The sequence below is a fragment of the Magnolia sinica genome, chromosome 16 (genome assembly GCF_029962835.1).
Source record: "Magnolia sinica isolate HGM2019 chromosome 16, MsV1, whole genome shotgun sequence".
NCBI classification, from domain to species: domain Eukaryota; kingdom Viridiplantae; phylum Streptophyta; class Magnoliopsida; order Magnoliales; family Magnoliaceae; genus Magnolia; species Magnolia sinica.
Window position 1 is genome coordinate 65,577,396 of NC_080588.1, and position 64,314 is coordinate 65,641,709.

At 38.9% G+C, this 64,314-nt stretch overlaps 1 protein-coding gene across 6 annotated transcripts; it reads left to right on the top strand.

Annotated features, from left to right (window-relative positions):
• The first annotated feature begins 37,813 nt into the window (after positions 1 to 37,813).
• LOC131228590 (phosphoglycerate mutase-like protein 1) lies at positions 37,814 to 57,557 on the top strand. Of its 6 annotated transcripts, XM_058224351.1 has the most exons (11): positions 37,816 to 38,013; positions 38,183 to 38,265; positions 41,299 to 41,360; positions 41,525 to 41,632; positions 48,240 to 48,319; positions 48,470 to 48,632; positions 50,174 to 50,248; positions 50,401 to 50,489; positions 54,905 to 55,024; positions 56,445 to 56,489; positions 57,089 to 57,557. In XM_058224351.1, exons 3-11 carry the CDS (start codon positions 41,301 to 41,303, stop codon positions 57,204 to 57,206), a joined length of 858 nt encoding a protein of 285 aa, XP_058080334.1. In that variant the 5' UTR covers positions 37,816 to 38,013; positions 38,183 to 38,265; positions 41,299 to 41,300; the 3' UTR covers positions 57,207 to 57,557. The 6 variants fall into 6 exon arrangements, with proteins under 6 accessions (XP_058080331.1, XP_058080333.1, XP_058080334.1 ...); XM_058224348.1 differs by lacking the exon at positions 38,183 to 38,265 and having other exon boundaries at positions 37,814 to 38,013; positions 41,261 to 41,343; XM_058224350.1 differs by lacking the exon at positions 38,183 to 38,265 and having other exon boundaries at positions 37,815 to 38,013; positions 41,261 to 41,343; positions 41,454 to 41,632.
• The last annotated feature ends 6,757 nt before the right edge of the window (positions 57,558 to 64,314 follow it).

Sequence of the window (64,314 nt, forward strand, 5' to 3'; positions counted from 1 at the left end):
GCACACTCACGCTGTAATGGGCTTTCACCCCCTATGGATACTCAAACCCTTGACCGGGTGTTGAAACTCCCGAGAGTCTACCACCCGAGAGGGAGAACAGCTATAATTTTCTAATTATGCTAATTAGTTTTCTAGCTTTTATTTGTTATTTTTATTATTATTTGGAATTAGTGGAAGATCCCCAACCAAGGATTAAAATAGATGATAAATTTATAATTTAAAAAAAAAAAAAAAAAACTTTGATACTCCGGAAGAACGTAATAGATGATACATGAGCACTTAGAAATTGCATAAGTGACATAAATTTAAGTCAAATTAAACTGTCCAAATTATGAACCGACATTAGATGCATCATGAAAAAAAAAAAATCTTATTTTATTATCAGACCATCAAAATGGCGAACATTTATTGGAGGATTAAGAACGAAAATTATCCAGTAATCCTATTTCCATATATAAGTGTCCATACAAACAATCTGATCTCGGCACTGAGACTAAAAGATAGTAGCTTCCACAATTTAATCAGTTTAAGATGGGTGGATGTATGTCATTTGTACAATTTTTAAGTGCCTGCATATCAAGTGTCATAGCCAATATAAGTAAAATAAAATAAACTTTAAAAAAAAAAAAAAACAGAGAGAGAAGGAAATAACCAAAATATATATATATGCCTCTCATGGGTGTTTATAATATGTATACATGCATATATGAGTATTCCAAATCCACCGATATACAAATGTTACACTGTTTCTTAAGTGGCATTTTGGCGGATGCGGTCGGTCGATACCCATTGGCCATATCTATGCGGGCTGATTATACTAAGATAACTAATCAGCCGTGATTATTGATTATGCTTATTATAGATATTATGTTATTGTCATATATTTTTATATTTTGGCATGCAACTAGGGGCTTGACATGCGGCGTCATGGTTACCAGATGGCACCTTTGACTTAAACCATGGGCTTGACCCATTATCATCGGAAGAAATGATCCCACTTTATAGCTAATTGTGATGATTTTTCACTATTGTTGTTAAAGTTGCTACTGCTGTTGTTATTATTATTATTTTCTTTTGTAGTCATCATATAAAGTGAATATTTTTATTTTTCTTATTATTATTATTGTTATTAAAATGACTAACGAAATTATCACATATCTCCGTATAAAGTCATTAGCTACCATACATTCGAGTTGTAACGGCCACCCTATGATGTTTATGTGCAATCAAATTGTAAATCTAGTCAACTCTTCATGTTCACCATACATAGCTAGCAATGTACAATTCTACCAGGAAACCTACATGTTTACGTGGTAGCATGCATGTGAGTTTTGGAATGGCCTTAGCTTTGGTGAATAATGACAGGATTGGGTAGAATACACAACTAGGGGGACCCCACATTCCCTGTAGAAGAACATGAGAGCATGCGTCATCCTCCCTAATGCCCCCATGCCATTCCCTTTGGCTTGGCCCACTTGAGTCATGGATCAAGTTGGATGGTGGGATCGGATTTTTGGCATTCACCATGCATTGAACGTATGTGATCAGTTCCATTGTTATCATTAACGATTTTAGGAAAATTGGATAAAATAGGGGGTGTTATCTGTTGCTCTACCATGGCTTTTATGGCACATTTATGTAGAATTTTGATATGACCTGCTCTGAGATGGCCCACTCACCGACAATCCTAAGGATTGGAAGATCCTAGTCATAGAATAGTTGGTCCTTTAATGGTTAGGCTGGAAGTCTTTAACATTTTCTTTCTTGACCGTTATTCTAGACCATTTACAAGTGGGGCCCCCATAATATCAACGGATTGTGGATACACTGAGCAATGGGACGCATTTTTACAAACTGATCAAGGCCCGAATGATACTGTACAAAGTAGAAAATTAAATAAGGTGTTATTGTTATTGGGGCAGTTATGGTCCACCATGTTTGGATGATGGAGATACGAGTGTACATTGTGCATTAAACATACAGTCCCATCATCATCATACCATTTACAGTAGAGCAACCTTGATGAAAGAAAATACACCAAAAATTTTGTGTATATGCTATTCTCTAATCTTGTATAGTGCTGAAGCGATGTTAATGATAGGAAACCGCAAAAGCAAACCTCAAATTCAAATCACATGGTAATAATAAAATGCAAGCAAAACATATATAAGAAGACATGATTTTACATAAAAAAAAATTTTGCGGAAAAAAATTACGATACAAAGCCAAAAGCAAATCTACTATGAAAATGAATTATAAAAGATTAAATGAACTTATATATACAAAACCCTTGTTTTCTCCGTTCCAAACTTTAGAATCGATTTACCCTTCTTCATTCTACTCTAATCCTGCAATTACACCCATATATATATTTTTACACTCGGAATAGGAAATAAATCTTGTAATTATGCAAAAGTGCACATGCCGTTGATCTAAACATTAATTGAGCAACCCCCGATCGATCGAGCCCTCACATGTTCGATTAATGGAGCATACTTAAAAAATGTCTAGAGAATTTACATGAATTTTTGAATTTTATCGATCGATCGTTCTAACTTTCTAGGTCGATTGACCAAACCTGTTCAAAACTATCTAAAGACCAGTATATCTAATTCGAAATTCACTCGATCAATCAAGAAGTCTAGTCGATCGCTTAAACTCCCTTGTCTCTACATAGATTGAAGACGTCTAGACAACAATCTCCATAATAGCTTCAATCATCATGATTCATAACTCTAAACTCCATTTCTAATTGTCTCTGTCATAGTAATAATATCATTGTCACTTCTCGTGCACACTCCATCTTTATCAAATCTTCATCAGGCCCAGAGAAGTCGAACAAAAATTAAACTTCTTCATGAGAATTACCTTAATAAGCATATTTGTCAGATTCACGCTCGTGTGGATTTTCTCAAGTGTGGCACCGCCTTCGTCAAACACCTATTGGATAAAAATGATAACTAACATCAATATACTTAGAATAAGAATGGCATACTGAATTTTTTGTCAAATTGATCATGCTTTTGCTATCGTAATTAACCAGCATACCCTCCTGCTAAATTTAAATCTCGTTCATCATTCCTCTCAACGAAATACATTCTTTGAATGCTTCCATCACTGTCATGTATTCATCTTTGGTTGTAAAAAGAGCAACCATAGACTGAAGCTTCGACATCTAACTGATCATTACACTCGCTAACACAAACGAGTCATTGGAACTCGACCTTCTATTGTCCACATTCCCTATGTAGTTCAAATCAACATAACATATAAGTTTTCCCTTTAATTTCTCAAATGTTAAGATGTAATCCGTTGTACCTCGTAAATAATAAAGTAGTTATTTCACCGCCTCCCAATATTCATATCAAAGTTTAACATGTATATGCTCACAACACTAATTGCATGTGAAATATCTGATCTCGTAGAGACCATAACATACATCAAAATGCCAATTGCATTTGAATAGAGCACATGGAATATAAACAACTTTTATTCATTTGTAACGGAACATTGATTCGAATAAAGCTGAAAGTGAGTAGCATGGAGTGTGCTAACTAATTTAGCCTTGTTCGTCCCAAACTTCACTAATACTTTCTCAAAGTATTTAACCTGAGACATAACATGCTCATTTTTCTATCTCTTCCTATATCAATGCTAAGAATTCTTTTTACAGTCCCTATATCTTTTATTTCGAATGTTCTTAATAACTGAGTCTTCAATATATTAATCTCAAATATGGTATAGTTAGCAATAAGTATGTCATTAACGTATAATACAAGTACAATAAATTTTTCATCATTTAATATCTTGAAGTAGACACAATGATCAAATTCACTTATAATAAACCATTAAATTAAATTTATCTAATTAAAAATTTACTCGATTAATCACACTGCGACTGCTCAAACTCCTCTATTTCTACACAAATTGGAGACATCAAGGCAATAGTCAATGAGTGAGCCCCACCTTTCTTCAAGCATGCATCCGGTGGAGCTCTTAGGACATCTTCCAACAAATGATGGGGCCCACCTATCATCTCATCTCGGAACGTTGGGAACATATTTGCACGGTGTATCCATGGGTATGCAAAGATAGATTCCTGTGTTAGTTTCATGCCCTTTAAAAATGGTGGCTACCCATCCTCCTCACACATGGCAATAATGTACAGCTATCCAAACAATCTCTCAGCAACCACCGTTCAATCCTAACCATCCAATTAATGGCAATTAAAGGGACAGTAAAACCAGCAAAGCGCGACGTCCAAATTCCAAAGGGGAAAATCATAGATCAGCCGTTCGGACATTCTGGATTGGAATCCAACCGTGCCATGTGTACGGTTGAAGACCAACCACCATTTTTTTAAGAGGTGAAAAACTGACATAGGATCATAACCCACAAATGCATTGAAGCTGAAAGTACTATATTCATATTATTAGGAGAATTGTACTGTTTTTCTTCAAGTACATTTATAACCGTCCATTGCCCATACACTGTACAGTCCTTATGTTACCATATTTTGGACACTGATACGTGTAGAAGGACGACAAGAGTAGAGTAATAGCTGTGTAGATGAGTAGATAGACTGGTAGCTGTGGATAATGTTATTGTTATATACACTCATAAAACAAATGTATTTTGTCATATTAGTAGACAGCTAATCCTCCCCATAGAAAAATATAAAGAAAAAAAAATCAGAAACTTATGAAAATATGTACACAAGAATATGACATTAATGCCATGATACCATTCATGTTACAATCCAATTGGTTAGTCCCATCATGAGGATCACGATAAATCGAGACACTCATCAGGTAGGCCACCCCATAGTAATTAAACAAAGTATAGCCGAACAAAATTCAAGTGTGGTCCACATAATGAATGGATTGTGCTGATTTTTTCAAGGGGTGACCATCATGATGGGACTAATCTATTGGACGGTTTGGATTTTTTGCACATATGAAAGGTTATAACATATGCACTGGTGGATGGTAATTTATGGTCCAAACGGTTGGACTCGAGACCTTCCTAGGTGGAAATAGAGGTTGGAAGCTGCTAGGCCCATATGCAGGTGCCAACCTGGCAAGCTTGTGGGACATCTGGACGGTTTATAAAGGGGACCCCACCATGAGGATGACCCCACAAAAATAGGGAGGTATTCAACTCATCAGATTCGCCGCCTAGGAAGAAAATGGATGGTTCATTTTAAATTGACGGCAGTGTATATTCTACGTAGACTTGTCACCTCTGCGACGACCGGACCTCCGTGATTTTTGGTAAACCTCTGAAAAATCTAGACCGTCCATCTACTCATTGCGGCTGAGCCACAGATCATTTGTTCTTGAGAACATCGTGGCCGTTTACTTTACTACAAAATCAAAACGAATGTGCTTTCTCCGGTCTGTTTGAATTTATTAAATCATGGCAATTCATTTAACGGGGGCACACGTGTATGCTTATGGACCATATTGCGGGTAGAGCACTGGCCAAAAATCAGACTGACTGGGCGATGTCAGCCGTCTGATTGAACTATGTCAACCAATGGGATGGATTAACTCCCCATCAGCCAATACCAAAATTCGGACGGTCTGGATTGCTCTGCATGACGTACGGATGTGTATCGGACTTTCAGCCGCCTCGATTGAATATGTTGTGACCAACCCATTTCAAACTGTACGCGGTAAGACCAGCCGGCTAGCTGGTGTCAAATTTATATGGGCCCCACCATGATGTATGTGTTCTATCCACGCCTTCTATCCATTTTTCCAGCTCATTTTAGGGCATTAGCCAAAAAATGAGGGAGATCCAAATATCAGGTGGACCACACCACACGAAAAAAGTGTTAACTAAATGTCCACCATTAAAAACTTTCTAGGTCTCACTATAATGTTTATTTGCCATTCTACCTGTTCTCCCAAAGTTTTAAACGGTAAGCACTCAATCCCCACTGTTTCCTGTGGTGTGGTCCAACTGAGATTGGGATTAGCCTCATTTATTGGGCTTACGACTTAAAAGGATCGGTAAAAATGAATGGACGGCGTGGATAAAACACATACATCATGATGGGCCCACAGCTTTGACATCAGTTAGCTGGCTAGTGTTGGGGTCACTAGCTAAACCGCGTCCTTTCGAAATAGAGGAAATAGCGTCTATTTTCGAACGGGGGCCTACGAAGATGCAAGCCGTTGATCTGATGATCCAACATGAATGGGAAGATCGAGAATATCCAATCGTTGGATCTTTCGTGGGCCACATTTCGAATGGTTGTGGCTATCCTTGAGTTTCTTGGGAGTCTCCTAGCCAAGGTGGGGACCACTGCATCAGCATTCCGAAGCCATGGCCCCCACCTGTGCAAACTCAACTCTCGAGTACACTATGCATAAATACATTCATTGAAAACTCGTGGGTAGTGTGCTCGCATGGGTAAGATGCTGTGAAAAATGAAGGAATGGGCACTGTGGCACACACGTGAGAGATCCGTACCGTTCATCAGGTAGTAAGTACTGTCTCAAATTCTCGGCTTAAAATTCATCATGGTCCACTCATTGGACCGAATACAGATCGTCACTCTAACCACCCATCTTTGTCATATAAATGTGCCCGGTAGTCTACTGCACCTGATCAATGGACCAGATCTCGTACAAGTTTCTAGTTATGACACGTTAACTGCAAAACCTAAATCCATCACACGCGCGCCAGTAACCTCTATGCTCGTCACATTCGAAATAATTGCAGGTCCGATTGATGGCCAAACAGTGGAAAAGATGAGGGAATTTACAAAAAGGACAAAAACTTTGATACTCGGCAGAGTGTGCTGGATGATAAGCAGGCACTTAAAAATTGCATAGAAATTGCACACCTGGCATACAATTAGTCAAATTAACCGTCCAAATTATGGTATCTACTGTAGATGATCATGAACCAGAAACGAAGCTTATTTGATTATCTAACTATCGGATTGGTGGTCATTTATTGGACGGTTAGAAGTTAAAAAATCCAATTTCTTCAGATAAGTGTCAATGAATCAGAGATCAGGATTGTTCAGCCAATCTGAGTTTGAGATTGTGACTTGACGACAATAGATCCACAATCTAGTCGGTTTTCTTTGGTTTAATATATGCCACGTGTACAATTTCTGAGTGCATGTGTACCAAGCATCATAAGCAGCCTGAGTAACATATAACTTCTCTTTCCAAAAGAGGCAGCATATGCATGACCCCCAACATTTTAGTGGGGCCCACCATTTCCACCAATGGTATGAAAGTGGGCCCACTGATTCGCCAGCCCTGACCACTATGATTGTGAACTGGTGGGCCCCACTACTAAAACGAGAAGCACTGCTAATACAGGAAAAAGGCTGCAAGAATGACAAAAGAAACACAAGACCGAACATTGCACGAATTCGGGATGCATCATCCACTTCCGACCAAACCCAAACACGTGAACGTTCTCCTTCACTGCCACGTGTCCCAACAAAAGTCTTCCACGTTGGAATCGTTTGATACTCTGTCAGACCCAGATGATTCGTGTGGCATACGTGGCACAGCCGTCGCAATCTTAACCAGTAATTACCGGACCGGGTTTATTGATCTGAACTGTTGGGCTATTTTTCATTTCAACCGTCTGATAGATGTCCACCTGTTGGGTGTGGTTGAAAAGCCCATTCTATATGTAATTTACTTAGTAATACATCTAGAGCATATCCTACCATTTGGACGGATTAGATTGAAGAAATATGTTACACGTTTACAATTTCTGAGTGTATGCATATGAACCTGCATATTGTTCCAGAGTACCAAAGCTTTTGTCTTGACACAATTCATGCACCGTCCACGTTGCACGCACGTATATCCGTCTGATCTTTGAAATCGTGGCCCCATTACGATAGACCATAGCCGGGAATCTAGATTGTCTAATGATTCTTGTTGAATCTTGGACGGCTGCCTGTTTCCTCTTTAACCATCCTTTTGATGCCACCGTACAAAAATGGGGCGCTGAATTTGGATGGTCACGATCAACATATATGATGTACGAGGAACCTCGATCTGAGTGAACTTTTAAGGACTCGGATTGTGTAGTGCGGCACGGCGCACTTGACCAATGGTCAGTGCTAGAAAATCTCAGTGGGCCCCACCATAATATATGTGTTTTATCCACGCTGTCCATCCATTTTTCGAGCTCATTTTAGTGCATGGTACAAAAAATGAGGCAGATCCAAATCTCAATGGACCACACCGTAGGAAACAGTGGTGATTGAACGCCCACCATTAAAAACTTCTTGGGGGGCTAAGCTGATATTTGTGTTTTCCCTTCATCCAGTTCATCCAGGTCTGTTTACCTGATCAACGGGTTGGATGGTTAATAAACATTACAGTAGACCGTAGAAAGTTCATAATGGTGGCGCACGTGCGTACATATCAAAGAGAGGATATGCAGCACGCGCGCCAACGTCACAAACGTGTGCATGTAGGACAGTTTCCAGGTATGGGCCGTCCAAAAGATGACTTGGTGCAAAAATCAAGGTCTGATCGTCAAGCTGACGAGACGACCGTGAGAGAAATGTACGGTTAGGAAAGAGATGACCAGCAGTCGGTCCAACGATACACGTGCTGCCCGTCAGACGATGATTGTATCTTTTTATTTTGTAGGCCAGGGCATGTTATGGACCCAACCTGATAAGTGGTCTAGATCCTGCTTGCCACGCTACCATGTGCCACGAATCCTCTTCAATCTCGCGTCACGCCAGACGGCAACTCGCGCGAGTGAGAAGGAAGGAGGTCATCGCGGCACACATGCTAACTCGTGCACACGTGTCGGATCTGTGCAATAGATACATCAGTTAGGGCATTAGTCTCCGTACTTCTGACAAAATTTGGCCTGCTAACTCAATTGGTAGGCCACACACGTACGTTGAATATGATCCGTTCGTAACTTTTATCCATGCGATGAGATTTGATACGCTGTAAGAGAATGATGCTTGATACGCAGGCATTAAGAAATTATACACGTGGCATGATTTAACTCAAATCAAATCGACTAAATTATAAAAACATGTCTCTAAATGAGAGTGTTTTAACAATCTTAATCTTTGATTCGTGGACACTTGTTTGTTGACATCTAACCATTGGATATTTGTATTTTCAACCGTCCAATAGATGTCATGCAATTCAATTCTAAGATAACCAAATGAGCGAGATTTTTGGTTCATGGTGCATCTAAAATGGGACCTATTTTTTTGACGGTTTAATTTGAATTACTATATGTCACGTGTGCAATTTCTAAGAGCCTGTGTATCATCCATCAGACTCTGCATAATATCAAAGCTTTTCTATTCGTTCCAAGTTCTAACAGTCGATTTTTTTTTAAAGAATAGCGTGGCCGCCTGCTGGAGTCATCGCTCTGCCTAAGAGGCCACGTCATACCCGTAGGGCACCCTATCTAGAATCCTGTACGTGCGTTTCATGTTGCTCGTGTGACAGCATGTCCGTTCATCTTGCGCCAGCGACTACAAGAATGAGAGTAGCATTCCTTGTCCACTTTTACACGTGTGCGAAGCTGCAAGCATACATGGGAAACAAACCGTACATCCACTGATCACTGGCGATAGATGGTCACCAACGGTCCGTCTGCCACAAAGTACTCAGCAGTTGCAATCATACACGGGCGAGCATCTGATGCATGCATGCTGCTTGACTCGGTCCCCGAGCCTGACTAGCCAGCTCGGCTCAGCCTACAATTTATCAAGTACGAGCCGAGTTCAAACCAACATCGACCCAAGTTTGCCGGTGTAGCATTTTCACATATACTTAGTTTACACCTTCAAATTCTTAATGTACGTAAAAATACCAATAGCAGTCTCACAGGTAATTTCATCAAATACTTTGTAGGCAATATCAAAATCAAGAAAATATAGAATTTATTTAATGAAATATACTTTCTTTACCACTAGCTGACACTTCGTTGAGCCATTTCATCAAACACTTGATGAGCAACATTAATGTCAAAGTAACCGAGTCACTAAACTGGTTCGATTTGAGTTGGGCTCGAGTCGAGCTCGAGCAAGCTCAAACTTGGTTCAAAATTTTTTCAACCTCAAAAAATCAGCTTTACTCAGCTTGAACTCAATTTTGAACTGAGTCTAGTCAAGCGAGCTAACACGATTAGCAACTGAGTTCAAGCCAAGATCGAGCTGAGTTCACTTGTGCATCATTTTCATAAACACACGGACTACACCTTCAAATTTTCACTTATGTAAAACACTAGCAGTGATTTTACAGGTATTTCATCAAAACACCTGGTAGGCAACATCAAAATCAAGAAAAAAAAAAAAAAAGGTATTTGTTTGATAAAACATAGCTTCCTTACCACTAGCCAACACTTCGTTGAGTCATTTTATCAAACACTTGGTGATCAACATCAATATCAAAGTAAACGAGTCACTGAACTGGTTCGATACAAATTTGGTTCGATCCGAGTCAAGTCAAGCTCGTGCAAGCTCAAACTCAATTCAAAATTTTTTCGAGCTCAAAAAATCAACTTGACTCAGCTTGAACTCAGTTTCAAATCGAGTCGAGTCAAGTCGAGCAAGCTAACCGAGCTAACTCAGTTCGGGTACAACCCTACATGCCTGGATGCCAATCTAGGCAGAATCTAGGCTAATTGAAGGTATTTGCAACATACGTGTGCAATATCCAAACTGTACTTTTGGTGGAACTGGATAACTGAGTAAACTCTACGAAGCCCACCGTGATGTATTTGTCTCATATCTAAAGCTACTTATCATCCGCACATTTTATAAACTCATTTTAAGGCATGAGCCTAAAATTAAAGCATATCCAAAGCTTAAGTGGACCGCACCACAAGAAACAATATAGTAGGTCATAGGTAGGGCTGTACACGAGCAAATTTAGCTCGGTAGCTTACTCGACTCAACTCGAAAAAGCTCGACTCAAGTCAGTTCAAAACTAAGTTTGAGCCGAGTCGAACTGATTTTTTGAGCTTGGAAAAGCTCCGAGCTGAGTTCGAGCTTGCTTAAGCTCGACTCGGTATTGGCTCGAACTTGATTCAATTTGACTCGGATCAACTCAAATTGAAAACCAGGTATATTAATAATATAATATATTACATATATAAATCCTTGCCGAGTCGGTGTTTTTTTTTTTTAATTTAAAAAAACACTAAATCCCCAAATCCGTCCAGCGTCCAACCCTCTTTCTCTCTCTCTTTTTTTAGTGTCCAATGTCCGTCGAGAAATCTCCTCAATCATATAATACTTCGGATCCAGAAATCTCTTCTTCTCCAAAAACACCGAGAAGAGAGAAAGAGAGCAAAACCCTAGATTTGCAGCAGAAAAAGCAAGGAGAAGATGTCTTCTACTTTTAGCGGCGACGAAACTGCTTCCTTCTTTGGCTTCTTCGGCACCATTGTTGCCCTCTTTTTCTCCTGTAATTTCTTTTCGATGGGTATGCACACATCTCGTCGGGGCTTACTGGGTTGTTAGCCGGGATGACAAATGAGATCGTCAGTGATGCTAGCATCCGATAATTTATCCATCTTTATTCATTTTCTTTTGTAGATCTAGAGTTAGAGTATGGTGACTAAGCAGTTAGTAGTTCTTTAGTTTTATTTATTTATTCATTTGGATTTTTGAAGATCAGGTCTTTTCTAACTTGCATTACGAGCTCGAACTTAGTTTGAAAACTCAAACTCAAACTCGGCTTGAACTCGTCTTGAACTAGACTGAGATGCTGGCCAAGCGGAGCACGAGCTGTTGTTCCAAGCTCGAAGGTTGAGCTAAGCCGAGCACGAGCTGAGACTTAAGCTGTCCGAGTCAAGCACGAGATAGGCAAAGCTCAGCTCGACTCAACTTGTGTACACCTCTAGTCATAGGAAGGTTTCAACGGTAAATGTCATTATTTTCACTGTTTTCTCATGGTGTGGTCCACTTGAGCTTTGGACTGCTACAATTTGGAGCTCATGTCTTAAAATCAGCTGAACAAATGAATGAATGTCCCGAGTAAGGCACAAACATCTACAGTGGGCCCCATAGAGTTTACTCAGTATACCATATTGCAATGATTTACTTAATACACAATCTGCTTTCAATTTTAATAGCCCAAATGCAAACGTAGATTGAGTATTAGTGTGGTCCACCCACTAGTCTTTTCACATATATAGGCAGGTGTATATTCAACTATGTGTGGCCCACCTGAATTGTCTAACACAATGGCAAGATCGCCTCCTAAGAAGATCATGTGGTTGAAAGCTACATGGAGCCTAGATTCCCCTAAGTCTATCTAGTTATAATAACCTTATGAGCGGTGTAGATGGCATGTAAAATTTATGGCCACCCTCCAGAAGGTTCCAATGGGGGACAATTCCAATCACACTGTTTCCTGTCGTGTGACCCTAAGTTTCGAACCTTACCTTATTTTGGACTTTTGTTTAAATGTCAGCCCGAAAATCAACAGAGTGTATTTATTACAGGCATTTCTGTGGGCCCATATGACTTTCTATCATTAGATCAGTTTCTGTGGGCGGGTTATAAACCGTTTCCTTTCCATTGCTCACTCACAGTAGGGGAGCTTATAGCTCCAATGAAAATGCACCATGTATATGCCACATGTCGAAGGCAGGTGTAGCTGGCATATTGACTTCAGCAAGTTCCGTGAGTCTCATCATGAGGTATGTGTTACGTTCAAACTGCCTATCCATATTGCCAGCTTGTCCTAAGGCTTGAGATGAAAAATAAAATAGATATAACAATTAAGTGAACCACACTAAAAATAAAAAATAAAAAATAGTGGGGATTGAACGTCTGCCATTGAAACCCTTGTAGGGTTCACAGAAGTTTTAGATCAATAAGAAATTTGTTTTTTCTCTTCATCCGGGTCTTTGTGACGTTGTGAACAAATTGGATGGAAAATAAATGTTGTGATGGGCCTTATGAAAATTTTAATGGTAAAAATCATTATCTCGGCTGCTAATTGTGATATGGTCCATTTGATCTTTGAATATGATTCCTTTTCTAGACTATATGTTAAAATGATCTCTAAAAATGGATGAAAGGTGTGGATATAATAAATACATCGTTATGGGGCCATGTAACTGTAATATCTTTTGAACTATTCGTACAACCTGAGTTCGAATAGCATCAGTGCTCATCTTGGCATGACATGTGCCTATACCAGCTATACAGCTGGTGTGTGGTACACCGGCCAATCCAATGCAATGAACAAGAACTCATTGGCAATTTTATGAAAGCAGATTGGTTGGTGTACCTCACACTACCTCTATAGCTGCTGTAAGTATGTGTAGTGTGAAGACCAGCACTGACGTTCCTTGAGGCCAAGTTAACGATTCAAAGGAGATCAAAGTTACACTGCTCTATAGTGATGTATTTATTATATCTATATTGTATATATCTTTTTAAATTTCATTTTAAAGCATTACCCAAAAAATAATCATATCTAAAGAAATTGCAGTGGAGTAAACAATTTGTAGGGCCACTATAATGCTTATTTTACATCCAATATACTCATAGGTTACAAATACTTGAATGAAGAGGAAAAACAAAGTTTATTTTACATCCAAAACTTCTGTAACCCGAAAAAGGTTTCAATGGTAGACATTAATCCTCGACTGGTTTTTGCAGCGTGGTCTACCTGTTAGTTAGATATATCTTTTTTTTCATCTCACGAGCTCAACAAATGAATGGACACTTTGGATATAACATATAACCTCACTGACTTCAATGCTGCAGTTATATAGCTGGTGCCAGGTACACCAGCCAATCCACTTCCCAATTTTATGGGCTACATAACTTTCAAACCAGAGGAACTTTCTATGGGCGGAGCTTTTTCCTTGGCATTACTTGCGATAGCTGCTGTGAAAAAGCACCATGTTCGAATGTCAACCCATTGGACAAAGACACATCTATTTTTATTGGCCAGCATAACTTCCCACTAGATGAACTTTCTGTGGGCTTTGATATAGGCAGTTTCCTTCCCTCTGTTCACACCAGGTGGGTGCAGCGCCAGTAAAAATGTACCACATTTGGTATACCAGACACTAGACAAGGACCCCACGGTGGAAAGGGAAAACCGCCTTTTAATGCACGAGAATTTTCATCTTAACTGTGGGTCCCTTGCCTGACATGTGCACGTGGCGTCTTCGTAGGCATTACATGGCCTCCGCATAGCATTGCTATACAAAATTTGGCATCTTATCACACTATCTCTAAATAAAAATTTAAAATTAGATTGATTAGACAATCCTAACTTTTAATTTATGGACCATTAATGTTTTAAATAGGAGTATTAGATATTTTTCTTTTTAACCTTTCAATAAATATCTATAGATCCAATAGTCAAGTAACTAAAATAAGCTTATTCTTTTTTGGGTACATAAATTGAATTACTTAATCCAACTACATGTGTAATTTCTTAGTAATTTTAAGTGCCTGCTTATCATCCACCATTCCTGCCCGAGTATTTTCTCTTCAAAAGAAATAAAAGGGGAAGAATGAAAAGGGCAAAAAAGTTCAAATAATATATATTTGTTGATGCATGACAACGTTAAAAGTTATGTGCTGCATTTATTTCGTCGAAGGGCCCCAGTTTGATTGTTGAAGACCGTTGAGATGGACAAATATAATATCTGGAGTGGATTAACATAGCCATCAAATATTATCTTTTTCTCGTGATCGTTGCTGCAGGTATTTTTTATTAACCGTTCATCTTAACCGTTTATCTGTAGACCACTGATAAAATATTCAGGAAATTCCCCATCTATGATCATAGCCATTAATTCAACCGTCTGGATCACAAAATCATTCAAAATCAACCATCAAAACGTTGCTCACATCGGATCATCACCATGGATCCAAGTAGATGGACGGTGGAGATTGCCCCATCAACGTTGGTCAAGAAAGTATAAGTAAAATAAACCCACGGCAGATCTTCCCTGTGCCCTTTTTCTCTCTATCTCGTGACAAGACCACGAGAGAGGGAAAAAGCGGGCCCCACATCACGAAAACCACGGCGGTTTCCTCAACTCCCGACATTAGCGGTTTCCGTACGGCGCAGCCCACAATATCATCTGCCCCCCACAAAACCGCTTTTCCCTTAGAAGGGTATTTTTGGAAATTCGAAACGGAGCGTACGAATGAAACTGAAAACGCACTTTAAATCGCTATACGACAACGTATAGACGGTAGAACTGGAAGATGATCGACCGAATCTCTCAATAGTACACGTGGAGTTTTGAGCCATTGATCAGATCCATCCATCTACTTTAAAAGTACATTGATGACCTATATTTTAAAAATATATAAATTATTATACTTCCTTCCTCAAATAAGCTTATCCACTACCGTTTATTTTAGTGAAATCTACAATAGATATACTCCTCAAATATAATTCTGACTAATTTATTTTCTTACCATAAGTAATTAAAACTATATGAACGGTTCTGATTTATTTATAACCATGTCACATGTACTGAGAAGAGAAGGGCTCTACCATGTTTCAGTTGTACGTGGTCCACCGTATCATGTTCATTAAAACCCGCCTGCGGTTTTCCGTAAACCCCGCCAATCTTCGCGTTGGCATTTTCGTAAATAAAGCAAGAAGAAAGGACATGGTCGTGACGTCTCTATGCGTCCAATCACCACAAGAAAACGAGGGAACTCAAAAGGCATAAAAAGACGCGAGAGAGAGCATCAGAGAACACCACAACTGGGAAATGCTATGGTAGTATTGGGAATACTGGGATACAGTACATCCATCTAGCTAAAGCACACGTTGGCATACTGAGAAATCAATCCCTTCCGTTCATCATAACCATTAGGATTCTAATATACAACGAGAGACGCCCATATCAGGAAATAAAAATAAAAATCATTATCCATTAGTTTTAATAATCTTTTTGATGGAATAGATCATTAATTTCGTGTTAGTTTTAAGCGAAAATTATATACACGGTGGGGCCCAATACATTATCGGTCTAGATCTTTGTGTAGAGATTACACGTGTAGGATGGAGAGATGAATCTACCATATTCTAGTTCCACAGGTTCTACCGTACGATTCCTTGCATGGAGAAGAAGAAACTAGATGAGGTGACATGCACGAGAATACAAGTACCTGAATCAAAACCATCCAAACGGTGGGACCCACAGTCATTGACCGTATCCCCAAAATCAGATTGTGTGGGACGGTAAAGACCTCAAGTTAATGGATATCCGTTTATTAAATCCGGACCATACACAGCTGTAGAGTGTAAACCAATCAGCCAGTTAGAACCATCCGTTCTTTCATATGGCCCACTTAAGGTGGGGCACACGATTTGTACGGGTATCATCCATCCGTGCCAGAGTAAAGTTTATACACGCGCATGTACCGTAACACACTTTACATGTTATGAAAGCATTCGTGGGCTCGTCTCTCTCGTGGATTTTCACGTGAGTAGTTGATAATGGAGATTGGAAAATAATACAGTGATTTGATATGTCTGCCGGAATATCACGATCCATACAGATGCATACAGCTATTGTCATACATGCAATCTTGGAATTGATGTGATTGATAATACCCAAAAATCACACTTATAGGTGACCCTAACCGTTTATTGGTGCCCATAAAATGGATGGTTTAAAAGAAACTAGTTGATGGTCCAAATGTCCATTTTAAGTGCTAAGATCACCCATCCAATGTTATTTTTAGCTATGCTCCACATAAAGTCCGATTCCCATGTTTTTGACGGTTGAGATTTAGGTATATGTGTAAAGATAGAAACATGGATGCCTGGCGGAGTACAGTGATCCATGTACATGCAATGGCCATTCTTTGTGCTTGGAATACAAGCACCTCGATCCAAACCGTCCAAGCTGATGGATCCACTTTAGATGGTATACAACCACAAAATCAGATTGAAAGATGATCACAAACTCACATTTACTTGTTTGTTAAATTTGGGCCATTGATGTTTTCTAATCCTTTGCCTACCGTCTATCACACGTCATCCATGATCAGATACCCAGATTGAATTACAAATGGGCCACCTGTTTATTAAATAACTCATCTTATGTTAATGAGATTTGTCTCTAAGTAAGTTGCGACAATAAGAATAATATAAGGAAAGCCTTACTTGAATACAGGGGCATTAAGAAGGATTCGAGGGGAGATATCTAGATTAGCTAGAAAATTTAAATGCTAATGACTTAATTAAGGTGGAGAAACCATAGAAAAGAATGCCATACCTCTTAACAATTAGGATTTGATTCGAAGTAGATCGCATGTGGACCACATCAGGCAAGACGTCGCCACATACATGAGTTAAGCTCTGATGAGTTAAATCACTTTTAATTGCTTAATCATATAATTAGTTGTACCTAAACATGATTAGTAAGTTAAATATATATAAGTACGACAGATGCGTGCCATGAGCATATATGATTTCGTGTGGAAACCAAGGCCCACTGTAAGTCATGGTGGGGGTATTCCAGCACCCTTTTCCATGACTGAAATATGGTGCTGTGGAATCCCGCTGTATTTCTTTTTTTCCTTCGGGATTCCACCTCACCACCAGCCACGAGCAAAGCTAGTTTCTACATTGCTATGTGTGCCATGTGTGCATGGCACACATAACATTTTTACTAGCTGGCGTGGCATATAATCTAGTACTGATATGGATGATCTTTCATCTTTGATTCTAATAAATGTAATATTGAAATAAGGTGGTGTATATTTATGGTGGAGATTTGGTGGGCCACACCATTTCCTAGGTGTATAGAGTTACTAAGGTCAGCCTCTTTCATCATCACTATCTTTTCATGATGGACGGTGAATAGCATATACATTGAAGATCTACCGTCCTTAACCAGTGACAGTTCACGGTTGTGATGTGTTACTGCTGTGTAAGCTTGATTCACGTGAGTTGGATTTGATATTTCTGCTCTTCCCTTTTGATGCAGACATGCTTCTCTGTGGGCGAAATTATCACATGCCTTTTGGGGCGTAGGTAATTAGTAAAGCGGTTCTGGGCCCACCTGTGATGTTTGTGTGGAATCCAAACCGTTCATCTGGTGGGCCTTCTCATTTTCGCAATACAACTAAATAATTATCCAGATCGAACTCGGGTGGGACAAGTTGTAGGAAGCAATGTACAATCCCCCCTAAAACTAGGATATTCACTCTAGGATGGGATTGGATACTGACCACTCCATCCGTGCTCTGTGGGTCCCACCATGATGTATGTATTTTATCCACCCCGTCCATCCATTTTCTGGCTCATTTTAGGGTACAAACCCAAAAATGAGGCTGATCTAATTAATCTCAAGTGGACCACCATCGGAAAACCGTTATGACCGAACGTCCATCACTAAAAACTTTTTACCGACCACTGTAATATTTATTTTCCATCCAACCCGTTGAGTAGGCCACACAGATATGGATGAAAGGAAAACATAAATATGGGCTTGATCCAAAACTTTTGTTGCTCCTAATAAGTTTTCAACGGTGGGCATTCAATCACCATGATTTCCTATGGTGTGGTCCACCTGAGATTAGATCTGCCTCATTTTTTAGCTTGTACCCTACAATAAGATGGAAAAATGAATGGATATCGTGGATCAAACGCACACATCCTGGTGGGGCCCACAGAGCTTTTTCAGCACCGACCAGAGGGTAGGTGGCCAGTGGCAGGGTCAGCATGCAATCCGCGTCCCTCTTTGTAGGTCAATTGAATTTTTTCAATGGCTTGGGTTCCAGTTTCTCCTTTGATTACAAAACAGCGGACCCCACATTTCTTCTGAAAGTTTCTATGGTGCACATCTCGGTCCCATGTCTCCCATTTGTTGCCTTTGGTGTGGCCCACCTGAATTATGGATCATGCTTAATCTTTGGATCTAGTTGTAACATAGGAAGAATATCTAATTGGACGGCTTGGATATAATTCACACATAACGGCGGTCCCAAACTTTCAAATGATCATTCCCCTTCTTTAGTACTAATCTAATACCCAATTGAAGTACAACAAATGGCACTTTAATATTTCTTGTTCCAAGTTCCAATCCAATTACTTAGAATTTGAATGGACCCATTACTCACAAGCCTTCATTGAAGGGAAATACTGCAATTTTATACTATATGATCTAAAAATATTGGGATCTTGATGATTTGCTCATGTCATGTTGTCCACATTCCTTTACTAAGTTTGTATTTTGTTACTATTTTTTTAAAAAATATAAAAACATTATAATTGAGATTACAAGAGATTTTGATGGTTTTCGTCGATGGTGATTGATGGCGGTAATCAGTTGGCGGTCATCAGATCATGCCAATATCTTATACCAGATGGCCCCACTAACAAAATAAGTAGACACAGCCTTACTTGAATAAAAATGTCCATTTCAAATCTAATACAACAACCTGCAATGTTTAAATAAATGATTATTGTCACCATTATCTATTACCATTTAAAGATGGTTGGCGGGAATCTATCAACTTTTCATACTTCAAACTTTCTAATATCCATTTTGAAATGCTACTAGCATGATATTCTTACCCATTGGTGTGAGAAGTACAATTTAATCTTTTCTATTGATAAGATGTATGCCATGTTTATAAATGTTTAAATAATGAACATTAACTGCAATAGTTGTTAAGGTCGTGTTTGGATGATGCCTTTTGGAAATCATTTTTCGTTAAAAAGTGCACCATAGGAGCATATATTGGAGAGATTAGCTCCGGCATTCCATAAAATTCCAGCCATGTACTGGCCCTAAAATGTGAATATGATCTTTCTTTAAATCCGATTCATTGATGGGCCTTTGAACCCCATGCTTATAATACTCAATGGCCCACTTTGGCAAATCACAAATCAAAAAATGAAAGTAACCATGTAAAACCCAAACTTACAATAATGGAGGAGATTCATGTATTGAAGAATACACACACTAATACGTAGGCGTTTGGATCATAAGTTACTTAAGATTAGCTACTTATACCTTAAGTAGCTTATCTTTATTTTTACTTATTAAACTGAAATAATTAAGTAATTTTAAATAAAAAAGTTACTTATAATTGACCATAAACCAAACATACTTGTCTCAAATAAGTTATTTATTACTGTAAGTAGAAAAAGTAACTTATGTCATGGCATCCAAATGGGCTTTTAGTGACTAAGAGTCGTACTTATTGCAATATACCATCAGGGTTTAGATTAATCTTTTTAATTTTTGTTTTGATTTGCTTACTTGGACTTTTAACCATCACAGTATCTCAAGTATATACCTTAAGACCATTGATAGCAAAACCTTAAAACTAGAATTGTGCTTGCAAACCACATGGGCACTTGAACATATGACCGCAGTACTGAAATGCACTCTGTCTACCACTACAAGTCATGAGTTGCAACCCATAAAATGTTTTGCTTAGGAGATTGAGAGAGATACAAAGTTTATAAAGTCCTATTTACACTGGATTTTGAACAATCATGCATTATTAGGCCACATTTGTTAGAATACAGTTGAAATTAAGAAGTAGAGAAATGATTTATTTTTATTTTTTTTATTTTTTTGTGAAAATCTTCATCTATGACCAGTCCAACCTAACACATAGATATCAGAATATTTAAATTTTGTGGGCATCCTTATCTAAGGGCCAACTCCCTCCAAACAGGGAAAACCTCTCTCAAAATAGACTTCTTTGTCTTAAGCAGAGCTTTTCATGCTCGGTTGTATAACCCAACACAGCTTGTCTAAAAAATGGGCCACCCACAACCATATGAAAAGGTCAGTGAGAAAGATGATATTTATAACTCAAGTTTTTAAGCATAAATGTCATTTGCTTTCTTTCCTATCTTTTTTTCTTCTTTCTTAATAATTACCATGGCCCTACATTCCCTATGCTTTTTCTTTCTCTAGCTACTACTTGGTACTATTTTCTATTGTTCTCAAGGTAAACCTTTTCTACATTGTCGATCTTCTGCAACTTCGAGAGCAATGTAACAAAGTAGCCACATGCAATTTGATTGGTTCAATATAGTGGGTGGGGCCCATGCATACAATCATGATAGATATCACCACCTTTTGTTCCTGCCCATTTAAATCAATCAAATCACGTTTGGCTTCTTTTTATGCGAACAAAGGTCCACTATTCTATATACATTTTCTATGGGGGACATAATGATGCCACTAGGATGCCTTTAATTACAATGTCAAAACCTTGAATTTGTGGGGTCACTTGGGTGTCCCTCGGAATTTTAGGTGGGGAGATGATTTTACCCATATCAGCATTGGGGCGCATTGACGCACCGCTTTCGCATGGAAAACGTAAGTCAACCCCATATAACATGATTGCCGTTACACTATGAAGGTGGGTTTGTTGAAATATCCAATCGGATTACAAGTTGGGCACTTTAAACATGGCCTCAACACAATTTAAAATTTTCTAAGCTTCAGTTTTTAGTCACTTTTTTTAAGAGGATGGGTACAATACAAAAGCTTTGCATGGCACAAAAAAGTGCATCTAAAGCTTTGTATAGTGATGTAAAGGAAAAGTGTTATTGCTATGATTTTATCATTGTCAAATCAAACTCGAGAATTATAAGTGAAATGCAAATACATTTAGGAGACAAAAAAATTGTAGTAATTGTACTTTTTCACGATGTTATCATTAAAATCTCATAATTTAAACAATGATATTAATATATTTTAGCAATAATTTGACATTAAAGTAATAAAAAAGAAGGCCATCATTACAATTTTACTATTGATAGTTAGAATCGTTGATCAAATACGGATGTTATCAAGAAATTGGAGACTGATAAAGTAATTTACAATGACTACATGTTGCTATGGTAATTGGTGAAAGAAGCAAGCCCTAAGTGTGTTTTAGCATATTAGGAACATTTAAATGCTCCAAAGTGTGTCTATTACAATTTTAATTGTGTTTAAGTTCCTCCAAGTGTAATATACTTAAATGCACTTAGACATACTTAACTGCACTTAGACACAGTTAAACATTCTTTGTACCGGAAATCAGCTCTTTTATATACTTTTGCTCAAGTTGTATTTTCTTTCTTTTAGTGGTACTGTAATAAGGCGAGTTGGAATGCTGGATTCCTACTAGAATTTCAATGGGACCATTGTTCATAAACCTCCTCTGGAGGGAATTCATTTAATTTATAATACATGACGTAAAACGTCTGAATGTCTACGGTTTGGTAGTATATTTCTTTTCATTTTCTTGACAAAGTTTCATATTGGCTGTCATTAATGCTGTTTTTCTCCATATTTCATTTTTAATTACTAGAAGGTTTGAAGGTTCTGCAATGGTGACCAACGATGGTCATAGATGGTAACTGTGATACACCAAATCATATGCAAGTGGGTGCTAGAAGATTGGCGTCGCATGGGACAAATTACCAAGAAGAAAAAATGCCAACGTTCACATGAGCCTTCTCTCAGTGGCTGAGAGAAACATTGCACTTGTTATCAGTGTTCGAAATATACTTTCCATGCATTATATTGGTGCCGGCATTTCGTGTATTGAGAGAACCCACATTTCCATGTAATTTCATGCTTTTCCAGCTTTATTTTGTTATCGTAAACCAAGCACAATCCGGTCATCTTTGATAAGTGGTCCAACCCAAAATGTGTTGCATTGTTTCCTATGACCAAAAAATATTTATTCAACGTTTGAAATTGGCTCAAACAAATTGAACCCAAATGGGGGGAATCCAGCACAAGTTCTTGGGTCTGTTTGGAAGCTTGGAAATAAAAGGAGAGAAAAAGTCTTTTTTTTTTCTAAGTTATTTTCTAAGAAAGCATTTGGAGATAATAGAAAATTAGGAAAAATAGGTGTAGAGTTGAGAAATTTTTTTAAGACTTTCTCTATGAAAATGCATTCCTGAAAAACGATTTAAAAAACATTATCTTCTGGGAAAGCATTTTCCACCCAAATACTTCCCAAGCTTCTAACGAAGATTTCCATCTTGCATGTGACAATCTGGCAAATATGGTTGTCTTGTGGGCCCGCACCGCCAATGCGGCGCCACCCTTTGATTTTTGTCTCAAGCTACTTGTTGTTTATAACTTTATTTTATTTTGGTTAGGTGTCATTAGCAAACCCTTTTATTATTTATGAAATTGACCAAAGATAATGTGGGATTTCGTCCCAGTCAATGTGAACATTTCCATGGACCCGGTTTCTACTAAGTTAGCCATCAAGCATTCAATATCTGGGCCTTCCATCCGGTGCGTCCTGTCTTTGCCAACAGTGCCTTGTGACTTTGGTCTGGCGACACTAGCCACCGGTTCAAGGACTATTAATGATCATCCATCCAATGGGCACTTACAAAAGAGACCAACTAAATTCTTCAATGACATGGATTCATCAATTAATAGCAATGATAATATCGCGGGTGTAACCTTTCATAGTATGGTCCACTTATAAGAGGTTTTTCAAATCAGAAGAGGTCTTTATTCTTTAGTTATAAATATTTTCAACTTTTGATTTATATTTATAAATTTTAGTGCATAGAAGAGATTAGATTGTGGAAATTACATATTATATTTATTTTATTGACTATAACAAGAATATATAAAATAGGAAAGATTTATAGAGATTTTTTTTTATTAAAAAAAAATTTGCATTTAAATAACTATCCATAATATGTATAGTTTTACATGTGCAGCTGTACGGACTCTAATAATAATGAAGGTGAGTCGGTGACCGCTGAGATTTCATGCATGTGCTATGTAATTGATTTTTGTACTATGTTCCGATGTTCGCGGTACTTGACAAATGCTATCATGCTGCAGGTTAAGCTATCTTCCTTGATTACATCATTATCATGAACTTGGGTGGAAAAAGCAATTGGTGTGGGTCACATCTCTAATCAATCACGAACCTTTCGGAGGATTTTGAATGCTTGGACCCATGCCAATAGGGGTGTTGATGGGCTGGATTTGGGCCGAGCTAGGCTGGCCTGATAGTTAGGCATAGGACGGAGTTGCTCATGTAGGCCCAACCCGGACTGAAAATTGATCAAATCCATATTTCTTGCATTATGTTCATAATCCATCTGTTGATCAAGTGGGCCACACATGCACAAGAAATAGACATTTAGAGGGGAAAAAAAAAGGAACGGTTTACATGCAAGAGGAATAAAAAACATCGACTGAAATGAGGTAATTCCTTTGCTCAGGCCCATTTAATGTACACCATGATTTATGGACTCATTGATAGTGGATAGATTGTATTATGAAGCATGTCGTGGCAAAACCTATGAGACCAAAATCCAAAACCCAGACCAGCCCATGATATAAGGAAACTGGATTTGGGCCACTAGGCCCAGTATCCAAAAATCAGCCCAGCAATGGTGCGGATGACACTTTAAACCATGGGGCCTCTAGGCTCAAAACAAATCCGGCCCAGTAATCTTAGAGCCTCTTGGCTCAAAATAAACCTCACCCAAAAACATTGGAGTTGCCGAGCTCAGAACAAACCCGACTCGAAAACATTAGGGCCTCTAGGCTCAAAACAAAGCCGACCCAAAAACATCAAGGCCTCCAGGCTCAAAACTAACGCTGAAAGTCCGGCAACCCGACCCACCCATGACAGACCCGACATTGGGTTGGGTTCAGGCAGGATGTATTGGGTTTGGTCTCGAGCTTGGGTTATATAAGCACTAACCTAATAAAACTTGGGTCGGGCTCGGGTTGAGGTCTCAGGTTGCCCAACCCAACCCGAACCCGATTGATATATAAGTTACTGATAAATTATAATTGAGTGTGGATTGTCTGTGTTGATCAAGGCACATGAAATTCCAATGCCAATGGGTCTCATTGGTCCATGCCATTTCCGTTGCCTCCAACTAACAAGATATGCCAGATTTCTCTTTCCCAAAGAGATTGCGTGCCACACAACTTGACTTTTTCTTTTTCTTTTTCATTTTTTAAAATTTTTATTTTTTTTACACCCACACCCACACCCACACACTCACACTGTAGTGGGATTTCACCACCTATGGGTACTCGAACCCTTGATCAGGTGTTGAAACTCCTTACGGCCTGTTTGGCCAGTTGCAAGGGAAAGGATTAGGTGGGATGGGATTCAAAAAACATAATTATTACCAATGGCAGGGAATGTTCTCTGTTACCATGGGATAAGCTTAATTCCCTGCTTTGTTTGTAATAAGGTGGTACATTGAAAGGATATTCCCACAATCATTTGAAACTATTGAGAATAACACACATGTGTTATATCTAAACCGTTCATTTGTTTTATAACCTCATTTTATAGCATGGGCCTAAAAATGAGGCAAATCTAAAACTTATGTGGCCCAAAGAAGTTTTCAACGGTAAGTATTCAATCCCCGTTGCTTTCTTTGGTGGGGTCCACTTGAGCTTTAGATCTACTTGATTTTTTGGCCCATGCTCTAAAATAATCTCGAAAAATAGGTGGACGGTGTGGATATAGCCCACACATCATGGTGGGACCTACACAACTTGCTAACATTGAGTGAAATTGGCATTAGACCCAATGCAATTCCATCTAACCTACTTCCAAGCTTTTCCTCTCTTCCCAAACATGGAGTGGAATTGGTACCGGACCAGATGCAATTCCATTCCACCTAAGCCCATCTAATCCAGCCGGCCAAACAGGCCCTTAGAGTCTACCACCTAAGCAAAAGTAAGGACGCAACACCCACACCTCAACTTTTAAAGTAGTTGTCCTGTATTTTAACTTGTTTGTTTAGAAAAATAAAAGTTGTTTACAATAAATGACTACATATATAATTAATAAAATTATAGGTACAAAAAATAAGACATGTATTGAAATATAATAGACTAATGTAATAACAAAAATATTAGCATATATCCACCCGACCAACCCCACCAAGCCCGTTTAGGTTGGGCTTGGGTTGAGAATTCCCAACTCAAGGTTAGGTTGGGTTGGGTTGGATTAGAGTTGAGGCACAAGAACTTTGGGTTGGACTGGGGTTGAGCACCAACCCAACCCGCCTGACTTCCAACCCTACTCAAAACAAAGCTGGCCCAATCAGGCTGGGCTAGGCCAGCCCAACTTTAGTTTCCAATCCATGACATGGACCGTTGTATGCCTTGAAGTTGGCTTGGACCTAACACTCTGCCATACCAAAGGGTCTGTTTGGGTGACTGATTTAATTGGATTGCAATTCATTCTACATGGGCTCGATGGACGCCCGCTGAAAAGATCAGCAAGAATGAAAATCAGGCAAATCCACACATCAAGCAGGCCATAACAATGGGATTCAATGGTTGAACTGTGGTTTAAATGCGAGCATGGCTCACCTAATGAGTGGATTGGTCTCATTTGGGAGATTGGAGATATTCATGGTGGTATCCATTGTTTATATGGTTTGTATCTCTTGCACAAGCGACCCTTGAGAGGAAAGATTAGTTATCTAATCATGGTCATGTGAAATGCAAGTGATAATACGATGAAGGATGAAGGTGTGCCTCACAACATGGCTCAATAACGATCCATTTCAATGCAATAAAACATCCTAAAACACCTCGAACTGTTTGGATTGCCATTTATCATGGTAAAAATGATAATGTAAAAGAGCAACTATTATAAATTTATAATATTTATTTAAGCACATAAACATAGATAGCCAATTACATATATAAGCACTGGAGGTAAATGAATGAGCAATCACTATCTAAACAGAAATTGATGTGACATTTCAGTCATACATATAAAAGTACAATCATTAGCCCCGTCATCATCTGAAACTTATCATAATTAATTACTTGGGGATGGTTGCCATAATCTTTTCTACTGTTCCACTGTATCAATGGTCATAACTTCATAACTTCAGTTATATCATAGTTCTTTAGGTCTTTTTTATTATTTCCACCAATGCTCCCTTGAGTCTTTTTCTTACATTTTAGAGCTTTTAACTTGTATCAACTCATTCCTAAGTGGCAGAATTCTTAATCACCATTGTACATGACCAAATCATTTAATCTCATCTAATTATCTGTCTGCATTTGCTCATGAGTTTCTTTGAATGCACTTATTTCTAATTCTATCATTCATTGTCTCGCTACTCATTCATCTCAACATCCTCATTTAAGCTACACTAATCCTATGTACATGTTGTTCCTTAACAACGTAGTTTTATGTCCTATAAAGCTAGTCTTATAGCTATTCTATATATTAAAAAAATTTCTTCTAGTTTGAGTAGTACATTATGATCACATAAAACTCCCAATCCATATCTCCATTTCTTCCACCGTGCTTGAATTCTATGGGTAATATCCTTCACTATTTCTCCACACTTATAAATTATTGACTCTTAGGTATGGAAAGTGGTCATTTTGGAAAACTTATTGGTCAACAATCTTAGGCAATTCCTTGTTTTCGCTCCTATTGTTACTAAAATTGTTGGTGCTGTGCCTTCAAAAAACTAATGTGAGCCCTAATCCACTAGCTATGTGAATGTGATGGAATTAATCTTAGCCATTGATTTTTTAGGCATGTGTGATATGCTTTAATTATATTTAGTGTTGCCTTAAATTTATTATCATATGAGTTATGTGAGGGTTGATTTCTCTGATCTTTGGAATATTGAGATTGGACATAATAATCATTGACCGGAAAAAGTTGTGTTTCATGGTTCTAGTACCATGATGTTCCATAACATGCACATGTGCTTATGACACATCCGTGGACATCGATCTATAAGATGTATGGTCAACTTGTGTGAAGGACTGACTTGAGTCGACATAAAAATTTTTCGCCAACGAGAGCTGACTTGGGTCAACATGAAAAGTTTCTGCCAACGGGAGCTAACTTGAACTCAATCATACCTTTGCCTTTACTATCTTTGGAAGTATAAGTGGTCCATGGATATAAGATTTTATTAAGCATTGTGATTATAGACTTGATGGTGTATAAAAGGTAATTAGATCCTTGGACTTGAGAATGTTTGAGGGTTGTGATTTTGATCAGGCAGATTTAGTTCACTTTATGATGTATGAAAGGTGAGTAGAAGATTAGACCTAAGAATGTGTGAGAGTTGTGATCTTGATCAGGCGGCTTTAGCTCACTTTATGAGATAAATGCATTGCTACTGAAAGTGGATGATGTTGGGTTCATTCATCAATAATTATTAATTCTTGCACGGGCCAACATGGCATTAGCTAGGTTTATTATGGAATTTGAATTATGTCCAAATTTATTAAATCAAGGAATCATTAAGATGATTTTCCACAAGACATACACTTAAAAAAGTTTTGATTGACTTTACGAAAGTTTTCAATCGTTAGAGGTATATTTTGGCCGTTAAATATGGTTTTATTAAACTTGATGATGACTTGATGATCTAGATTGAATGGTCTACCACTTGATTGGCATGAGATCATGTTCAATAAGGAATAGCCATGATAGTGGAGGAATTGGATCACAAATGCATGTATGTATAAAGTGTTTTAATGAACCTCCTTCACATTAGACTATAAAAGTTCATAAGGTGGCAGAGTACTATATAGTGTACACACCTAAAACCCCAGCCTCCTCCTTATTTATGATCTTATTGTATAGAGGAAAGTGTAGAGATTTCTCCAAAGATGTCTTGGACATCCCCTCTCCTTGGGCGTCAAGAGCAAAGAGAGGATAGGTGTGTGGTGGCTTCACTCCTTTAGTTTTCATCTCTTTCCTCGCTTCACACGTCCACATGTGTGGGTTCACTTGAGTGGACAGAGAGTACTGTTATCTTTGCCCATAATAAAAATCGAGCTTAGGATTTATCATTTCATCCAATTACAATAGATCGAGGAGAGACTCCCTTGCTATAGATAATGACATCGGCAATCTACATTAACAAAATCTTCTATGCGATTGTTTGGAAAGATGCATGATCTAAATCATTATTTTGAATTTTTTAATCATTGAAAATATAACTTTCTTGCATTGGGAATCCAATTGGGAACATAATTATTTGAGATGATTTTTTAAATATTTGCCAATTCACTATGTTTATTAGGTTGAAATCCATAAATAAATAAATAAATAAAAGCACTCCATATACTTTAGCCTAACTAATTTTAAATATTTTAAATTATAAAGTATCTCGTTGCATTTACACCCTCCCTCGTCTTGCTAATCAAAACTATGTGATCTGCAAATAATATACGCCATGGGATCTCTTCTTGCAAATGTTATGTTAACTCGTTCATAACTAATACAAAAAAGGTATGAGCTCAATGCCTACCCGTGGTTCACATGTAGTAATTGAGAACTCACTTATTTCTCAACTTGCAGTTGTCAAATTTGTTAATGTTCACTCGTACATATCCTTAATCAAGTTAATATATTCTCTTAAAACTCATTTATTTTCTAATATCAACTAGATTAAATTTGTAAGGACCTTATCATAAGCTTTCTCTAAGTTTATAAAATCTATGCGGAGTTTTGATGCAAGGAAAGATTATATGAGGTCGATCACTGTCTTCCTCATGGAATAACTACTCCAAATCTACTGAGCTCTTTGGACTCCTCACAGAGCTTCCTCGAATTCACAAGGGGTAAAAATAGAAATAATTTCTAATAAATTCAAAATAAATTGATTGATGAAAAAAAAATAAAATTACAATCCTTTAAATAATGAGCTCAAACCTAGGATAGAGTTTTATACCAAAACTCCCTAAAAACGTGACTTACTATAAATAGTAAATTAACTTATTATTTATATATGGTTACCATTCCTACTAAACTTCATGGTTTTCGGCCAAAAATAGTAAGTGTAGAATTTAGCTTAACCATGTTGTTCTCCTAACTTTTTAAAGCCCTTTTCATGTTAGACACAACTCCTACAACTCAAAGGATCAAAGTTATACGCCAACTAAAACTTATTATTTATAGTAAAAATGAAAATAAAAGGGGCTTTTTACCGTCGATCTGATATAATCTCACAAATTTGGCATGGGAAACCCAACATAGTGAGTTGGTTGGCTAAAGTAGCTTCTCCTACCCCAAAATCATATATGATATGTCCAAAAACTTTTCACGGTTTGCGAGATATGATTATTTTAAGGTTTTGATGGTTTAGATCATTTTTGCCTTCGATCGGACGTTCTCTACTCCATCATTGCCATGAAAGTGCTTGCGACCCGCTCTACATCAAGATTATTCTCTCTCCTTATATTTCTCTATCAATTATCTAAGTAAGAAGATGGATTTAGTGGTAAACCTCTATGACATGAAACTAAACTGATTTTCTGATACATTTGTCTTATGCTTTCATCTTTGCTTAATAATTATTTCCTAGAGTTTCATAATATAACTCATTAGTTTAATCCCATGATAGCTAATGTAGCTTTACATGTCTCATTTATTCTTATAAATAGGTAATATAGTACTTTTCTTTCATTCCTCTGGCATTTTTATTAATCTCAGAATAATATTGAATGACTTTATTATTTAAAATTAATCTAATATCTCCCATACATTTTTAAACCTTTATTTATATACTATCTGGTCTAGGGATTTTTTATTTTCTTCTTTTTTAAAACTATTTTCACTTTAAATATCTTAATCCTACGAAATTATTTATAAACTCTAATGTCATTTGAGTTTATTGTTCTTTCTATCTGTTGCTCTTAATTAAGCAAGTTAAGGCCACTTGTGTGACCAAGAGCCTGGATTGGAAGTATATGTGTGTATGATTGTGCAGGCACCCCAAAATCTGCTCGACTTGAGGATATTGACTGAATTGGCCAATACCCCTGCACCGAGATGGACAAATTAGAGACTGGATCTGGACTTAGAGTCCTCTCGAACACCGACTGATTGATTTAATGTGCATCATAATCTGGTTATTTGAGCAAGGGAAAGAGTTAGCCCTCATGAATGAGTTCTTTTTTCCTTGTACCAGCAATTGCAAAATCGATTGGTTTAAGGACTTTCTATTTCACCAGTGCTTTAAACATAGTATTCCTAAATCAAAGTAAGAGTTTTGCCCATAATAGAATAAAGGCTAGTATAAACACGATCGATCTTTATTAATGTATTGGCCATGTTGCAACCATCATGTTCTATAATCTAATTAAAGGGATAAATAAGATAAATACCTAATATGCCTGTCGAAACAGACGATCAAGACAGATAGTCAGTAGGATATGATGGGGTATGAACAATTGAATCGAAACTTAGATGGGCATGAGGATTTGACAACTTAAGCTTGTAGATATTTATTCTACTCCTAAAATAAATGTACTATAGTGGGAACTGCTGGGTAGTAGTGAGATAGACTAGGAAAAGTAAAATAAGTATGAATGTATAGTGGACATATATATATATATATCTTGGGGCCTCAGCTTTTATTCGGGTGTTCCTTTTATAGCTTTCTCAAGGCAGAGAAAGCCTCTCGCTGGGCTTTTAAGTCCTTCGGGATTCTTCGTGCGAACTTTTTGAATATGTAACATTTTCCTTCGCAAACCGGGGTTTGCTTTAGAAAGAAAATGTTCCCAAGTTACTAGCTCATTGGATCTTCTTTACATAACTGATCCTTTCCAGAGATGTTCGCGGCCCATTAAAGATTTGGCCTGGTGCCCTTATAGTTCTTCTAACAAAGATAATTAGACCAATATTCAGGAAACTTAAGGGCTGATATCTATGGCCGTGGATTTCCAGCGAAAGGCCCGCGCAAGAAGTTCCTTTGAAAGATGAGGTGTTCCAATAAAAATAAGTCATATAGTAAGTGACGTGTCATGATTTAAAAGAAACTAACGGAGTCTCTATTAGCCGTGAGACTCGAGTGTGAACGTGAGCACCTCTTCATTTTTTGTTTTTGTTTTCTTTTTTCTTTTTTCTCTTTCCTCCACCTCATTTTCTTTATCTCTAAATTAAATATTATAGTTTTCTGCATGTAACCACATGATTTTGGAGGAAATCTAAATTTAAACACAACCTACTCAAACTGATTCTTTTTCCTAACTAATAATTAACAAATAAGTTCAAATCAAAACATAACATGCAGGGGTTTGTATCAAACTCAACATGCTGAAATGCACTGCAAATTTGCATTTCCTTTTACATTTCTTATGTTTTGTTAAAATGAGTTTTTCACAACAACGCTGAATCAATCTGAAGGCTTATAACAATCACTTTAAACATATGAACACGTTGCAAATCTTTAAATAAAAAAGAAAAAAACTATCTACCAATTATTTTGTCTTAAACACTGTAAACTGAAATGGGCTTTCACTACTTATGGATTTTTTTTTTAAATTATTATTGGTTTGCAAAATGGGTTTTCTCGGATCAATATATGTATTAACAAAAACTTCCAAATTTTGTGGGAACTATAAAAATTTCAATACATTGAAATTGGTTTATTCTTCAGCTTTGTTTGGTTAATTTGTGAAATGCTTTTCAACTAATAAATCAATGGGAAATAGAACCCCTAGATTCATGAAATTTTACAAGTTGCATCAACATTTTGAAATAGGAAATAAAACCCCCATTGTCTTGGTGGGTTTTTTAAAATTTATTTTAGTTTCGTCTCAGAGAAGGAGAGAAGAGAGGGAAAAAAAAAACGAAGAGGCGCCCGCGTACATGCTCGAGTCTCACGGCTAATAGACACTCCGTTAGTTTCTTTTAAATCATGCCACGTCACTTACTACATGACTTGTTTTCATTAGAACACATCATCTTTCGCAGGAACTTCCCGCGTGTGCCTTTCGCAGGAAATCCGCGTTCGATATCTATCAAACACGACCATTCAACATTTCCTGATGGTTCACCCTGTCAACTTTAAGGTGTTGGTCGATCCGAATCCAACCAACTTACTTATTTAATTACCTTGAATGACAATGACTTAGAGTATTAGAGAGATTTTACCCCTGATACCAATCTGTCATTTAGATAGACTAGATCTCTCATTCTCTTGATTCCAATCATTGTGTAGAACAGGACCTGATATAAGTTCAGTTGTCCCTTTACGTTTTGGGCCTGGGATTGTGTCTAAGTTGGCTTGGATGTCGATTCATCCCCTTGGTCTTTGGAATCTTCTAGATCGTTATTGGTTCTACAAACGTCTTTAGGGAAATCTCCCATTTTAGAAGGATTGTAGGAGATAATTCTACAGATGAAATCATATCTAGTTTCGAGATAGGATAGGCTCGTCTAACGGGTCTTTTATACTCATGACAGGCACGTCGCTCATTTAATGACCACTTAATCATAGTCACGTGGCATGGTTCGTCGTCTTAAAGGGTCTAATAAAAGTTTATACCGTCACAATAATGACAAAATGCATAACGTTGAAAAAAGATCAAACGCATATCCTCTTCAGGTGCAAGTACGATTCTGAGTATGCCAAATACGTAGTGTCTCCATGTGGTGTCTTCTTATTGTTCTATAACAGGACACCAAAAATGGGCGTAAACACCAGCCTTATGTTTTCAAAGTGATTATCATACTATAAATTCTAAAAATAACTTTTTTCATCTTTCATTGATCTCATTGTTTTTTACTAGTTCACTTTGATTATAGCTCTTAATACATCAAATATATTTAGGTCTTTACTTTTCCTCTCTCATTTTTTTATGAGTATGAAAACATGTCCTCATCTTCTTTTGTCCTTGATCTAAAGATCATCACAAGCTTTAAGCTAAGTCTTACTTCTTTCTTATCAATCTTGTTGGTGTTTGAACTTAAACACGGCTTGCTAATAAATTATTATATATCATCATTTAACCACAATTATTTATTTATTTATTTATTATGGTTGGCTTTTTTCCTCTTGATATTCTTTAAATATCTTTTGTCACTTTTCTAGCACATTTTACCATGTCATTCCACATAATATTTACTTCTTCTGGGACATTTTATTTCCTTCTTCTATTCGTTTAATTTCTAAATAACACTGCTTTCTTTTATTTTAAATTTTACTACCTATTTTTTTAGTACCCATTAACTTTCATTTCATTTCTTTTATTTCTTAATACAAGAGGGTGTTTGGATCATAAGTCACTTTAGATAAGCTTCTTATGCCATAAATAGTTTATCTTGGTTTGTACTTATTCAATAGCCATTTTTGGTTTCCAATATCATAAGTAATTATAACTAAGTATGTTTAGCCCCCATACATCCACCATCCATCATGTGGGGCCCACCATTGATGTGGACTATTTATTGTGTGTGCCCCACCTTTGATAGGGTTGTCCATGATGCGGGGCCCACCTTGGATGTGGGTTATTCATCATTAGGGACCAACCTTTAATATGTACCATTCATTATATAGGGCCCACCATCAATGCCATTATCCATCATGTAGGCCCCACCTTTGATTGGATCATCCATCATGTGGGCCCTACCTCTGATGTGGGCCATCCATCATGTAGGACCCGCCTTAGATATGAGCCACTCATCATTAGAGTGGACCTTTTACGTTGATCATCCATCAGGTGGGGCCCACCATAATTAATTGCCCATCATCTAGATCTTACCTTTGATGTGAATTGTCCATCATGTGGGCCCCACCTTCAATATGGTTGCCCATAATGTGGGGCTCGCCTTAGATGTTGACCATCCATCATGTGGGGCTCACCTTAGATGTTGACCGTCCATGTGGGGCTCGCCTTAGATGTTGACCGTCCATGTGGGGCCACTTCAATATGGGTCATCCATCATGTAGGGCTACCTTAATATGGGTCATCCATCTTGTGTGGCCTAGTTTCAATGTCCACTACCCATCATAGGGAGCCCACCTTTGATGTGGATTATCCACCGTGTAGGCCACACCTTTGAAGTGGGTCATCCATCATACCAACTTGCTTTAGATGTGTGTTGTTTATCATCATGGGCTGACCTTAGAAGTGGACCATCCATTGTGTGGGCCCACATTAATATGAGGTCATCCATCATGTGGGGCCCACTTTGATGTGAACCATCCATCGTGTGAGCCCCACCTTCAATGTGGATAGTCCATCCTGTAGGGCCTCCTTTGATATGGATCTTTGAGGTAAGAGAGAGAGAAGTAAAAGAGTAATAATATGAAAAGCTTTAAAAAAAAAAAAGCTTATTAAGATAAGTATCTTTTAACACATAAGTTTCTTTTACAATGATATTTACAAAACTAATTTAAATAAGAAAAAATAACTTATTTAATATAAGTTAAAAAGTAACTTATTTAGTAGTATCCAAATAACTTCTAAACATCCGTAGCAATAAACTTATTTGTATCGGTCAAACTCTCTTCAAGTACAATCTTACCGTCCTGCACAATAATTGTTTTATCTTCCTTAGTAGGAATATTTTTTTTTTTGGCTTATATGTGATGCACTTTTGGCTATTATAAAATATTAATCTCTACTTTTAAAATATTATTAAAATATGCATTTGTTAGGATTATGATATAGAGAAATAAAGATACCTTCACATATCTCATTTTATCTTCCAAAAACATGTTCTCCTTAAGAATCCTCTCATATTCTCTATATTCTTTTCTTATGTAACTATTTAAATCTTCTCCAAAATAGTCCTAAATTATGCAAATGTTTTGCATTAGTTTACCCATATTTCTCAAAATTGTCCAATAATTCTACCCTCTAACTCTATCTTTAACATATATGCATTGACTATCTTTTCTTCTAACACATTTTAGTAATAAAAGCCCATCACTTCCTCTATTAACATCGTATCACAATACATAAATAACTACAAAAAATAAAAAAAATTGAACGGTAAATTCACCTTGTATGTCGTGGCCCACCTTCAGAGAGAGATTCTTTGGTTCTTAAGCCGAAAGAAACATTACGTGTGCCTGCATATGGACTCGAATCAGCACACCTCCAAGTTGCAATAACTAACGTATTTATGAAACATACAAGTTACGTGTCTGAGGCGTGACCCAAAAGGTCATGGCCCACCAAATGGAAGGTTGCGATTGAAAGAGACACATAACTTGTTCACGTCCATATATATATATATATATATATATATATAGGGAAAAGGCACCATGCGCTAGACCTCATGAGTCCGTCCCATGAGGTCGAGCTGTGTGGGCTCCACTGTGATGCGTTTCGAACATCTACCCCATCAGTCAGATGTACCATTCCATCGTGGAGCTAGGTCTCAAAAATCAAGTCAATCCGTGACTTGTGTGGGCCACACCACATACAGAAGTGGAAAGGGGCCGTGCACCATTAAAACATTCATAATCATTTTTTGGGCCCACCGAGATGTGGTTTGCAAATCCAGCCCATACATTATGTGTGTCCCACTTGCATGAGGGTTCAGACCAAGTTTCAGATGCATGCAAATTTCAAGTGGGCCCCACCAAGTGCTTTTATATGTTTTAACGATGTCTTCACATGATTTTAGATGTATGGCCTACCTGAGTTCCGTATACGAGTGATTTTTGGGATATCCCATAATTTAAAGGGGACCCATCAAATGCACGGTGATGATGGTCGACATGCATCACGGTGGGGCCCACACAGCTTGACCTCACGGGAGCTAATCGTGAGGTCGAGCGCATAATCCCTCCCCCCCCCCCCCCCCCACACACACATATATATATATATGGTCGAGCTGTGTGGGCCCCACCATGGTGTATGTGGAACATCAACATTGTGCATTTGATGGGTCCCCTTTAAATCATGGGATATCCCAAAAATCCGCCATACACCGAACTCAAGTGGGCCATACCATCTAAAATCACATAAAAACATACCTAAAACATATAAAAGCACTTGGTGGGGCCCATCTGAAATTTTGATGCTTCTGAAACTTCGTTTGACCCATCATCCAAGTGGGACACACATAATGTATGGGCTGGATTTGTGAACCACATCTCAGTGGGCCCAAAATTTTTGAATGTTTTAATGGAGAGAGAGAATTTGAATGTTCTCAAATTCGGTTGAGATTCCTACGGTCGATGGAGATACCTCCAACATCCTCCAACTTGGTAGATGCCAACAGTTTCATCAGTGGTCTGAAATAGATTTTTTAATAAAGTGATAGCGATGGCCCACTTATCAAGTGGGCCACACTTGTTAGATGCTCAACCATCAATATACGATGTATATGTAGTCCACCTAAATTTCTCGGCCAGGCAGGTTTTAGTTTGGACCCGACCCAAGTACCATCCCCTGGGTGTAAATGGACCATTTTGAGCTGGGCCCAGTCTTTGTAAACGGCCAGGCCCAGTTCATTTAGCCAATGGGCCTTAATAATCATCCCCGGCTCAGCCCAAAAGGAGCTGCCCGGACCAGCACGTGTCCGTTGCCGGCCCACTTTCAAACCACCAATGGTCCACGAAGCCCACGCGTGTGCCACGTGTGCACTCTTGCCGCGAATCCGCCTCTCACGAATTCCCTCGCGCGAATCGCCGGCATTTCCGTTGTCGCAATTTCTCCGTGAAAATGATTAGACATAGTAGCTGTATCATAACTTAATATACAACCATCTATTTCTTCCAACTTATACAATTTATGAAATATCCAATCCGTTAAAAAAATGAGAAACTTTTATTTTAATAAAATTAATTAAAATTATTTTATATATTCTTAAAAATAGACCCAAAATGAAATCAATATATAGCCAATGATATGACTCAGTGTGGCAGTGCGGCCCACTTAATGAGTAGATCGATATGATTTAAATTATAGATAATAATAATATTTTATTAAAAAATTTCAAAGGACTAGATTTTCTATATGTACCAAATTATCATAAAAATATGTCTATATCATAACTTATGATACAACAGCTGTTTGTTATCATTCCTCATTGCTCAAAGAGAGGAAGACTCGGAGTACGAGCCTCGTGCGTGCACGAAAGGCTCAAAAAAGTGCACCAAAATTGTAAAAAAAAGGAAAAGAAAAAAGAAATGCCAATAAGCTTGGTAGCATCAAATTTCAATCCATTTTCAGCCATTTTCAGATCAAAGACCAGACCTTATTTAATCCCATCTCTTACTGCTACTACTATCCGTTGCAGCTCTCTCACAAGTATGTAAAAATACACACATTTTTTTTTTTTACTTGTTTGGTGCTTTTTCCTTCATTTTCTTTTGTTGGGTATGTTCTTTTTCTTGTTAATCAGCAGAATTCATGTTTGGGTTTTCATTTTCCTGATGAATTTTGATTTGGGTGTTGTTAATTTTCATTGGATTTGTAGTTTATGTGTTCAAAATTTGAAATGTGCTGGAGGAATTGTAGGGTACTGATGCGGCATGTCGGTGTAGTGGGGCACATGGTCAGGTAATCTAGGCTGGTTTTATGATGGGACCCACCAATGATGGAGGGTTGCCTAGAGATTATCCCGGATTGGAAGTTGCTAACCTTTTGATCAATGGCTTAAAGATGGACGGTTAAGGAAAAAGTACAGCCAGCAGGAAAAAATTCAAATATTGGATAGACAGGATCTTTTAATCTGGGAGATTTTTAGAATTTCTATCTTCTTAATAAATATTTGATTTGGGTATTGTTAATTTATTTTTGTTGGATTTGTAGTTTGTGTTGGAAAAAAAAAATTGAATTGTGGTGGAGAAATTAGTAAATTAAAGGCCCTGCTGCTCCATGTCCATATAGTGGGGCCCGTGGTTAGGTGATCCACATTGTTGATATGATTGGACTCACCATTGATGGAGGGGTGTCTAAAAATTATCCCGAATTAGAAGCTCCTAGCCCTTTGACCAATGGCTTAAAATAGACTGTTAAGGAAACAATACAGCATGGTCTGGAGAAAGTTCAGACATTGGATAGACAGGATCTTTCAGTGTGGGAGGTTTCAGGGCACAGCCAATCCTACATTGACAGAGGAACCCCCGAGATGGGTGGTTTGGATGGGCTCGCTTTTGCATAGCCGCTTCATCAGGACAACTATTCACGGTGGATGCACCAGAGGGGGGGGTGGGGGGTGGGGTTCTAGTTTCACATTGCCCTGATGATGGTAGATTTTGTTAGTGTGGCTGTTGTCAAATATTGGCTTAGAGTGGTTGTGTAGTTGTTTCAGTGGCTTCTGTTTATGGTTCAGATTTTTTGTGTTGGTGGTTCGATATAGAGGCAATCTCATCTGGGTATTGTGGTTTTTCGTTAGATTCTTTTTGTTTGTGTATGAATTTTGTTGTGGAACTGTGTTGACATCAGTGAAATTGATTCCGTTATAGTTGCAGAGAATTTTGTTATGGTTGTTATATTATAAGTAGTTGATAAAGCGTGAATGGTGGTGTTTGGTTATCTTTTTTATTTCCCCCTTTCCTTTCTTACTTTGTTTATGGTTTTAAACAATTAATGGAGAAATATAGGAGAGAGGAAGGGTCTCCACATGGTCTTTATTGACTTAGAGAAAGCATAAGATGGGCTCTGTAGGGAGTTAATCTGTTGGGTGTTGGAAGAGAAAGGAGTTTTAAGAGGATATATTAACGTGATCAAGGATAAGTATGAGGGGGCAGTAGCAAATGTGAGGACAATTGGTGGAGAGATGGGTTCCTAATCATTGTAGGGTGAACTAGGGTTCGGCATTGAGCCATGTAACTTCTCACATTGGTTATGAACAAGTTAACGAGACATTTGGAGGAAGAGATCCCATGGTGTATGACATATGTTGTTTGCAGATGGCATAGTTTATTTACAAGATTTTTTTATATTTTATTTTTGGCTGGGAGCAGGTAATGTACCATGCTTTAGTTTGACTAATTTTAAATCCTTAAAATTCTAAAGCATGGGAATTTTAGAATTAGTTAAGATTGCTGCACCAATAAGTTTGCCAAAATAACCACTTTTGGTACCTTGGGTCAATAATTCATGAGCGTGGAGAGAATGAGAAGGATATTGAATTCAAGTTAGGTGGAAGAAATGGAGACATGCCTCTAGAGTTTTATATGATCGTTGTGTCTCTCTCAAACTGAAAGGAAATTTTATAGGATAACTATCAGGCTAGCCATGCTTTATGGGACAAAATATTAGGTAGTTAAGGAACAACACATTCATAGGATGAGTGTAGCTGAGAGGAGGATGTTTAGATGGAAAGAGGCAAGATGAGCAAGGATAGAATTAGAAATGAATGCATTCAAGGGAATTTAGGAGTAGCACCAATAGGTAATAAGATGAGGAAGAGACTTTCTTGCTAGGATGCATAATCTATAGTGTGCTGTTTTTGTATGTACCATGTTTCTACATTCCGTATTTGTGTGTCATGATGCTGGCGAGAAACACCTCCTGCGAGTATGCTGACCCAGAACAAATTGACAAACAATCTGCTGTGGTTGTTTATGCAAGCTTAATTATATTGTCTATTTTGGAATCTGTGGTGACATAGGAAGGGTAGGTATCTAGGTTGAGCCAAACCGCAACCAGTTACAAGATCACCCAGGACACTTTCAGCTACAAGATTCTATTCCATGCTTGCTTGCTGCACATAGATGTGAAATACATATAAGCTTTCTTTGTACTCGCCCCAAAACATTATGCTGAAATCTTCAACATGATCATTTTAGCAAGAGAAATTTTAGTGCTACTCTCTCGTTAGGTGAGCCACATTTGTATGCTTAATTCAGGCCATTAGTCCATATCTTGAAACTGTCCACATGCACTTATGCCCACCTGATGAGTGGCCAGCCCGTGGTATGCCAAAACAGTTACATAAAGGCCGTTATAGAAAAAATGACCCATAACAGCTCTTTAACAGTACTGAAACAGATTTTATTTTTTTTTCAAGAAAAAATAAAAATAAATCTGTAATGGCTGCTATGGCCCGTATCGTAATGGTAACGGCTATGGCTGTTACAGCCACCGTTTACTGTTATGGAGCACCTTTGGCCAGCCTGATTTTTGAGCTAGCGCACATATGTGATGGGCCCCACTTGATGCACATCCCTATCCCACATGTGTGCCATTCTTTTATGTTGGAAACAAGCAGCCCTGAAAAGGCTATGCTTTTGATATGTTGAGTTGGTGTATGTTGTTCTTTTAATATGCACTGAGGAACATATAATTCGAGGTAATTCAAGAAGTATTTATGGAAGGAAATGATAATATATATATATATATATATATATATATATATAAAGGTCCACTCACAAGATATGAGATCCCTTTGAGGGAGTTAGCATCCTAACAGTCTTCAATTTGATAGATGCAATTTGTTGCACATATAAAATAAGACGAAATACTTCTGGTAAAGCTTTCAATATCATCAGAAGCTGTTTCCTCAGACCATTAACTTGATTATCTTATGCCGTTGTGTCTCTTACAGCTCTTGAAATTGGTTTTTCTTTCTTGGTCCAATTGCAGACATGGATGGCGCTGCAGGCCCAAACTTGTTCCCGTTGCACCGTTGTAAAACTCTGCACCTGGTTTGTATTGATTTTGTCTTTTTTCTTTCTCCCATATAAGCATTGATATGCTTGTGATTATGAGCTATTTCGTTTTTTTTTTTTTTTTTGAAGGGATCTTCTCAAGATTGCCTTATTTTTCACTAGCTTTAAAGCATCGTGGTCTTATAAAACAATACATACAGGTGAGACATGCACAAGGGATTCACAATGTAGAAGGGGAAAATAATTATCAAGCATACTTATCTCCAGATTTTTTTGATGCACAGCTTACCCCTCTTGGCTGGGAGCAGGTAATGTCTGATAGCTTTTTCAGTTTCATGTCTAGCTGATTCTGGTGTCCTTTCATATTCTAGCCCCAGCTCTTCTCATGTTTGTTCAAGAAGTCAAACTTGTTTTATCCTTTCATTATAAACTCATACTTTTAGCGCACTTCTTAAAGAGGCATAATGAATTTATACTTCCTTTTAGTGCAGTTATTAATTCTAAACCTCAGTGACTTGACTCAAAACTGGTCCAAGTCAATTCAAATCGACAATATTTCAAGCTGAGTCACCATGAAACTTGACCATGAGAGTGATTCAGTCTTGACTCCGCGAGTCAACTCGATGAATCGGTCATCTTGATGTGACTCAGCATGACCCGAACCAAGTCACTCACCTGAAAAGACATTAAATTTTTTTTATTTTTTATTTTTTAAAAGTAGAAGGGAGGGTTTGAATGCACGACCTTTCTTAGGAGTACCGACATCCCTAATCAGCATGCCAAGGACTGTTGTTTATTAGTTCTTCAAATATTTTATGTTTTACCTCAATAAAACTACCTAGAATATTTATAAAAATTACTAAAATAAATTATTACATTTTGAGTCAAGTAAAGACTCCTCCGAGTCTCTGTGTCAACCCAACCCAGCTGAATATCTAGTCGAGTCTAGTTTTTGAGTTTTTAACTATGGTTGTAGCAATTGGTTTCTTGAATCTATCATGGCTGTGGAAAGACATTCATGGGCATACCAATCATGCATCACTAATTGTTTTGTGTTTACATAGCTGATTCAGATTTTCTTCTTATTCCTGAGCAGTCACATGAAGTCCTAAATTTGTAGAAGTGGATGCTTACAGGGATACTTGTAGAACTTTGATATCTTGTATTTGTTGGGCTTGGAAAGGCTTAGAGTGTTTTTGGGCATGTGGTCCCCATGCATTTTTCATTGATTGTGAAGTTTTTGAGTCTTAAGGGTATTTTCACCAAGTTCCTCAAAGTAATATGGATATATTATTCTTTTCTTGGGAAGCCATGGAAGCCGATGAAGGAGCACGCATCCCGTGCATCGTAGGAGCACTGAGCCTTTCGTACTCTAGCCCTGTAGATACAAATGTCTACAGCTACTAAGCGGTAAGAGAAGCTTCATATCGCGAGACGCGTGGCCTTGAGATTCGCAATCGCAACACGTGTCAACCATCACTTCACGCCCTCTTAGCCATGCGGATGGAGGAGCTTCGACCACGTCACCCAAGCAATGCGGAGTTTTTTAGAGACCCGAAACGTCAGACCTGGATTTGTAAGTATGGGCCGCGTGGCAAGTTCGGTGTATGTGCCGAAGGCTCGGAGGAGGATTGGGGAGTGTCAGTAGGGTCAGTAGTCAATTTCTCGTCAGATAAGTGTGCCTCGGACCACACGAACCCAACAACTTTCGATCTTAACTAATCCTTATGCATTGACCCTCTTTTTGAACCTATTCTTCTGCCAATCTCTCGAGAAGCCTCAGCGCCTTTTGCGGAGGAGTTCTCTCGTGAAGGTGAAACCCCTCTCTCGATCCATCCTTGGGTGACCTAGAAGATCACCTCGCCTCTGCGTCAATCGGGTCCAAGCAATCCTCAGCCCCCCAATCCACACTGGTGGGCTAACCACGATCCATTCCTCACCACAGGAACGATGCCACTTATGTGGGAGGTAGAAGAATCTCCCGATCTCGACTTCTGGTCGTGGAATTTGGAAAATTAGGATTCTCCAACCATTTCATTATCCTCTCCCATTTCTCCCAGAAGCGGCACGTCAGAGCTAGTACTAACCACTCTTTTTTAGGAGGAAAGCGTAGAAGGCTTCATTGAAGCAGAGCCCTTGCAGATTCGGGTAGGAAAAATATCAGAAGAGACGGAGAACACTCAATTGATGAAGGTGGATGCTGACTCTCAGAGGGCCAAGTTGATTGACGTCATCCAAAGGAAAAAATGGATCAGAGATGCCATTGGACACGTGGGAAGATCTTTAGGGCTATTGTTCGGGGACAGTCCAAAAGATTACATAGCCCTTTTCCAATGTGTTGAGACCCGAGGTTGACCGTTACTAGGAACAAGATCTCCTAGACAACATCCCTCTAGACCGAGCAGCAAGCAACAGGGAACTCCACAGCCTTACATCTACTCTCAGTTCATCCATTGGCTTCAAATTGGGAACAGAGAATGTAGGTAAAAGGGGCAGTTCGGTTTCTCTATGAAGTTCCTCTCGTGGAATGTTAGAGGAGTCGGGTTGAAGCAGAAAAGAAGACTCCTCAAAGACACATGCGGACAAAACAATCCAGATGTTTTTTTTTTTTTTTAAAGGCAAAACAATCCAGATGTGATTTGTTTCCAGGAGACAAAGGATTAAAATTTTACTGATCAGCTGATGGGCTCTCTTTGGAAGGCTCAAGATGCAAAATGGGTAGTGTTGGAGGCTACTGGTAATGCGGGAGGTATCCTAGTGGCGTGGAAATCATCTATATGGTCTCTCGACAATAGTTGGAAAGGAGATTTCTCTCTTTCAATTATTCTTAGAAACATCTCCTTCGACTTCTGTTGTCTTATTACCTTAGTCTACGGTCCTAATTTGGAAGACAGTAGAAACGATTTCTGGGTGGAACTTAGTGCTACAAGTTGCAAATTTGACGGCTCATGGTGCTTATGTGGAGATTTCAATATAACGAGATATGCCGAAGAGAAGTCCCACGACACCAAGGTTACTCTAGCAATGCGGACTTTCTCTTCTTGGATCAATGACCAAGAGCTAGTGGACCTTCCCCTGCTAGGCTCAAGATTCACCTAGACCAACGGGGGGTTGAAGCCGATTCTCTCCAAACTGGACAGATTTTTGGTCTCCACCGATTGGACTGAGTCATTTCCTTTAGTGTCCCAGTCGGTCCTTCCGAGAACCACATCAGACCACTGCCTGGTGATTCTTGCAGCTGAAGATCAAAGTTAGGGCTCGAAACCTTTCGGGTTCGAAATTTCATGGCTGAAGATAGTAGGTTTCTCACAACTTATAAAAGAGTGGTGGTTTGGTTTTGAAGTGGAAGGCTATGCTAGTTTTAGGTTGAGCAGCAAACTGAAACTACTAAAGGAGAAGATTAAACAGTGGAGAGCGAAGGAATCGTGTATAAGGGCAAGGGAAATGGAATTGTTGTTGTCGAACCTGCAAGAAAATTGACCTCAGTGTAGAAGGAGGTTCTATGTCAACAGATCAATTGACAAATAGAATTCAGATTATCCAAAATATTTCAGCTAGAGTGTTAGAAGATGAAATTGCTTGTAGACAACGCTCGCGGTCTAAATGGATTAGAGAGGGACAAAAACACAGAGTTTTTTCACAGCGTAGCCAGCACGCATCTTAGATACAACAGGAGCAATAGCATAGTGGTGAACGACATTCGCATTGAAGATAAAGATCAAATTGTGGAAGAGGCAATTAGATTTTTCAGCAACTTGCTCTAGGGAGAGGACTGGAAAAGGCCTGGTTTAGACCTCCTGCAGGTTGACAGGTTATTGGAAGCTGACGACAAAGATCTCGAGTCCCCTTTCTCATCGAAAGAAGTCAAGGTAGCAGTGAACGCCTTAGGAGGAGATAAGGCTCTAGGGCCAGATGGATTCCCAATCCTATTTTTTAAGATGTTTCGGGAAGAACTTCAGAGTGACGTTATGGATTTCTTCATCGAATTCTATGAAAGAGGGCATTTCTCTAAAGGGCTCGGGGCCTCTTTCATTGCATTAATCCCTAAATTTCCTGGTGCAGCTTGCTTTAAAGATTTTAAACCGATAACTCTAATTGGTGGGCCATACAAGATCCTAGCAAAAATTATGGCATCTCGTTTAAAGAAGGTGGTAGAGAATGTTATATCTGGAAATCAGAGCGCATTCATTCCGGGTAGACAAATCATTGATAGTGCCTTAATAGCGTATGAATGTTTAGACTCCAGCCACAAATCCAAATCAAAGGGTATCCTATGCAAGCTTGATCTTGAGAAGGCATACAACCATGTGGATTGGGGCTTCCTTCAGTATATGTTATCTTGTATGGATTTCAGTGAGAAATAGAAAGGGTGGATAGGGGAGTGCGTGGGATCCACACACTTCTCTGTTCTTCTAAACAGCTCCCCAAAAGGCTTTTTCAAAAGCTCTAGGGGATTACGCCAAGGGGACCTGCTATCGCCTTTCCTTTTCCTTATAGTCGGGGAGGCTTTATCCAGAATGCTAATCAAAGGACAAGAAGAAGGTATTCTAAGCGGTATCAGAGTAAAGGGCATGGACAATCCGATTTCACATATTCAATTTGCGGATGACACGCTGCTATTCAGTGAAGCAAATCAGGAGAGGGTGAGCAATTTGTGCACAACGATCCTATGTTTTGAGGCAGTCTCCGGTTTGAGAGTTAACATGGCTGAAACCAAGATGTACGGGGTAAACATGGAACAGGAAGACATTAGATATTTCGCCGACTTCTTTAACTGTTCCACAGGCAGCTTCTCGACCTCCTTCGTTGGTCTTCCATTGTGCATTGGAAAGCCTCCAAAATATCTTTGGGACAAGGCCATAGACAGATTCGAGAAATACCTTGCTAGATGGAAATGCAAATATTTATCGTTTGGGGGGTGTATCACCCTAATTAAGTCGGCTCTATCGAATCTCCTGTTACTTCATGTCCCTATTTAGATGTCCTACCTCGGTCCTGGCTATCCTTGAAAAATCTAAACGTGACTTTCTATGGCATGGGAAAGAGGAGAAAAAGAAATCCCACTTGGTAAAATGGAAGGAGGTGTGCAAGCACATTCAAGAAGAAGGTGTTGGGATGAAAGTTCTCAAGACAATGAACTGGGCCCTTTTAGGAAAGTGGATATGGAGATTTGGGACAGAACGTGGGAGTCTATGGAACAAGTTAATCAAAAGTAAGTATGGAAGCTCAACGGGATGCTAGTGGACCAAGGACTCTTCTTCTTATGGGGCCTCGGCCCTCTGGAGGGGTGTCCTATCCATGAAAAAGGAGGTCCTCAAAGGTATCGGTTTCGAAATTGGTAACGGAGAAAATGTTCAATTCTGGGAAGATACATGGGTGGGAGAAGTAGCTCTAAAAGTGAACTTTCCAAAAATTTTCCGCATCGCTCCAAACCAAGCCATATCAGTAGTAAAGTGTCTTTCATTAACCGGTGGGGATTTGGTATGGAATCTGGAATGTAGAAGAAATTTACAGGATTGGGAGATCGCAGAGTATGTGGCCCTCGATCGAATCTCCAAAAGTAAGCCGGATCTTTTTAGTGAAGACAGATTAATATGGAGGGCTGATAACTCCAGGTTATTCTCGGTTAAGTCATTTTACAAAATTCCGGTTAGCAATCCCTTCCCCGATGAAGAACCTATAACAAACCAGATTTGGAACTACTCGGTCCCTCCTAAGATAGCGTTTTTTGGGTGGCTAGTCGGGAAAAAGGTGCTTACGGTTGACAATTTGAGGAAAAGGGGGGTGATCCTACCTAATGTGTGTCTATGTTGTATGGTGGATGAAGAGATAGTCGATCACTTGTTTGTTCATTGCTCCTATATAAATAAGATTTGGCCAAAAATCTTAAGTCCTTTCAGAATCAAATTGTCTTTTCCTGACACAACAGGTCGGCTGTTAAAGGTGTGGCACGATGTCAGCCTAGGAAAGCGAAGAACTCCAATTTGGAGAATAGCCTTTTTGGCATGGTGTGTCGTAAAGGCCGTTATGTAAAGGTAATGGTGGCAACCATTACACATTATGGGGTCGTAAAGGCCGTAACAACCGTTATGGAAGAAAATGACCCGTAATTGCTGTTAACGGCATGTTACGTCCCCTATAAAGGCCATAACAGCCCTGTAATTGTCTGTTATGGGGTAGATACAGGTTTTCAATACTTTTTAATCAACATTACGGGGTAAATACAGGTTTTTCAGGGTTTTTTTTTTTTTTTTTTCAATAAAAAAAGAGACCGTAATGGCCGTTACGGGGGCCGTAACAGCTGTTACGACCCGTATCGTAAAGGTAACGTTGGTGGCCATTACGGCCACCATCACCGTTACAGAACACCTTGCCTTCTGGCTGTTTGGTGGGCTGTATGGGAAGAAAGAAATGGAAGAGGTTTCAGAAATGATTCCAAATCGGTCGAGCTTTTAGTGCGTAGAGCAAAACAGTTAATCTTAGAGTGGGCCGCAAATGTAGATAATCTAAAGGGATGTAATTTTCTTTTCCTTGGAGCTTAGGTGGTACACTTCCTCAGCGGCCCTGCTATTTCTGTATCTTTTTTCTTCTTTTAATATAAATTTTGTGATCCTTCAAAAAAAAAAAAAATTCTTTTCTTGTGAAGGACAATGGCAAAGAAAGAAATTTGTCTGTTTTACTCTCATTTTGGCGTGGCACTGGTAGTTGCCATGCCAAAATACCAGGTAGTTGCATTTGCATGTCCATTCTCCAAGCTCAACCTCCCAACTTTATAAATTTTGCTCAACACAGCTCCATATGTTCATATCATCATTTATGCAGAATATTTTGTAGCCAAACTGCTGGTTTTCCTTAGCTTCTTGTGTCTTTCCATGTAATAAAAATGCTTAATGAAATTTCACGGTACTGTAACAGGTTGATAATTTGCGTAAGCATGTTCGGGCATCCGGACTTGCTAAGAGAATTGATTTAGTGATTACTTCTCCTTTGCTAAGGTAACAACTTGGGAACATTTAAGATTCTTGTTTGGAACCATTTGAAATCAGTGCTTGCAATTGTGAATCTTTTTTGCAACATTACTATCCTTTTTTCCTTTATCGAATGCATGCTACTTTAGTTTATGATTGCTTGCAATTCTGCTGCAGGACAATGCAAACAGCGGTGGGAGTCTTTGGTGGTGACGGCTATGTTGATGGGGTGGATGTAGCTCCTTTAATGGTGGCAAATGCAGGGAACAGCAATCATTCTGCAATTTCAAGTTTAAATTGCCTGCCCTTTGTTGCAGTGGAAACATGCCGGGAACATTTGGTATGTGGAGGAATGATCACCTGCAGGCAAGATCGTGTGGAGCATTGAGTGTGGTCCAACTCAGGTATGCCCCACCATGATGTTTTGATGATATCTATCTTGTCCATCAGATGTGTCACCTCAGAAAACCTCCTGGGGACCAAAAATCAATCAGATCCATGGCTCAGATGGGCCACAACACAGGGAACAAGATGAGACAGGATGCCCACTGTTGATTTGTGTGTGAGGCCCACCATATTGTATATAGTATCAAGACCATTCAGGTCATTCATCTGGCTTGGATGAACAAAAATTCATGAAGCTTTACAACTCCAGTGGGGCCAACAAAATCAATGGTGGGCGTCCACTCCCACCTTCCCTGTGTTGTGGCCTACCTGAGTTTTGAATTGGTGTGGTTTTGGGGCCCAGGGGTTTTTATGATGTGAGACATCTGATGGACGGGATGGATGTCCTCACAATATCATGGTGGGGCCCACCTGAGTTTGACCGCATGAATGCTCCCTGCGGTCCTGCTCGCAGGTGAGAACCACTATTGGTATGCATAACGATTAAAGACTTTTTTTTTTTTTTTGGTGGTAAATAATTACAGGAAATATCTTAGAAATAGTTCTTCATATTCATAATCCATGCCCACAAGTGATTGAGTGGAAAACTACCCGATGGTAATGAACACGATAGTAGGTAAATCTACCCATTATAGAGGAATGATTCACATGACTGGAACAAAGTCAAAACTAGAAAGGAACCTACATAAATGTGGTCTGCTCATAAAATATAGAGCTCATGCCCATATCAACATCGACTAAGTATAGATTTTGTTTGCATGAGCTTTTGATGCCATTCATCATACAACAACACTAATCCTTGATAAGTCCATCTTGCTTCCAATGCATTATTCAATAATTCTCATCAACAACAAAAGCTTGTTATATGCCTCAAGCACTCCATATACAGGCCCTGTGTTTTTAACACATTTAACAGACCCAAAACAGATGGCGGCAATAGAACTTTGCTAAGCCAAACTCATGGACAAGGAATACCATCTACACGCTACCACATGTGCCAGCACAGCCAACAGGTGCAATATCCAAGCCATCCATCAGTTGGGTCTCACTGTGTAGATTTCCTCTCCCAAAAATAAGTCTGGTCCATTCAGCAGGTGGGCGACAATGTTAGTAGCAGTTGGATGAGTAAGGAAACTTCAACCAAGTGTTTTTTTCTTCTTTTCTTTGTTCTTTTTCAGTAGTACATTTGCTTTGTAAACTGTCCCACTTGATGACTGGACTGACCTGATTCTTGGGAGAGAGCGTCTACATAATAATGAATGGATTGGATCTCAAACCAATGTGCTGTGCTGGCACATGTGGGATGTGTACACTTGTGGACTTAGCAAAGCTCTCTATTAGATTTGATGGATGGGTTTTGAATTTCACATTGTCAAAGTAAATGAAAACAATGGTAGATGAGAAGTTTCTATGATCTGATTTTCTTTTTGCATTTGATACATTGTGATTCTTTCTTTTGATTTCTTTCGACTGCAGGGAGTTCATCCGTGTGATAAGAGGAGAAGCATAAGTGAATACCGTCCGCTTTTTCCTGCAGTTGATTTTTCACTGGCGAGTACCTTTTTGGCATTCATGATATAATTCTAAGGAGTAAACACGTTCTAGTTATTATATCGAGAAATAACCTCTTTACAAATAGTGTTTCTGTCATCCTTATTTTCTTATAGAAGCATCATATAGAGTTTTGTTGTACTTCTGTTCAGATAGAGAGTGATGAAGACATTTTGTGGAAGGCTGACATTAGAGAGACAACCGAAGAAGTTGCAGCTAGGGGAAGGAAGTTTTTGAACTGGTGATACTTTTTTCACTGTTATAACATAGCCACATAGGTTTGAAACTGCCATAGTCAATACAGAATCGTAATTGCAATTTTGAACTGAATTGATCATTTAGGCCCTCATAAAAATTAAAGCCTATGAAACTCAAATGCTGAATGTAGAACTCATCATCATCATCTAAAAGTCTTACACCTACTAATTGAGGTCGGCTACACAAATCCTATTATGCCATTCCACTCTATCATGGACCATATCCTCAGTTAAACCGTAAGTCCTCAAGTATCTTCTTACCACCTCTACTCATAGCCTTTTGGGCCTTCTCCTTGCCGTTTTATAGCCTTTAACTTGAACCAACTCACACCATCTTACTAGTGCAGTTCTTGGTCTCTCTTGTTCATGGGCAAACCATGTTCCCTCATCTTTTTACCTATTGGTTCTACTCCTAAGTTCCCTCGAATGAATTCATTTTTAATTCTATCCTTGTTTGGCCAAGAAAATCTCAACTAGAAAAATATATTCCTCAATCCTAAAGGGCATGTTTGGATTTCGAGGAATCTTGGTGTGGGAGGAAATCTCTATCATTATTTATTGATTATGTCCCTGGGGGCCTTGTTTGGATAGCAAATGAAAATCTTATACGCATGTCACAATAGTCACCTCGTATCTTGTGCTTGAGAATCTGATGCAGGACAATTAACCACTTGCTCTAAAAGCTCGAACTATTAGAGCATGGCGAATCAATCCCTTTATCTCATAGCCCAGGCCTCACATCTCATGGGTTAGGACCTCGGCCGAACCCCCTTCAAGGGCCCCAAATCACTTGGATACCGCCTCACATGAGCTAACCGCCTCACACGGGTGGGGCCCGACTCACACGAGCCGCCCACCTCACACGGGCCGCCTACTCCGAGTGTGCCCCTGTATCTCACAAGCAACCCCACTCAAGCCCAGTGTGAAAATGCCCTTGCATTAGAATCCAAACTATGGAAAGGGTCATATGATTGCTTGGTGGAGTACCTTTCCCGTTTCCTTGGGTTTCCATGCTTTTCCTCGTATCCAAACATTAAACCTCTCTAATGTTTCACCTTGAGCACCTTAGATGATCAATAAAACATATGTGAAGTTTGCTGAGGCATAATAATTTACAGGTAAGTGTAGCAAGGCAGCCTTTTTGAGGTAAATCATTTGAATTTGCCAATATTCAGATTACTTTCATGCTTCTTGTTTTCTGTTAGGAAATGTAACTCAATTGAGCTGATGCTTTTGCTCTTTTTTTTTTTTTCTTGTCAGTAACAAAGAGAGATTATTAAAAAACAAAAAGGGGGAAAGATGCAAAGAAATGCCAAAGCATGGATAAGAGTCCCTAATACAAAGAGAATATCAATGAAACGACATCCTTGGGAGGTAGTTGTTGATACATTAGTCTATCTAGGGATAGCTAATGTCCATATTTCCATGGAACAGGAGCACATCCTTAACCCTTGAAAACAAAAGCTGGATTCCAAGGGGAGCACATCTCCAGGAAGCCCAAGCGATTTGCATCAGAAGAGTCATCCTCAACCATCAAAGGGCCACCTGCCCTACTAGTGAAAATCTCCACCCCAACTTTAATAGCCAACAACTTGCTCTATTTGAATTTTCTGTCTCCACCCATAAAAGCTGAACTTAATATCATACTCACCCCTTGAAACACCCATGATAATTGTGTTGAAGTGATAAAGTCCCTTGATATACATTGATACACCACACTCTGACAGCTTAGGCTTTTGGAGTGAATGGTTGTTTGACTTGGTATCAGAGTGGAAGGTCCTATGTTCGAATCTCGAGAGCAGCAAATATGCCTCGCTCATATATTATTCTCCCACAGGGGGTCAGGAAAATCAGGTCCGGCCCAAGAACCGGGAAATTAAGCCCGGCCCTATTTATGGTGTGAGTGTCCCTCCACCTTCGTCAATATGTTCCCGTGCGGAGTTCCCACCTCGCACGTGTGGAGGAGTGTTGAAGTGATAAATTCCCTTGATATACATTGATACACCACACTCTGACAGCTTAAGCCTTTGGAGTAAATGGTTGTTTGACTAACTGAGCCCCCCAGGTTAACCCAAGGAGCTCCTGTCAATGTTCCACCAACTTGTAGGAGGTGGTTACCAGAATTTGGTTTTAAGGGAGGCATAGTCATAGATAACCCCATCCACTTACAAAGGAGACCAGAAATGGGGATTCCTTTGAAAATTTTCAGAGCAAAACCCAATTTACATAGGGAATCTTACTTTTGGCCAGTTGGGCCAAGCTTGATGTTTATTTTGAAACATTTTTTGTTCCTTTCCTTGTTCTCCACATGCTTGTGTATGAAAGCATTCTTCATAAGATCTTGCCTCAAAGCCTAGCCCACTATTCCAACCACACACAAGGTTCGTGATCAAACCCAGAATGACCCAATTGCTCTCAAGAAGGCAAAGGAAGTAGGACCAGATAATTCAAGCGGTGATGAAGAGATGATTAATTGATTCTCCATTCTTTCAACACATGAAGCAAATGTTGGGAAGGGACCAATTTCTTCTTTGAAGATTATCGAGCATTAAAATCTTCTGTGTATTGGCAGGCCAAAAAATGCCCCCATGCGAGGGGGAGTGCAAGTCCCCAACACTTTCGTCCCATGGGGGCTTGGGAGTCACCACCAAGCACATTGACTTGAGGAAATGCTTAGAGGAGCTTCAAATTTTGAAGCGAGGGGCCCCTTTATGTTTATCCTTTTCAAAGGGGTATAGGAGCCCTGATTAAGAAAATCAATGAGTTCAACCGCCATGTCAATTTTGAAGTCTAACTGAAATGAAGCAACCACACAATCTTATCACCCTCAAGTTCATAGGAATCTCTTACAAGGATGTTAATATGGCAAGGGAATAGAATCTAAGGAATCTCTCAGCAAGAGAATTTTCCTCGATTTGAAGGTCTTCCCCAAAAAAGGGACCCTTCAGCCACAACCCACCTTAAATGTCATGCCTCCCAATAATGGTTGACCCTTCTACATACTCCGAGATTCCTTTCCATTTAAAACATCCCCTTCCCCTTATCACCACACCCACACTCCAACCTCCATCAATGTCCTTGTTTTTGAGCCTATAGGTCATTTGAATGGTGCTTCTTTACACCTTGAGGACATGGCTTCAATCCAAGATATGTATGATATTGGTGTAATGCTCCAGTTCACCAAATGTACTTACAGACTAGTTGGATTGGGGACAAACTAGGGGAATACAAGGGATCGCAAAATTGTGATATAAGTGGATTGTAAATTGAAATCAAACACTGGGGAAGCAAACCCTCTGCACTTTTTTTTTTTTTGAGAGAGAGAACAAAATTTTATTGAAAGACTTGCAAAGGCAAGAAAAGAATACAAAGAGCCCGAACAGGAAAACAAAGACAATAGCTGCCTAGGGGACTATGACACAAGCCTCCGAAGAAGAATAAGCCACATGATTTTCCTGATAGTAGCCTCAAAAGAGACTCTTTCGTTCTGAAAGCAACATCCATTCCCAAATCCCCAAAAAGCCCAAAGCACTGCCATCAAGGTCAGCCTCCACCTACCCCACCCCCATGCCGTTCCTAAATCCCCAACCCTTTGCATTTGTTTGTTTTGTTAAAGAAAAGTTTTGGAAAATGCATTTCCTTTGCATTCGAAAGTGTTTGGGTTGCAATCTCGCAAAGGGAAACTTCTTTTCTCTCCAATCTTGCCATTTAAAACATCACATAGTCAAACTCTTTTACCACCATTTAACTTTTTGAAAAAATGAAAAAATGAAAAAGGTTTTACTCCCTTGTTGAGGTGGGAAAGGCAAAGGCAAACAGTTTGATGAGGCATTCTCCACATCCCAAGCAAGTGGAAACATCTTGTTGCATAAACTAAATGCTTCCCTTAATTTACCTTCAATCCAAACAGGCCATAAGTGCGATGACTGAATGACCTTCAACTAATAGATGACCTGAGAAGGACATTCTAAGTACCTCCATTCCTACCAAGAGCACTCCAGCTTATATTTAACTCTTAGAGGACCTGAAATAGGTATTTTGATTCTAATTTCTCCTTTGTTGTCTCCAACATGCCCCATATGTCTGCGGTCCCCAGAAGACCCCACCTGCCCCTATGAGCTAATCATTGAATAACTTATGGAATGACCAATCTTGTCTCCTAGTTCTGGTTCTTCGAATGTTTCCTTTTTAGCTTTGTGGGACTGCCTGGGCCCATCTTTGTATTGGGAATTCTCTTCCCCTTCTCTGATTTTAATATATTTTCATTACTTTCTCAAGGGGGGAAAAATAATGTCTTTAGATGTTTTATATATTAATTGAACATTGCCAGATGGATACGTTCAGCGATTTGTTATCAATTTCATTTCTTCTTCTTCTTTTATTTATTTATTTCATGTAGGTTGTGGACGCGCAAAGAAAAGGAGATTGCTATTGTTACCCATAGTGGATTCTTGTTTCATACCCTAAAAACGTTCGGAAATGATTGTCATCCCTTAGTTAAGGAAGAAATTAGCAAACAGTAAGTGTTCCATGAGGCATTTTTTGCTTTATCTATGATATTACATTTTCAATTTCTTAATTTTCTCTGTCAATTTTCCATTGTTAAATAATCATTATGTTTCAGTAATTTGGTCCCGAGATTGGTACATCAAAATTGCTGCCTGTGAATGCAAAGCCTTAGTACATTTTCATTTCAAATATTCATTGTACATTTTTACCATCATCTTTAACCAGGGCACATCTGTAATTATTGGATTAGAAAGATGACATGTTCATTTCGGTGTAGACACTCTTACAGATGTGCATGCTACTTGTCGGCGTGACATTTTCTCAGTTTAGCACAAAACCAGGTTCACATAGAAGGCTTCGAGTTGGTGGCATGCAATAGAAAATTGACAATATTTGAAATAAATAAATAAATACTAATAATAGAAATGTGGAGATTCTCTGAATACTAAAAGCCCAAGCATGGAAAGATACAAAGACATGCGAAGAGATTGATGTGAGGGCTAGAAATGCAACCAACAGACTTTCATGGCCACACATGATCATCTATCTCATTGGAGATGACAGCTGCCTTTAATGGATGTGGATAATCTAAATGAAGAACCTGTGATGACTCAATGAGTGTTGCTAAGATTGAATCGTCTTTGCCTCTCCACTTGTTCTTCTTTCCTTGTATTTTTGCCACATCTAATAAAGGCTGTCCATTTATCAGCACGATCATCGTCATGGTCCGTCCTAGTTACTTGGGGCCGCCTTAATTATCAGCGAAATTCAAATAGATGAGGGAATGATTAACATACGGTAGTTACCATTTGGTCAAGCTGTGTGGGGCCACTGTTATGCACGAGTGCCATCCACACACACCACATGGTAGACCTTAGTATCAAAATCCAAACTGATCCATTACTCAGGTCAGCCACACCAAAGAGCACAATGGGGGACATGGGGAGAGTGACCCCACCATAGAAACTTCCAGATGGAATGTGGGGTCCATGGTGTTGTCTATATATTTATCCAACCCATCCATTAGGTGTGTCGCACTAGGATGAAGGGACACCAAAACTAAGGTGGGCCACACCATGTGAAAATAGTTCTTCTAGGTATGATTTTACATTGCCCTCTTTTGTGTTTCATACTTGAGTTTCGGATTAGGATGATTCTTAGTTGAACATGAGAAGGCTCACCAGATGCACGGTTTGGATTCCGCATAAACATCACTAGTGGCACCACGCAGCTCGAATGTATGCTATATCAACATTCCCCCATATGAAATACCATCCCTTTCCCTTTTTTATAATCACCCTCATCTTTTATCATGCTCCAAGAACACATCATAAGCAAAACTCGAGCTTTACATGTGATTATATTTTGCTTATTGGCCTGATCAGACAGACCTAACTAGAGTTTGCTCTTTTTCCTCATCTGCTCCACAGCTTTGCCAATTGTGAGCTCCGTTCAATGGTCATGGTCGATACAAGGTGAGCTTCTTCCACGAAACTTCTTCAAGAGCATTATTTCAAAGGAATTACATGATTCTCTACCCACGGATATGCATGATATCCTTGGGTGCTGAGCTTGTACAGGTGGGGTCTTTGTTTCAATGATCAATGTCATAGTTGTGTTTGGCCCCTTTCTGCATGTGGGAGGGCCCACAGACAATCCTAACCCCTTGACTGGCCTGCAGATTGACAGTTTAGAAAGAAAAAGAGAAAGAAAAGAAAAGAAAAAAAATCAAAGATTTGATGGCTAAGATATACCAATCCAGGATGTGGGCCCCATTAGATGAATGCCAAGATAACTGAAAAATAGGCCCCACTTGTATGACGTTTAAACACAGGCCTGAGGGGCTTGCACATCATTCCTCCTTTTATTGATCTTTGCAGTTTCCACTTAGTTGTAATTCAATTCTAACCAAGGATTGGAAATTGGTTTCCTTAACTGTATCAGTCACCACTGAAACTGGGTCATATCACCCTGTATTGGGCCATTTCATTTATGGACGAAACCAGTTTGTATCAGGCGATTACAGACGATACTTCAAACCTTGATTCTGATTCAATATTTCTTCTACATGCAGTATGATCGGATTGGATTCCTCGACAACTAATTTTCCAGGAAAGATTCCTCAAGGACCCGATCTACCAAGTGATGTTGCACATGAGAAACACTCAGAGAAGGGAGGAGGGACCAATTAAGTGTAGATGGAATGTTGTGGAAATTGAATTTCACCATTGTACTAGACAGAAAAGCCATCTGTTACTTTCAGTCTTGGAAAATAGCATTTTGAGATGCCCACTTAATACGCTGTTGTTACACAAATCTGAGATTATAGAGGTATTATAATCATTTGATTCTTTTTATAACAAGTTGGTGAAAATCAATTCGTCCGATCCAACTAGATCCATGTAATTGGGTTGGAGAAATATACTTGTTTTCTTTTGGACTGATCATACATGTAATATGAAGTTCATATATACCTTTATATTTGATTCGCTCAGGAACATGCCTGTTAAATGTCATTTATACACAACGGATTCTGATTTCCAGTGTTTGGCTTTGTTTTAGCTTGTCTATGAGATCTTGAACCAGGGGCCTGCATGTTTGAAATGGTCACCGTTGAGTGAGATGATGTTTTCAATGATGGCCCATTTGGAAGATGGTAGTTCATTATCCTCGCTTGATGCATGATTTGAAGGGCCGTTTGCTAGAGAGACTAGCAACTCACCCGTCTGCCATGTTGCCTCCATGTACGTTGAATTTTATTTCTAACTGTCAGTTTTTTTTTTTAATACAAGTTTGATCTGATCAGCATACCAATCCTAATTTTGTTCCAATGATTGATGAAAATGTACTCGCATCAACATAGCCTATCAAAAGGAGACCTCAGAACAGTATGCACATGTATATTAAAAAATGTGGACATTACTTGCAGGGCATGTGACCGATGCATGATCGACATATGTGACTCGTAGTGTGCTAAGGAAGCTTCTAAAGATGTGCTGATGCTTGGTTCTTCGTAATCCAACTAATACACAACTAGGCTATCTTAAATTAAATAAAAAAGAAAAATTTTCTAAGGACATTTAAAATTTTCCCAAAGGCAATAAGAAATTAAGAACAAATAACGAAAAATTATTCATAATTAAAAGGCAATCGTACACATATGACATTATATGGTAAGGATTCCAAATCTTATTGGGATGTGGCTGCTATGTAATCAAATATTCATGCGAAAACCATGACGAGTCCACTGACTTCCAAAAGCCTATAAAAGCAGCACCTGAAGACAAGCTTTAGGCTCTCGCCACAAATGATCAATTTCTCAATAAAGCAACCTTACTTATCTCTTGGTTTAGCTTTTTTAGGTTTAGTTACTTCACTTACGTCTAATCATATTGTAATAAGTTCGGAATCATTAGTTTAACTTAGAATCACTGATATTCAGCACATTGTTGCAGTACATATTAAGAGTAGGTTAAATATCCATGACTATTGTCGTCTAGTCCTTTGAATATCAAGTTCCTACTTGATAAAATATGAGTCACACCTTGCTGACTTCACACCACAACCATATGATATTTTCTACGGTCATTTTACTAACACAAGTCAATGTTAAGTATTTATTCTTCTCCTTTGCTTTATATATATATATATATATTATTTTTATTTTTTTTTAACCTTTAGTCGAAATAGGCTTTCTAGCCTTACTTTTAATCATATCCTATTCTTATTGTTTCACCGTGAAACTTGATACACTATTATAATTGAAAGATATTTCTTTAATTCCATGATAAAAATATCACATTATGAAATATTAACATTTCCTTTTTAAAATCATTTGATCGTTTAGACAATTAGTAGAGCTAATCTTCACATGTTTGGTTTTAATTCAGCTATTTCATGCCTGGGTTATAAGCATTTAATTGATTCAAGTCCAATATAACTTTGACATACTCATATACTAAATTTAATTGCATATGTTTGACTGAATTTGGGCTGTTCGTTATGCGTATAGCTATGCATTCAGATTGAACAACAACACTTCTAACCGTCCAACCGCTAGTCTGCAGATGCTCAGCTATCAATGGTCCGTAACCAACAAACAAAATTCCTCAAATTGAATGGATAAGATCATTCAGTTTGTGTGATTTTTACGAGAGCTAGACTTTTTTTTTGCAGCCCCTGCCTATTGAACGGTCTGGATCTTGTAGACGTGTCCCATGTTTGTATTATTTGTGACGTGTATTATTTTGGTTAGGGAATTGATATACAGACCTATCCTTCTTAATGAACACCTCTTTTTTCTTCGTTTGGTAATACAATAGTGCAATATCGTACATTTCGAACGCATTTGTATTCATTTATCATCTGTTTAATACCTAATAATGAGAGGTTTGCCAAGCCCACACGTGTGCAAAAAAGCAAATGTACATGCCACACATGCTAGCATGGCATGATAGGTCCGAGATCCAATCCATCCATCAGAGCGGCACCACTATATTGATGCCCTAGAACAAGAATCTGGTTGATCCAGTGGACATATGGGCCACATTTTGCAAAACAAATGTACGGCTCTGATGGCTGAAGTTCTCTAACCCATCCAATATTGGGTCCAACATGCTGAATGGACTGGGTTTTTTATTTTTAGGAAAACATTCACATGGTTGGACCCACATGATGGATGGAAATGGAATATGTCATGTTAGGAGGCGTGGTGTGTGAGCTTCACCACGTCAGTATCAAACTGACCTCATACGTGGCTGTTGGATTGTCTTTGGGTTTGGTGATCCACATCTTATCCCATGTAGGGAGCGGATTCATGCAGCCTCGAAACTCACCCAATGCGGCTTCTTTTTTTTTTATTTTTTATACACACGCGCGCACGCACACACACCCCACACACGCACGCCGTGGGATTTCACCACTGGTGGGTACTCGAACCCTTGACCAGGTGTTGAAACTCCTGGGAGTCTACCACCCGGGTAAGAGTAAGGACCCTTGTTGGGCTTACCCTGATGTATGTATTCTATATCCACGCAGTTTATCTGTTTTTTTTAGGTCATTCTATACTATGATCCTAAAAATGAAGCAGATCCAAATCTCAGGTGGACCTTACCATAATAAACAGTGGTGTTTGATAGTAAAAAACTTTTCACGGGCCACACAAGTTTCGGATCAGGTTGGTATTTGTTTTTTGTTTTTTCCATTCATCCAGATTTTTTTGACCTTATCAACAGATTAAAGGTTAAATAAACATTATATTGGGATGTAGGAAGTTTTTAATGGTGGGTTGTTCAATCACCACAGTCTCCTATGGTATGGTCCACTTGAGATTTAGATCTGCTTTATTTTTTTTTCTGGATTCATGCCCTAAAATGATACGAAAAAACAGATGAACAGCTGAATATAAAATATACACTTTAAGGTGGACCTCAGGATAAGGGTCGCACCATCCTGGGTGAGGCCAGGACACACCTAATCGGCGATGCTATACTACACGCAACCAGGCGGCTACCTAAAAATCTCTAATATAGGTACCAATTGATGGGGATGGAGATGCAGATTACATGGTGTGCCATACACCACCGACCTCGGTGGTGTGTTGACGTTACCAAATTTTATGGCCGCACCATGATATGGCAAAATGAATGAACGGTGTGGATATTATTGATAGGCGTTCAATCACCACACAGGTATACGATTGAAAAGGCTGGAAGCGTATTGGCTGGTGTACCACACACCAGCTATACAGCTGGTATATTAACGTCGCGAAATTATGTGGGTCCCATCATGAGGTATGTGTTATATTATCAAGTAGACCACACTGCGAAAAACTCTGGGGGATTGAACATCTACTATTGAAACCCTTTTGGGGGTCACAGGAGTTTTGGATCAATATAAAATTGGGGGATTGAACATCTACTATTGAAACCCTTTTGGGGGTCACAGGAGTTTTGGATCAATATAAAATTTGTTTTTCCTTTTCATCGAAGTCTTTGTGACCTTACCAATGATAATAAACGTTATGGTGGGCCTATGAATTTTTTAACAGTGACAATCATTATGTCCGCTTCTGTTTGTAGTGTGGTCCAGATGATCTTTGGATATGATTCATTTTTGTATAATCCCTTGAGATGATCTCAAAAAATGGATGAAGGGTGTGTATATAATAAGTACATCACTGTAGGGGCCATGTAACTTTGATCTCCTTTGAACACTTCGTACAACTCTGAGCTCAAGGAGCATCAGCGTTTGTCTTCGCATGACACATACCTACACCATCTATATACATGGTGTGTGGTACACACTGCCCAACCATTTTGACAGCTCATTTTAGGGCATGATCTCGAAAATGAAGCTAACCCAATTCTTAGGTGGACCACACCACGGGAAAAGTCATGATTGAATTCCCATCATTTAAAAATGTCATGGATTCTGCCAAATGTTTATTTGACATCCAACCCATCGATAAGGTCACAAAGACCTAGATGAAGAGACCACATAAATAACATCTTGATCCAAAGCTTTAGTGGCCCACAAGAAGTTTTTAATGGTCAATTGCCACTGTTTCCTATACCATGGTCCATTTCGAATATAGACCTACTTCATTTTTTGAATCATGCCCTAAAATGAGCTTTCAATATGGAAGGACGTCGTGGATGTAGTCCGATACATTACGATGGGCCCCACCGTCAAGGTCCCACCCACCTTAGTAGATCTGGGTTTTCCCTTCATCTGGCTCCGTGTAAGTGTAACTAGAGGTAGGCAAAATAGATCCGATCTGGTGGATCCAACTTGACCAGACCCGATCCGATTCGAACCGACGGTCTGGATCGGTCAGGATCAAGTTGGGTAACTCAGATCCGAATGAATTTCAAACCGAATTCGGATTGTGGTGGATCCGAACCGAAATCCGATCCGAATGGATTCAGATAGACCCGATCTGACCCGATCCGGAATCGGGTATTATATAAATACATTTTAGGTTTTTTACCATAAACCTAAAAACGCTACCCAAACTCTCTCTCTCTCTCTCTCTCTCTCTCTCTCTCTCTCAAAGCTCCAACCTCTGCCTCCTATGTCGATGGGTGTAATGTCATTTGGAAGGTGACCCCGCACCAGCCAATTAGCTTGCGTCAAAGCTCTTTGGCCCACCATGATGTATTTTTAAATCCACACCGTTCAAAGCTCTCTCAAAGCTCTCACACACTATCAGGCATCAGGTATCTCTCTCTCATTCTCTCTCTATCTCTTATTCTCTCAAGTGCAGAAATTGGAGAGTTAGAGCTTCCAATTTTGAGAGTTTTAGGGCCACTGATTTAGAGTTTTTATGGTTATAATTTTGGAGGTTTTAAGGCCACAAAAATAAGGTTTTTATGGCTATGATTCTGAGGATTTTAAGAATTTTGTTTTGTGGATTTTAGGAGAGTATATAAATTTTAAGGCTTCTAGTGTAGTAAATTTGAGGGCCATGGAGATTAAAATTTTTGGGGTTTCTAATTTGTTGGATTGTAGATTCATGTAGTTTGAAAATTTTAGGAATTTTTATTGTAAAATATAAATCTGGACTGCATCGTGCCCAATCCGATCCGACTCGGTTTTCCTGACTGAGTCGAAATCAGATCGGATCAGGCAATGCACATTTCAGATCGGTCCAAGTCAGATGACCCAGACTCGGTCCTGGATCGAATCGAGTTCGGGTCAAGCCATTAAGATTTCGGATCGGATCGAGTTGGACCTAATCCGATCCGATCCGGACTGATGCCCAGCTCTACGGGTAACCCTATGAATGTTGTGGATATATATACATGATGGTGGGCTATAAGAAGGTTTCAACAAGGACATCATGGCATGATAGGTCTGTGATCCAATCCATCTATCGGAGCGGCACCACTATATTGATGCCCTAGAACAAGAATCTGGTTGATCCACTAGACATGTGGGCCACATTTTGCAAAACAAATGTATGGCTCTGATGGTTGAAGTTCTCTAACCCATCCAATATTGGGAATGGACCAAGTTTATTTTTAGGAAAACATTCACATGGTTGGACCCACATGATGGATGGAAAATGTCATGTTAGCACGTGTGGTGTGTGAGCTTCACCAAGTCAGTATAAAACTGACCTCATACGTGGCCATTGGATTGTCTATGGGGTTTGGTGATCCACATCTTATCCCATGTAGGGAGTGGATTCGTGCAGCTTCGAGCTCACCCAATACGGTGCAGGTGCAGCCTTTGTTGGGCTCACCCTGATGTATGTATTCTATATCCACGCAGTTCATCTGTTTTTTCAGATCATTCTTCACTGTGATCTTAAAAATGAAGCAGATCCAAATCTCAAGTGGACCATACCATACGAAACGGTAGTGTTTCGACAGTAAAAAACTTTTCGTGGGCCACACAAGTTTCGAATCATGTTGATATTTTTTTTTTTTTGGTTTTTCCCCTCATCCAGATTATTTTGACCTTATCAACAAACTAAATGTTAAATAAACATTATAGTGTGCCGTAGGAAGTTTTTAACGGTGGATTGTTCAACCACCAGTCTCTTATGGTATGGTCCACCTGAGATTTGGATCTACTTCATTTCTGGACTTATGTCCTAAAATGATATGAAAAAAATGGATGAACGGCTAGATATAAAATATACACTTTAAGGTGGACCTCAGGATAAGGGTCACACCATTTTGGTGAGGCCAGGAGACACCTAATTGGATCCCTCTTTTGTGATGCTACACTACACGCAACCAGGCGGCTACCTTAAAGTCTCTAATATTGGTACTAAGTTACTAACTGATGGGGATGGAGATGCAGATTGCGTGGTGGGCCAACTTCAGTGGTGTGTTGACGTCACCAAATTTTATGGCCCCACTGTGTGTGATCTGGCAAAATGAATGGACGGTGTGGATATTATTAATAGGCGTTCAATCACCACATAGGTATACCATTGAAAAGGCTTGAAGGCTGGTGTACCACACATCAGCTATATAGCCGGTGTATTGATCGTCAGCAAGTTATGTGGGTCTCATCATGAGGTATGTGTTACATTATCAAGTGGACCACACTGAGAAAAGCTGTGGAGGATTAAACATCTACCATTGAAACCCTTTTGGAGGTCATAAAGTTTTGGATCAATATAAAATTTGTTTTTCCTTTTCATAAACGTTATGGTGGGCTTAGGAATTTTTTAACTGTGAAAGTCATTATCTCTGCTGCTATTTATAGTGTGGTTCAGTTGATCTTTAGATATGATTCATTTTTTTATAATGCTCTTAAATGATCTAGGAAAATGGATTAATG

What these genes read in the sequence shown, in the direction of transcription:
- LOC131228590 (XM_058224348.1), top strand. Translation starts at nt 37,893, where the DNA reads ATGCCAATAAGCTTGGTAGCATCAAATTTCAATCCATTTTCAGCCATT. An exon ending in ATTACTTCTCCTTTGCTAAG is followed by an intron (nt 48,320 to 48,469) that starts GTAACAACTTGG and finishes ATTCTGCTGCAG; the next exon opens with GACAATGCAAACAGCGGTGG. An exon ending in CTGCAGTTGATTTTTCACTG is followed by an intron (nt 50,249 to 50,400) that starts GCGAGTACCTTT and finishes ACTTCTGTTCAG; the next exon opens with ATAGAGAGTGATGAAGACAT.